General features: G+C 41.2%; 1 protein-coding gene across 1 annotated transcript; it reads right to left on the reverse strand.

Moving 5' to 3' along the window:
* Positions 1 to 15,098: 15,098 nt before the first annotated feature.
* Positions 15,099 to 56,086, reverse strand: LOC143387296 (VPS10 domain-containing receptor SorCS1-like). The gene is made up of 9 exons (XM_077108066.1): positions 56,039 to 56,086; positions 55,490 to 55,676; positions 49,708 to 49,841; positions 47,706 to 47,829; positions 42,303 to 42,415; positions 38,192 to 38,323; positions 29,240 to 29,339; positions 15,395 to 15,500; positions 15,099 to 15,267 (listed from the first exon to the last, which is right to left on the reverse strand). Exons 1-9 carry the CDS (start codon positions 56,084 to 56,086, stop codon positions 15,099 to 15,101), a joined length of 1,113 nt encoding a protein of 370 aa, XP_076964181.1.
* Positions 56,087 to 72,089: the final 16,003 nt, after the last annotated feature.

Raw genomic sequence — 72,089 nt, forward strand, 5'->3', positions numbered from 1 at the left:
AAAGGATGAACTAGTACTCCTAGGGTTGTCTAATCCAAAATTTTCTAATCTTTTCACAGCACATTTTTCCCAGGAGGCTTTCCAATTAATAATTGTTGTGAGAATGGAGCTGAACTTGTACCAACAAAGCTGTTGAGCTAAGTCTGTTACAAACAGATTTTATTCAAATATGAGGGAAACTATAAATTCAGGCTCGCCCACGCCTTGCTCTTTGCTTCTCACTTTTCTACCTAATGCCTTCCATTCTCTGCCTCTGTTTTGCGGATCTCCTATTTACTTAATTTGTACTGAATTTACTCTTTATTGAGTCAAGGCTCCTAAGCAGAGGTGGAATCATCTGAAAAGGATGCTTTCTGGTGCCTGAATGCTACCAAGCTCTCCTGATACCTCCTCCCCATCTGCAATCTTGTGGTACCTTATCTGTGTCCTTCTCCAAATATGGCAGATTCTCAGAGCCTGCATTTTTAAATCTGAAGCTTAATTTTGCTATATATGAAAACCTTGGTTGGAATCAATTTTCTTTTATAGCATGATATATGTTATTCCAGGACCTCCTGGCATTGAGAGTCTGAGTTGAGAAATCAGCTGAAAACTGAATTGGTCCCCATCCATATGTATTTTTTCAGGCTTTAAAATTCTATTCTTATTCTGTTTATTATTCACTCTTATTATAATGTGCCTTGGTGTGGTTTTGCTGTAATTTTGTACAGTGGGGTTCTTGTAAGCCTCTTGTAGCTGATTCTCCATTTCATTCTTAAGATTTGGAAAATTTTTCTGACATCATTTTGTTAAAGTTTCTGCATTAATTTAGTTTGCAACTTCAAGGCTTCCTCTGTTTTAATAAATCTTAAATTTGGTCTTTTCATTTTATTTCATATTTCTTAGAAATCTGTTCATGATTTCTTACCATCTTCTTGGTGTGGTTAACTTCATTTTTCAAAAATATATACTTTGTCTCATTACCTGATTTTTTTCCTTCTAAGCAGTCTAGTCTGTTGGTGATATTTTTCACTGAAATTTTAATTTGGTTTATTGTTTTCTTCATTTGAGGAATTCTACTTGATTTGTTTTCATAATCTCTGCCTCTTTATTGAACTGATATTTTACTTCTTGTATTTCCTATACTATATCATCCTTCATTTAAAAGTTCAGCCTATTAATGTATCTTCTAAATTCCTTGTCTGACATTTCTTCTACTCTGTCACTTATGGATTCCATTGCTGGAACATGTTGGTTTTTTGAGGCATGGTGGTCCCTTGATTTACCTGTTGTTTGTGTTTTTTTCCCACCTAGCTGTATCACTCTGAGGAAGTAGTTTCTACCCTGTCATCTTATAGCATCCCTGAAGTCTCCCAGTACCTCACCTTCAAAGGAGAGACCAATGTTAATAGCACCCAATGCAAACAATACAACTTTAATTCTAGTAGCTCCTATTAAAGTAGCTTCAGGTTTGTCACAATAAACAGAAATAATGTGTTAAATTTTTATCTACAGTACAAATAGTAAGTTTGCTAAAAGGGTTTACACTTTCTAATTATGGGCAATGAGGTAACAGAAGTAATGTAAGATGTGTGGTTTTTCAGGGAGAAGGAGAGTATATAGAGATAAAAATTTACAGTAAGAGTGATAGAAGATTTACTAGAGGTTTGTTTTAGTATGAAAGAAGAGAGAAAGAGAATATATGGAGACGAAGAGGTGAGAAAAAAAAAAATATATATATATATATATATATACATACAGATTTGGGTAAAAGAGAAATATATATATATATATATAATAGATAGATATATAGATAGATAGATAGAGATAGATAGAGATAGATAGATTTAGATCGATCGATATATAGACAGCAAAATTTTAATATATTACTAAAATATCCCATTCCTCATGGAGACAAAGAGGTAAGGAAAAAAAATATATATACACACACACACACACACACACACACACACACACATACCTACAGATTTGGGAAAAAAAGAAATAGATAGATAGATGATAGACAGATATAGATAAATATATATAGACAGCAAATCTTTAATATATTTTTAAAACATCCCATTCCTCAATAAATGGATAAATAAAAAATATGTGCATTCAAAGAACATAGAGATATGAGAGAGAGGGGGAAAGAAAGAAAATCTCAATTGAATATTAAATGTTACCTTTTATTGACTTTCGAAATTTTTCTGAACATTCATTTTCCACCAATAGGTAGAATTATCTGAAGTTTGATAGTAGCTCCATTCTGGTGAGTGCCAGACAAGTTGGGTATGTGAGCAGATAGCAAGATGCTTCTACTCCCTCTTCAAGTCTTCTCACCCATTGTAGACAACCCTTTCTCTCCCCATGTATTTTAAGACTCACTGAGCTGGAGAGAGCCTGAGTTTCTCTAGTTTCTCCAACCTAAGCTCACTTGAGGAACTGCCCCTAGTCTCTGGCTCTCCACAGCTTGACAGATACAGACTGGTCCACACAAACCGAGCTGCAATCAGATGAACCTGTTTTTCAGCTTCCCCAGACTCAGCTTTGCTGCAGTTCTAAGATTTCAATGCCATTTCACCTTTCACAGAGGCCAGAGAGATGCACTTTCACAAAGTAGTGGCCCTGCAAAGAGGCATTCAGATGGTGGCCAATAGCACATCAAGCAGAAAGACCTCAGATGCAACCAGACCCACAGGTACTATGCCAATATAGTTTCAGGCCCTGGCCAGTGTCCCCAGACTGAGGTGGCCATGCCTCAAGATAGTGGCAGTGTTGATGACAAATGTGTAGTCTCCAGTGGGTATCCCAAGATGGTTGTGGTCATGTGTAAACAAAACAGAGGGTACAGTGACAACGAGCTTGCAGGCATCAGGGGGCAGTGATCAATGACCCAACTACTTTCTGTGAGCAGTTTTCAGACTAACATTGGGTGATCCATGAATAGGTGGCATGTGACACGTGATGCGCAGGCAATAGGCAGGTAAATGGGCCTTGAAATAGCTTTTTCATGTGTCCAATCTGCTTCATTACTTCTGTCCTGTTTTGTCCAAGGCTGCCAGTGCCCTTTTCTAGGATCTCTGCAAAATTTTCTCAAAACTTGTTTCCACCTTGATCTTTGCTATGCATTATCCACAGAGCAGCCAGATTTTATTTAAAGAAATCAGATCATAGCATTCTCCTGTTTTAAAACCTTATCCTGCATCAGAAAAAAAATTCAAACCTGTGTTCAATGACAAAGCGCCAGATAATCTGGGCCTGTTTTTCTCAACTGTGCCCACCCTCCTCACAGCACTGCAGCCACTCTGGCTTTGTTTCAGGCCTTGAAATTCACCAGCCACCTGCTCACCTTAGCTCCTCTGCAAATGATGTGCCAAGTGTCTAGCCCCAATGTTGTGTCTCACTGGATCCTTCTTCAAATTTTGTTTTAAATATCTTATCTTTGGAAAAGTCTTCTCTGATCATTTGATTATGTTTATGTGTTTATGCTTTGCTTATTTTTGTCACTTTACCTTTATCAGACTATTAATTTAGTAACAGGGACCAGTGGAATGTGACAAAATAAGGCTTCTTATAAGTACTAGTTGAGGAAAAGTGTGGCTTTACTTTATTCCACAGAACTCAGGCCATAGAAGTACAAAATAATGACTCACTGAAGTATAAGATGATGGTCATCAAAAGATAAGAGAAAAGAAAAAGAGCTGATTAAGTCCACAAATGGTGTAAAAAGGCCATGGAGTGTATTTTCATCTGTATTAAATATTCTGTGTGGAAAAATTAATAAGAAAGTAAAATTCATGGTTCCTTGAGCTAGAGAAGAAGTAAGAATGGGAATGGTTACAATTTAGTAAAGGGTTGTCTTTTGTGGTAGAGAAGAATTTCTGTTAGACAGTGGTGATAGGTACACAACAGCCTGGACGTGCTAATGCCTGGAACAAGAACTGGGCAGTTCACAAGTGAATTTTATTGTGGTAGAGTACATCTCACTAAAGATATTATTTTTTAAAAAGGGTACATGAGATGAACTGTTGTGATGCTGCTATGTCACTCTAATGGAACCACAAGCCCTCAAGAATCAGGCCATATTATTGAATTTTGTCTGCAGAGCCTAGTACATAGCTGGTACTTACTGCTTGAATGAGGACTGGATACTAGAAACTGTCATTTGGAAGCAAATACTCTAGCCATTCAATCTAGCTAAGCTTTGTTCAGCTCTGATTTCAACAAAGAGTGAGACATCATAAGAAATAATTTTACATTAACAAGATGTGAAACTTAGTAATTCACAAAAGACTCCTAAATCTGTGACAGTATTTGATAATTATATACACATATAAAAGTCCTCTAAGGTCAGAAAACCCCCTAACTATCCCTGAACTCCACACAGAGAGAAAAGACCCTAAGCAAAACTTAGCATTTTCCCCTGGCACCTGGCTGAGTATGGTTTCACAATTACAGAGGCTGGGTAAAGTGCTTTCTGCCATATCTTTACTCTTATGGGCAAGTGGAGATGAACTCTGTTACAAGCATTCACAAAAACTCACCAAAAAAGGTACTATTTGAACACTGAGAACCGTCCTCAGTGTTAGAGCTCCACCTCTAATATATTCTTTGGGGTTTAAATAACCTAGTTACTTTGTTTCCCCATCTACTTATCCACAAAATCTTTGTGATAAGACTTTTGCTATTTTCATTCATAGTATATTATGAAGACTGAGAGCAGTCTTTCAGCCAGGTAAGAAAAGTGTTTGCCTCCACGTCATTTGCATGGGCCTCATGTTTCCCACGTCTGCTTCCAGGATATTAAACTCTTATCATCAAAGTTAAACACTACATTGCCAACTCAAAAGGAACAGAGTCTTCCTTAGGTTTCACCCTTCCTTGGCTGTTCAGTCTGTACAGAAAAAGTTCCTGGGCTGCCACACACCACCAGTAGCATCATGGCTTCAGCTAACTGCAGTCAACAAGAGAAGATACTAGAGACCTCCATCACTCCAGTTGCACTTGTCAGTGATGCAGACCTCAAACTTAACCATTCACCTACTGCCAGCCAGTATTCATGACCTGGTCTAACACAGTCTGTGAGGCAGCCCTTCTCACACCTCCTGAAAATGTGAAAGAAAATATGAAGTTCTCAGTATAATCTTGGTAACTGAGGCTTTCACTATTCACAGTGGGATACTGTGTAAATCACAGAACAGGCAACTGAGTCAACAGGTTGAATCTATTCGTTGAACCAACATAATACTTCTCATCTTTTACTTACCCACTCTTAGGGACATGATTTTTTCTCAGAATAACATTAGCTCAGACAAAAGAATCCTGTGACTTAACCTCCTGGATGTGGTCACAACAGAAACATCAAACAGCACTTTCTGCACTTTAGAATCCAACACTTGGAAAACCATCAAGGATATCTTACAGGAGCTGAGGCCACTGAGACAGAGGGGCTGTGCCCTAGGCTGAAGCATATCCTTTACTCAACAGGTCTGCTATGAGTCACAGAACATATGTGCACAGCCATGCAGATAAACCCATCTACAGCATCCTCAAGGCTACATGCATAGACATTAGTTGTTTTTCTTTTCTTTTTTTGTGTGTGGGGGTACATACAGCACAGATTTCACTAATTTGTACTAAAATAAGCAAATTCCTTTCCTGCTTGGCATCTAGCATTAATATCACTACTCTAGCTCCATCAGTCATTCTCCCTGCTCCATATATAAAGATGGGGTGCCCCTGGACACATTACTCTTTGGTGACTTTCCAAGCTGCTAAAGAATGGAACCAAATGCTCACAGAGGCAGTTTCAGGAGGCATTTAGAGCATCTTGTCTACCCAGATCAAGCTCCCACCAAAGTCACGAGCAGGCACTACCCAACAATCCTTCCCTTTCTCAGTACAAGTCCCAGACACCTTAAAGCACAGGAAATCTAAAGTTTCTTCTCAATGCTGTTTTTTCCAAGGCTTCAAATGCTCCTGATCCCACACCATTTTCCTATAGCTCCTGATCTTCACTTCCCACTGTCAATTATACTCACTCTAACACTTACTTAGGTACCTTAAACTTCCCACTGCTCTTAACTTTTTTCTCTTTACCATCTCAGCCCCTTATTATCATGGTCACTCACTAAATTTTGTCAATCTTTCTAAAGTTCCATTCTGAAGTTCAGACTTTCAATACCCCACAAGTTAGTCTATTTTTACTGGAAAGCACAGCCTTTGCAACAGCCTGCACACCAACTCTATACAGAAGTGATCCCAGAACAGCAAGAGGAAAGAGTGAATAACCCACAGACAAACCTCAGGAAGGGGCATGGAGCTGAAATTTATTTTCTGATACACATGCATTCAACTTTTCTGCTTCTATAATAGGTGAAACTCATCCATCAAAATATTCAACTCTACCAGGTTCCTGGATTTCATCACCTGAGCTCTTTGAGTGGAAGGAGAGGACCAATTTCTGGGACTGGCTGAGTGGTCTAGGTGAAAACAAGAAGACTAGACCTGTACACCCAATTTCTGCTCTTTGTTCACTATAATTATTCATCCAATCCACAGGTGCTCACTATTCATCCAATCCACAGGTGCTCACAGGTGTACATCTATAACTGTATCATATTTGTCTAATTGTCTTTCTACCCCTAATAAAACTCAAACAATTGACACATATAACCCCCTTTCCAACTCCCTTAACATTTTGTTCCTGACCCCTTTTATCTGAAACTCTCAACTTCACTGGAAAAAAATTATCTCCATACATGGTAACTGCATTTGCACTCAATGTTACCCACAAAATAGTGAGTTTCCTTGTTTGTTATAGGTGTACATCTATAACTAATATATATATATATATATATATATATATATAGATAGATATAGATATAGATATAGATATATAGATATATAGATATATAGATATATAGATATATAGATAAAGATATAGATATATATTTATAGATATAGATATAGATATATAGACATATAGATATATAGATATAGATATAGATATAGATATACATATAGATATAGATCGATAGATATTCTTGCTTGGAATGCTAGAGAAAGACTGTAATCCCAGCAGCTCAGGAGGCTTAGGCACAAGGATAGAAGTTCAAAGCCAGCCTCAGCAAAAGTGAGGATCTAAGTCACACATTGAGACCCTGTCTCTAAATAATATACAAAATGGATCTTGGGGTGTTACACAGTGGTTGAGTGCCCCTGAGTTCAATACCCAAAAAAGATCTTCATTGTTCTTGAAATTCTATAGTTAAACGGTAGTATGTATGGCTTTAGATATATTTTTACTCGATTTTTTCCCTGCTTTTTGACTCCAAAGTTTCATCATTTTAGGAAATATTGTAGCAATTTTTTCTTTCAACATTATCTAATCCCAATTCTCTCCATTTAATTCTGGAAATTTTCTGACATGTCTACTGATTAACTTCCTATCCTCTTATTTTTTCTTTCATAGTTTTAATATTAATATTTCTATTTTGGTGCTTTATTCTGAGTATTTTCCTCACATCTACCAGAATAACAGTTCTTATTTTAGCTGCATATTGTATGTTTTTTTCCACTCAAATGACTTTTTTTAAGTCATAAATGGACACAATACCTTTATTTTATTTGTTTTTTATGTGGTGCTAATGATTGAACCCAGTTCCTCACATGGGGTAGGCAGGCACTCTCCATCTGAGCTAAAACTCCAGACCTTAAATGATTTATTAAATAAATAAAGACCTTTTTTACTTTTGTGACAAACAAGAGGATTATGCTGAATACAAAATTCAACTTCAAAAAACTACACACTGCGGGATTTTTCTCATAAAAATTCCTGAAATGATAAAATTATACAAAGAAATAACAGATTAGTGATTGCCAGGGTTTAGATAGGGGTTGAGGCAAGAGAAAAAAAATAATTGCAGCCATTAAAAATGTGGCAAATCATTGTGTGAAAAAAAATATTCTGTATCTTATTTGTATCATCGTAAGTATCCTGATTGTGACACTGTGCTCATTTTTTAAGATGTACAAAAACTGGCTAAAGGAGACATAGCATTACCCTGATTTACTTTCTGTCAGTGCATGTGAATTGAAAATTATCTCCAAACACTATTTAATTCAAATTGAAAAATGGGACCAAAATGAAAAATTCTGTAGAATCTATGTAAATGAGGACCATAGAGCAGAAAATTTATAATCAGAAAATAGAATGGTATTTTCCAAGGGTTGATGAGAAAAAGGAACAAAGAATTAATATTTGATGAGTTTAGAGCTTCATTTCTCAATGTTTTGAAAATGGATATTAGTAATGGCTGCCAGACAATTAATGTATTTAATCCTCTTTTAACTACACATGTTGAAATGGTAAATTTCATGTTACACAGATATTTTTCCACAATTATTATTATTAAAAAAAACAAAATAAAAACAACAATCTTTCAAACAATTCTAGAGTTTCAAGAATAAAATCAATATTTCTTTCTAGATTCTGGGGCCTACAGGGGCTCTAATCTCTTTGTTCATCCATCTGTCCTGTATGAACACAATTGTCTGGCCATAGATTCTTCAGTTTTGCAAATACATGCAGCTTTTTCCTGCAACTGCCTGCCTTTATCCTCTACCTAGGACATGCCTTCACTGGGCTCTGCACTGCTAACTTCTTTTCACCCTTGAATATTACCCTAAGAGTCAGCACAGCACAGAGGGTCAAGTGTATTCTCAGGAATTCATGGGAACTCTTTGTGTCAGACTGGTTGCCTTTCTTACCACCAGTAATGTGAGAATCATCACTGAATAACTTGGCTGTGTTAATGATTAAACAAATCATAAATTTCAAATGCTTAACAAGTTATCTGTCTTGTCCCTAAGCCAGTGCATCATTTTTAAAAGTAATTAAGACATGATTGAAAATGTGTATGCCATCTAAATACAAAAATCTTCAAAAATCACCAAAACCAATAATTAAAAGCCACATTTATTGTTACATTATGCAAATATACATTTAAAATGAACTGTATTTTGTGATTGAAATGAAATACATTGAGTAAAAAATAAAAAAGAGGAAGCATTTATTTTAAAGAAAAAAAGCAATTTATTTTCTTTATAAATCTGGACCTTATAGAAGGAAAACATTCCATACGTGCCTATAAATATCTAGGCAGGCTTTCTGTTCTTGTGGCTAACCTCTGACTGACACAGGAGATAATCTGCTTCTGATGGGGCACAGATTGGCCTGAAGAGCAATGCAGGGTGAGAGGCATCAGTCTGTGGAAAAGGAAAAAACTAAAGGCAGCCATAAAATTAAAAAAAAAAAAGGAAATTCCCATGCATACTTAGACTGCACTGGAGACACCACAACCTTCTGACTCCAGTACTATTGGGGGAGTGCTGAGGAAGGTTTTGTGCCTGCACAAATGTTTTGACCTAAGGAACAGATGGTCCCCAAAGAGTGACAGATCCAGTCAACTTCTTTGTTTTCCACTAACTTTGAATCATTTATTTGGAACTCTTGGGAATGACTCACCCACTCAAAACACCACAATAGTAAGGGGTCTTCTTCCTCCAAATTATACACTTGGAGGCAGTGAATCTTCTGTGTTAAAGTGGTTTGCTCAAGGTCACACAGCTGGTAGAGACAGAAGGAAACTATTCCAGGTCCTAGAACTATTCTAGGTTTCTTTCTACCATCTGAGCCTCTAGCACATCTTCCAAGTCTCAATTAATTACATGTAGTTTGGTCCTTCAGTAACTACAAGGTTGCGAATAAATCTGAATGGGTTTGCTCCCTGTTAATTTGTAACTTTGAATTGATAACAACTATAATGTTATTCCTTTCAATGTAACCAGGGTGGAAGGATGCTGAAATGGAATAATGCAATGTAATGAAGTGACAGGTATTGTACACTCAACTAAAATATAGGTACAATTTAGAATGGAAAATATATTCTACTTTGTTAGTTTAAAAAAAAATTAAAAAATATTAAAAACCTTGAGACTGTGGTGTTAACGATATTGTTTTGTAATTAGCCATTATGAAATCTTGTAAATGCATTACTTTTTGACTAAATACAGAGTTTTGGGATAAAAATAAACATCTCCAGGCAAAGACTTTAGAGACATTATCTGTTTAATAAATATGAATGTTAAAGCAATAAACAAGAGCAATTATACATTACACTACATAGTATTTAACAAAAAATACATCAAAAAAAGTCATTTTGAAATTAGAAGTAGTTCCAATACAATAAAAAAACTTTCTTTTTTTTTTTAATTGGCTTCCTATAAAAAAAAGTTGGCAAATGAGGGATTTCAATGCTCAGTTGGAATCCTGGAAAACACAGAACAGCTGCCAAGCACCCCATTGTTCTCAAAGTTGCTGTTTGGAACTTCAGATAAAAAGCAAAGCCAACCTCTGCATTTTGGATAGTGGATCCAATTAGGAATAAGGCAAGAGAGAAAATGTTGGTTGGCTAGTTCAGGGTAGAACATGCACAGTTTGCCTTCTGGGGTTTTAGAAAATGTTGCAGTTTTGTATTTTTAGCTTGCCCTGAATCTTACCTTCCACACACATCCCTCTCCACACTCCTCTGGCCTTATGCCCACCAAACTCCTCATTGTGTTTGCACCTGGTATTAGCGAGTAGGTAGGCACTTGGGTCCCTCCCATTTGTAGGCTGACATCATTGCCTTGTCTTTGGGCTTGAGCTGGAATGAGCTGTTCTGGTGGTTCTCCAACTTGAGCATGCATCATGATCACCTGGATGGCTTGTTGGACTGATTGGTGGGACTATTCCATCCAGAGAGAGAGAGCAACACTATTCATCCCCTAGAGTTCCTGACTCAGTAGCTCCGGGGTATAGACCCAGAATTAGCATTTCTAACAAGTTACAGGTTATGCTGATACTACTAGCCTGAGTACCACACTTTGAGATCCAGGAGCCACAGTCATAGGAACAATGAGGTCCCCTCTGAGCAGTACCTTGCCTCACGAATCACCTACAGGTGGGAGGGAGCTTTGAGGAGAGGCACATGAGGACCCTGGAGATGCTGAATCTATATCTGACCACCTTTGGTCACTCTCCAAAATGCCAAGCATCTCATGTCTGCCTCTATTTTAAATTAGGGCCCCTTCATCCCTATGACTTTTCACTCATTTATTTCACCGACAAATAATTTTCAGAATACTACTCTAGGCAAGGCACTGTGCTAGATTAAGAGTATATACCCCTTTTATCAATTTTCTAATTAAAATGAATTGAACTGCAACTCTGAGAACTCCCTGTGCTGGTGTGAGTGAGCCTCATTTGGTTTCTAAACACTTGGGTTTTCCAGATGAAATTTGGGAGGCTCCAACTGAAGAGAATCATTGAGGATGTTTTCTATGAGATACGAAGCCTGGCAGATTGGGAATCAATCAAGTTTTACTAAAAGGTGGCTGCCCCCAGGCACAGCCCATTGCCCAGATTCACATGCGGCCTCCTCAACCATGACACCTTTTACATGGTTAACTTCTGGCAGCAGCTTGCTACTCTCGCACTACCTAAGCTACATTAGGGCAGGAGTCATTGGGATCTTTAGGATATCCTCACCATCACCAGGACCCTGTTATACCCTGTTGGTGGCTTGGGGACTCAGCCAAGAAGGACAGTAGGTTCTCTGGGTGGTTTATCATAATGATTTCTCCCACCTTTCAAATGGGCTTTGTCCAGTTCAAGTACTGAGGGGGCTCCAGTAGTGGATGGACTTTTGTTCCCTTCTCTGGTCCTTCTTTCATGATCACCCTGGGAAAACTGGGGATATCTAAACGCTTTCAGGATTTAAGGACTGTGAGGATTTCTTTTGCTTTGTTGGAGGCCTAACTCCTCCCGTGTATACTGAGTTATTTTTCCTTTACTAATACCGTGATGCTCAAAAGATTAGAGACCACATGTGAAATCACCAGGATCACCCTAAGTAATCAAAATCTCATCCTAATGTAAGATAAGACCTAATTTTCTCAGACTTTTTGACATTCTTAAACATTAAGTCCATTAACCTGCTTCTCCTTCTGGTTAAATCAGTGTTTATTTCACAAGTGTTTTTATTCTGTTGTGAGAAAGAAAGTATGTGGTAACAGCAACTATCACAGGAAGACATACCCTGTAATACAGTCACATGTTCAAAACATTTCTCACAAGAAGCTTCCAGAATCTGAATGCACGAGATGTTTGTTAATGTGCAAGAACACCACTACTCAGTTGTGCACTTTCTTTTCCAAAGAATATGGCCAGGTTTGACTGCTTTGCATATATCAACTCTTTCACATTACATGTTTCCAGGTGGGAAAAGGCAAGGATATTGGGAAAAGGCAGGTTCTAGAGGAAGAGACAAAGGGTACATGAAACTGAACCCTGCTGGGCAGGATGCAGCCGGAGCAGTGGGCACAGAAGCTGGCATGCTTGGGAGTGTACAAAACAAACAGAGATCTGAGACTTGCAAGTGGTGGGGTCAGGGTTTGCAGAGCCTAGGCCAGTATTTAGGAGTCATCAGGGGTGATGTCCAAAATCTAGCAACGTGTTTGTGAAGAAAAAGTAGGAACAGTTGAAGGATAACTTGGGGATTGAAAGGAAGGGATTCAAAGACATGGACGGATCATGGGTACACAGGGATGGCAAATAAATGGGAAGGCAAGACAGAGGATAACTACTAGAAAAAAATTCCACCTTCTACTTCAGTTGGGATGGGAGTAGGGAAAGCTGCAAGAAGAAAAGCTGAACAAGAAACAAAGGTCCGTTTCTGACGTGCTTTGCTTCCCTGCCTCTCTTTTTGTCCTAGTGTACCTGCACACATGATCTTCAACTTGCATCTTTGTCCCTGTGGCCACAGAGAATAGAGAGAAAGCAGCTTTGTGGCCTCTGCTGACCAACAAAGCTACCACTGCTAACTTAGAAGGGGGAAACGACAGTAAGGACAGTGGGACAGAAAAATGGCTCAGGGTTTCCCTGTGCATGTCTTTGTGTCTTATGAAAAGGCCCGGGATGGCTAATCCACCCCTCGGCCAGGAGTGCTAAAATAGCTGTTAAATCTAGAGCCAAGAATATTTCCAAAAATACATGCAGATTTCCTTGGCCTATATATGTTATGAATTTTCTACAAACATGACCAATCAGAAAAAAAAGAAGAAAGGGGGAGGGGAGTGTTTTCCATTAAAATAGAGCACCTGTACACTGCCCCTCCAAACATGTCCTCAAGGTATTGTCCACATGCACAGGCTTAAAGCTAAAAACCCTTGTTGTCTGTGTCAGAAGAATTAAAAGTCCTGGTGCAATGAGTGTTTGTTTTTGTTTGTTTGCATTTTGACTGTTTTTATTTTTATTTTTTGTTTTGATTTGTTTTTGTTTTTGTTTTTTTGTTTTTGTTTTTTTACTGGCGTCCTCCATTAAAACATTTACATAGGTAGGGATTTCTTTTGTGCTTTAATTCTCAGCAACTATAGAAATACTTCCTGGCAAAAATAGGAAACAGAACAACAGAGGAAAGAAAAGAAACATAAAGTTAGTTGTCATGAAGGATGATGCACTGGACAAGAGCGAAATTCTTTCCTGATCAGCAGGTCGCCTGTAGCCTTTGGGGTTTTTCCTTAAATTGCAAATTGTGCCCCAGCAGATCCCCGCTTTGGCATTGAAGGTGGAGTGGCATGTCTTGCTCTTTGCAATCGGAGAGATGAGTCACCAGGTTGAGTAGAAGGGGAGGGAGGGGAGGGTAAAGCTACTCTCCTACAAGAAAACGTGTAACACTTACTCATTTAATGACACTGGAAATGGAAAAGTGTCAGAGAATTTGCAATGTGGTGTGACATGTTCCTGGAGAAGGAGGAATTGCTACTTTAATAAAGTAAGCAGCCACTGTGCCATATACCCTGTGGAAATGATACTGAGAAGCAAATGACCCCAAAAATGCAGCATCTTAGATGCTTTGTAAGTAAACAGACAGGGTGGGGGGGTATGAATTTATTAGCATATGTCCCCCGTAAAAGAATATGCATGGTGAAAACCAGATACCAGATGTGGCTGCAGGTGTTATTACCACCTACAACAGGAGCCAGTCATTGTATTTGAATTCCCCCTGAATGTCTCCACAGACCTGTCCCATATCCATGTAAAAGAGAGGGTTCTGTTTCTGTTTACATGCTCATTTTTCCCCTAAAATAAAAGATTTAAAATCTTATGTAAAAGCCTTCTAGACAGTTTGGCGTTATGACATTAGAGTGAAGTGCAAACACTTATGTAATAATTTATTCTTCCAGGTCAGTAATGCAGGATCTAGATGTGAACATTTACAGCTTCAACTCCTGAGGCCAACAGACAAGAGGAACCCAGGAAAGAAATGGATCAGCAATGGTGGCTCCATGGATTTGTCTAACTTCCTGGAAACTTTCTTCTGCAATAAATAGTAGGACTCAGCAACTGTGCTTCAGACATGCAATACCTAGCTGCTTATCTCCCATGCTTACTTCACAGGTGGAGAGAGGTTACTGAAATGTGAAGTCCATTTTAAGGTATCTGATATGAGACAGTTGGGGAAAAAAAGGCATTTGTTGATCTTCTCTGTAATAATCTAATCCAGTAACTGGGCTCTCTTAGGATCCTCTCTCCCAAACTTTGTGTCTCTTGTCCTCAAGTTCTCAGGAACCAGTTTCTAGATAATTGCTACATTAAAAAATCTCTGGATGGTCACACTTGTCACTCTTATTATGTCCCTTCTTTGGTGGTGCTCTTTGCCCTCCACAGGGTTGTCTATAGTTGGGCTGCCATGTTTTGCTCTGGTCCACTACACCTCGACCCCAACCCCTTGCCAGCCCTCCAGTCCACCGTCCCCAACCTCTGAGACCTCTCCTTCTTATATATTGCTCATAAACATTTGAAGCCCAGTGTTTTAGGGAGGGTTTTTGCAAAGGGGGAATTAATTAATGAGAGAGGGGAAAAAACTAAATAGAAGCAAGAAAGAGGCATCTTAGCTGTTTCTCTCAGGGAGTGTTAGAACAGAAGGAAGTGGTTATGTGAAGCCAGAAAGCAGTTAGAGGGAGAGTCAGCCATTGGTTACAGAGGCTGAACAACTGATGACTACTGGGAATCATTTACCTACGAGCTGTGATTCCACCTTCTCATCTCTTAGCTGGCCAGGTCTTCTTAGTTCAGTCTGAGGGATATTGGGCCTGTTTTCAGTGTGACTGACTGGACTGATCATCTCTTGTTCTTTTTCATTATGCATCTGGGCATAAACATTAATCCCCAGGATCTTCCTAAAACATTAACAGAAACCATCACTGCTGTGCAAGGGAGAAGCACAACACTGCCATGTGTGCTTCGGAACCTGTCAGAAGAGGGAGGGGGAAGAGGTAGGGGAGACCTGGATGGAGGGACACGCACCTTTTAAACTTGTAGATGACGAACACGGCCAGCCCCACAAACACCACCGAGAGCAGCATCAACATGGCGGATCCACTGTGGGTTGGAGTAAGGTCCACCAGTGGGGCTGTGGGAGGAAACAAGGAATCGTCATAAGCAGAGACTCAGGCAGGTAAGACTCCATGAGAGACTCACACAGTTCACACACAGGCTTGGTGAGTGCCAGAAAACCACATGGGAGGAACATACAAAGTACAAATCATACAGCTGATACATGTATGCACCTGAGCCTGTCCTAGCCCCCAGATGCTCCAATTGGCCTGACCAAGTACTGGAGCAATGAAGAGCAAAGACCCTGGAGCCAGACTGTAAGGATTCCAGCCATGCTCCACGACCTGCTAGCTGTAGAATCTTGGGCAAGTTACTCCATCTTAATGTGTTTCTGTGGTTAGAGGAGATGAATGGTCTATTCCTCTGTGGTCACAAAGATTAAATGAGTTAATGTACCTTATTATTAAGAACTCGATAAGGTTTGCTTTTATTTCTACAGCTGCTACTATTATTATTAATTAATACATGTCCTCCTTGAGTTAATGTTGGGATAATATCCTGATAAACTCATGGATAATACCATTGAAAATACTCACAAGTCAAAATACATTTCATAACTTGAACCTACCAAACATCACAACTTAGCTCAGCCTACCTTAAACTTGCACAAAACACTTACATTAGCTTACGGTAGGGAAAAAAAAAATCATCTAACACAGATTCATCCCTGAGAGAAACAGCTAAGATGCCTCTTTCTTGCTTCTATTTAGTTTATTCCCCTTTTCCATTAATTAATTCCCCCTTTGCAAAAACCCTACCTAAAACACTGGGCTTCAAATATTTATGAGCAATATACAAGAAGGAGAGGTCTCAGAGGCTGGGGATGGTGGACTGGAGGGCTGGCAAGAGTTTGGGGAATAAGGTGTAGTGGACCACATCAAAACATTCAACTATAGACCACCCTGTGGAGGGCAAGTCTGTGTTAGATGATTTTATATAACTTACTAAATACTGTACTGAAAGTTAAAAACTGAACACTTTTATGGGTAAAGCTCTTAAGCCCAACCATTTTAAGTCAGGGACCATCCATATTTATAATAATATAATGCTAATTGTTATTAAATTTTCCCATATTCTATATGCAAGCTTTTCCCACTAAGCAAAGCAGATAACCAGTAAACCACCAATAGGAATATTTTTTTGTGAATTACCCAATCTCTTTTGCTCCTATTCTAGCAGTTGTAAGGACCAGAACTGGAAAGTGATGGTGCATGTTATATTTTTTGTGCACAACAAGGTGTGGATAGCTAAGTGAATATTTTTCAAGGGCAGTCACTCTGATGCTGGGGAAGGTGTGACATGCAGAGGGCTCCATGACTTCATGAAGTCCTGACAACAAGCCCCTGTCCTTCAAATGCAGTGATTTCTCCTCCCAAAAATATAGCTTCTGCGAACACTAGTCTTCTCAAGTTTTCCCTGAAAGGGCACGCACACATGCAGTGTTGGAAAGCATCTCTCCTGACCTCCAAATCTTCTTCCACCTCAGGGTGAAAACTGTTGTACTTGTAATGACTTTGTTTACAATTAATTTCTACCCTCTCAAGAACTGACATTCTGCAAATCTGGCACAGCTCCAGCCTGAGCAACAATCCACATGAACCTCGTGGAAGCCAGCATGTTGACCTTTACCTTCCATCAATTTAAGCAGAATCTGATGCCCAGAAATGCAGGTGACCTTTAAGCACCATTTTCTGTGGCTTGTTTCTGTTGAGAGCCGAGAGGTCAACATTCTGGTCATCAAGGTAAAAACGTTCAAGAATAAGTGACTGCAATATTAATGGTCTCAGTAGAGACCCTCGGCTGCTTCTGTACTGTCTGGTTTTCATAAGATTACATCACTGTCACTCAGTGGCCACCACTAGAAAGTATAATTCATGTCACCACCCAGTTCAGTGTAAAATGAAAGCCAAGCCTTCTTCTTTCTCGTAGTGAGTTTAGTAGAATTGGCTCACTGAATATAAGGAAGCTCCCTGCTCTTTTCTCTTCCTCTAAGTCAAGCAGCACTTAATTAAGCTGTGAAATAGCTGTGTTGGCGTGTGTGAGAAGATGGGTGCAGCCCTATTCATGTGGAACACCCAAGGAAAATTTGCTTTCCATATGAAATAAGAAAATAAAGCCTCAGTGCCATCAGCCAAGTCCAGGAACACTTCAGAATTAGCACTACGGTTGATGGGGTATCATCAGGCAGGAGAATACCTTCCATTTATCATGGACAAAATCTCCATAGATTTTCACAAATGAAATGGGGACAATGATTCTTATTGTGTAGATAAGAACAGAGAAGTTCTCCTTGGTTCCTGTCACTCCAAAGACTTGGAACTAATAAACAGAAGCACACATACTTGAATCCAAGTCATCACAGATACACATACACACACATGCTATATACTCAGGCTGCTGGGAGATAATTAGAAATTTAAAAAGATATTCATGAATATGGGCATTGGGACTAAAACTATATAGTACAGGAAGAAATAACAAGTGACAGGCTAAAATTTTGTTTTAAAAGGAACAGTTAGAATCCTATATCATACACTTTTAAGCGTAGATGGCATGTATACATATGCATTAATGTTTGTGGGTGTGTGCATGTGTGTGTGTGTGTGTGTGGCTGTGTGTATGTAGAGAGAGAGAATAGAGAAATTAATCCTAATCTACTCATTATTTAAGTCTCAGCAGCCATCAACTGACAGCCAATCTTATTTTCTCTTCACCACCATCTAATCTCCACAGTCTCAACCACTGGATTATTTTGAAGCAGCTTCTATCATACAGTTTCATCATGTGCAAATCTAAAAGATAAAATCTCTCTCCTCTCTCTTCATTATCAGGAAACCATCATCATATTGAAAACTAGATATTTGCAAGGTAATCTTCTAAGGCAAACCCTTCATCTGTCAGATAATAAATGGAGGTCTAGAGGTGGTTAGAGTCAAGAGTATTTAAACTTCCTACCCTGGAAGTGAGCTCTGTCAGCATAGCTTCTTGGTGCCACCAAGAAGAAGACACAGTTTACTTGAAGGGGTGGCATCTAAAATAAATGAAAAACTTAGAGGAAATTCCTTGGCTAGGTCCTCACTAACACATATGAAAGCAAACTTACATATGCACTAATGCACATGCACGCGCGGGCACACACACACACTAGAACTTTACCACCCATCTTTGCCTTCCTCCTCCCATCTCTCTTCCCATCACAAGGTTAAATCTTTTAATCCTAAACCATTCACACTCAAATTGTGGTTCTTAAGGAAACAGTGTTAACACTGTTAGCAATTAGCACATTTGTGTGGGAAAAGCAGCTTTTGACCCCCCTCCCAATTTCCAAAACTCATGCTATCCCCTCTCTCTCTCCTCACTTAGTCAATTCTCAGAGGCAGCAAGTGGGACACAGCAGACAGCAGTGGAGAGGGATTGAGTGCCACTGTCCTCTGTGTTCCGTGGGTGGCTTCTGCTTGTTGATGTGTGCCTGGATATAAACGGTTTTTTACTGCTCCACACAACAGCGGCTGCATATCTTAGTTTGTCCAATACTTAGGTGCGTTTCTGTGTGTTTTGCTGAGGAATGGAAAGTGGTGATAAATGGGCTTTGGCTTGTTGTGTGGAATTAGCATAAATTAATCCCTCTTCAATTGCAGCCTAAACAAAGTAGATGTGCAGGAGGAAAAGTGCTGAGCAGTTTATTTTCCCCCATTATAAGTGCACAGAGCAAAACACAGATACAAGCACTGCTCCAAGTGACTCAACATTTCTAAGCCCCAAAGCTGGCACACACCATTTGAAAAATCCTATGAGGATCTTAGCAATGCTTTGAATGATCATATTCTATTTATAAGGATCTGAGCTGATTATCCTAATAGGGATGCTCACATTAATAAACACATCTTCTTGTAAAAAAATGATTGACATATATAGTCACAGTTGCACATCTGAGAATAAATTTGAAACTCCCTGTTTGGGGTTAAGTAACTGATAGAGTCCCATTTGGGAATCAGATCCTGGTTTTGCTACTTCAGGCTAAGGGACTTAAAATTACACTCAGTTTCCTCATTTGCAGAATAGAGATAAAAATCATGTTTGGTGTAGTAAGTTGTAAGAATAAAATGAGATGGGATTTACAAAGCACTGTTACAGCTTCTGGCACACAGTACATGCCTAATATTTTTACCCTGTCATTATTACTGTCATGCGTCTGAAAGCGTATTCTGTAGAAAAATAGTGCTAGAGAGTTCCATGGTGAACTAGTTTTGGAAAATGGCAAACCTCCTTCTGAAGATTTATGATGCACATTAGGACATCAGAGGTCTGCATGCCTGCAGGAAAGGAACTCCTTTACCTTTCCTATAGTTTTCCACCAATTCATCAGACCAGATTCCCACAAAGCGCTTGCCTCACCCTGAGAACCACTGTCCCTTGTACTGCAGCTTTGCCCCTTTTCTTACTTGATTTTCAAGTTCTGAAATCAAGAACATGGTAGCATAACCCAGTGAATCCAGGCAAAAATCCATGGTGGCTACCTTGCGTTCCCTCTTCTTCTATTAAAGGCATCATCTTGGAGAACTTCTACCTGCACTATGATTCTGAAACTCTCAGCTACTACTATATATTTCTAACCCAAGAACTGGTGCTGTCAAGAAGTTACAGAAGCATATTAGTTCACCTTACCTTGGTTTTCTTTTACCCTCTCCCACCTCCCAAAGCACACCCAAGTCCAACTTGTAGAACAGCAATATGAAAATCCATGTGATCTGGAACTTTTGGGGGGAAATTAAGGTGGTGTTGTAATAGCACAGAGTAAGCTTTCCTAGAGTGTAAAATGGGCATAAAAACTCATGCTCACTTGGCCAATGAACTTTTCTCCAGTTCAAATTCAAGCCCAACTGTGATGGTCTTAATGACTGCTGTACCATATTGGGATAAAGCTGTGGGACCACTGGACAGAGTAGATGGGAATTGCCAGGGAAGTTGGCTAAGTAAGTAACTGGGAGTCTGGTAGACTGAGGCAGCTCAGGTTCCTCTGAACTTTGCCAAAACCCAGTTCAGCATAAATGGTCATATTGTAGGAAAACAAAATTTAAGCTAACCAGTCACAAATTACCAACCAATCTTTAATCAAGGGCTTCTGACTGGAATAATCCAATAAGGCTACTCCTCCACTTCATCCAGTCACATTATTTTCTTTGTCTTGCTTCAACATTCTACCCATAAAGGCCATTCCCAAGTGCCCCTTGGGGGATCCCCAAACTGTTGTCTATCTAACTCTACCTCTTCAGTATTTGAAGAGTACTTCAGTGTCTTTTAATAGTTTCAATGATTTGTGAAGTATTGTATGGAAATTAAACTGGGGATTAGTCTTCAGAAGTATCCTGTCAGAGAGAGCTGAGGTCACTTGACTGAGTAAAGACAATCATGAGTCATGAGAACCTCCAAGAACAAACCTCATCATAATGAATAGACAGGTCTTTGGTTTTTTTACGGTTGAAAGACAATGAGTAACCAGAAGGATGAAAGTTATATTCCACTTATGTGTGAAGTGTCAAAATGTATTCTACTGTCATGTATAATGAATTAGAACAAAAAAATAAAACACACACACACACACACAGGCACACGTGCATGTGCATATACACAAAGAGATTCAATGAGAAACCCTTGTTACTCTATAAATTGTTTTTCAAAATGTAGTTTATGAATTTCTTAATCAGAATTACCTGGACTGTGGGAAAGCAGATCCTTATGCTGCAATGGAGAAAAAAAATTTGAATGATAGGACTTGGATATGGTTTGAGTGTGTCCTACAGGGTTATAGTTGTTAAATTTAATCCCCATTGTGAGTTATTAAGGCGGTAGAAATTTAAAATGACTATGGTGGTTAGAGGTGGGGCTTTTCATTAGTGATCAGAAGTAGTTGATCACTATAATAAAGCTCCCATGAGTGAGTACTAATGGCTTTATAAGGAGAGAGGGGGACCAAAGAATACAGACATATACATATGCTCCATGTCCACTTCCATACTCTACCAGCAAGAAGGCTATAATCAGATGTGAGTCTTGAACCTGCAAAACTGTGAGCTTAATAAACTTCTTGACTTTATAAAGTCACCCAGTCTCAAGTATTTCATTACAGTTATGCAAAATTGACTAATATGATCTCTGAGACTAAGTCTCCAAAATCTATACTTACATATGGTGTGTGTATACACATATATGTGTGCGTGTTTGTGCATTTGCATATATATACATAAATGACTATTATGCACAATCAGTTGAGACTTATCACTCATAAAATTATCTAGCCCATATCTTTAGGGCATACCTGAGTTTCATATTTTCTAGGTCATGAAAACCAAACCAAACCAAACCAAAAGTATCTCTTTGTTGCTATTAGTAGCTGAATCTGACTATGGCTCTCAGAGTTTACTAAAAATTACCTATAAACATTTCAAGTCTCCCCTTAGTGAATTGTCAGCCTCATGGGCACTGACTACATTGCTGGCTCAATTTTCTAACACTCTGTGTCCAGGCCTTGTACAATGAGTTTGAAGCTTCTCCCACCAAGAGGTAAAATCTGTTTCTTTCACCCCTTGAGTCTGGGTTACCATGACAACATGCATTTGACAATGGAATGTAACAGCAGTGATGGTGTGCTCATCATGTTTTTGAAGACCTGTGTCCTTTTCTCTGTCCCTCTTGGAACACTGCCATGGTGCACAAACCCAGAACAGTCTCCTAAAGGATGAGAGGCCACGTGGAGGACAGTTTAGTCATCCCAACCAACGCCAATCTAGAGCAGTCACTATGCAGCTACCCTTTCCCACGTGGGACAGCCCAGCCAAGATCAAGGAGGTCATTAAATGGTCGCAGGAAGAACACAGACAAGACCAGAAGAATAGCCCAGCTGATCCACAGACTCAGAAGCAACAATAAAAGCTTATTTTTAAGATGCTGACCTTTTAGGTGGTTTGTTACAAAGCCACGCCTACTTCCTCTCCTTAAAATTCTCTTTCAACTAGTTAAAATCCAACTGGCAAGTCTCACCTCTGGGTTCCACATTATCCAATACTTGGTAAGAAATTGGTAAGGCAGGTTAAAAATAAACCCATCTTAAAGAGAACACTTTAAGAATAAAGGAGTATTAGAGCTTGTACTGACAAATAGGTATAATCCAGGACAGTCCGATCACTTTAGGTATAAGAAAGTTGGTTAGTATCTGAAGACTAGCTGGACCTAGGTTCTGGATTCTTCTCTTTATGTGTTTTCTCATTTTTTTTCCCCCAGACCAGCGCTTCCTAGTTGCCTCCTCAGGGCTGGTCAACTCAGGCCAGTTATCCTGATCAGTTCTTTTATAAGCTCAGGTAATTGAAAAAAAAAAAAAGACGATGATAACAAAAGAATCTATTAGAAGCTGAGGAATAGCTCTATTGCTTATCTTTGATAGATTTATGAAAACATCACATTCATTTCATCACGCTGGGATAAGGGATCTATTTAGATCTCTGAGCACCTTTGATTATTCATCTTAACACCATAATGATTTCATAATTGTCAAAAGCCACGTTTGCATATATCTGTGAAACAACTGAATTATTTGAAGAAGAAAAAAATTAATTTTAAGAAAAACAAAATGAAGAACAAATACTATCACTATTCAGTTACTCACAAGAGACCTTTAAATGATCACTGTGTAGATAATAAGGCAACCAGAGACTAAATAGAGAAATGTATTGGCTGTGGAAGTTTCACTAGTACTAATTCCATTCCTAAGTGGAAGATGTTATGGGAACAATTTATTTCACTTTACATTTCAGAACTCCACAACAACCATTTGACAGTAGCATCTGTAATGCTGTGACTTAGATGATGTTGTAGGGTTCAAAGCTTCTTGACAAATGCCAGTTCTACCCTCACACAGGAAGTGTCTTTCTCAATAGGAAGCCAGAGGGCAGAATTCATGAGTTGGACAACCTAGGTTGAAATTTGGTGCTGCTAATGCTCCACCCTAACTTATCACATGTCCAGTGGCATCAACTGAAGCCTGGAAATATTAATTCCCTAATATCTCTGTGATAATATCTTTTTATTATACCCACAAAAGAAATTAAACCAGTCAGCAAAACCATGGAAGCCAAGATGACACAAGATAACAGTTTTATATCAAAACCCACACATACCCTTGACAAAGGACAATTATCCTAAATGTAACTGCTTAAAAAAGGCAACTGATATGAAGCATGAGTGACATTACTGTGCAATTTTTAATATATATTTTATTTAACCTGAGATTTGAGGCTCTTCCTTTGAGAAATATTAACCTTTGTTTCTTTTTTTTTTAATCACGTGTGTCCAAAATTCCAACAGAACAATGACCTGTCTGAAAAGCTAAGGGTAGGACAGCATCCTTATTTTGAAGTATGTGTAGGGATCCAGTGAGATGTGGATTTATCGTTCATTTTCTTCTCCTATTAGCATATGAATATTATCTAGATAATATCATTTGTTTAACTCTCATAAAACTCATGGCTATTCAATTATATGTGCCACTAAGATTCTCACTCATACTTTAATCATTTTTCAACAGCTTCATGGCCACAGCGCTTGGCTGGCCTTTGCCATTCCTCTAGATTATAGATAGAGCACATCCCAGATTTGGAGGCACAGTTCATTTTGCTCCCCGTCATCTACCTTTCTGCCAATTACATTGTCTCCAACTATGCCAGGAAATTCGATTTTAATGTATATTAATAATTTTCTCTCATAGTTAATATCGCAGGCCCTTCTTATTTCTCTGTTTGAGTGGATTACTAGTTATAAATCAGATTCATTGATGGAGATGGTGCCAACACCTTCCCTTGTTTTGAAGATGGATTTTCATTTGTGGAATGCTTTCCAACAGTGGTTGTTGAGGCTGGTGAAAGTGATGGCTATATAAGCATGATTTGGGAAACTTGCTAAAAAAATGCAGATTCCTGGATATCATCCCTTGGGAACTCCTGGGATGCTTCACTGAATGCAGTGAGGTCTGAAAATTCTCTTTTTTCAAAGTTTCATAAGTTTACTGAAATGTGCTTGGGTTTGAGAATAAATGATTTACAACAGATATCTCCTACCATAGGTTAGAAATAGATTTTCCAACAATAGAACTGGTTTTCACTCATTCTAATTGGGTAGAAGGAATGTGTCAGCCCTTTTCTTACTAGTCATTCTGCACAGGAGTATCACCACTCAGATTTTAGTTCATTTGCCCAATAAACAACTTTTGAGAAATGCCTATAATCCCTGAAAAGTTATTGTTTACAGTTTAGTGTGGATTAATCTAGTTAGACTTTTGCCTACTCAAATAAAATGTCAGTGTGACCCCTTTCTTGCTGTCTCTTTATTCTCATGCAGAATCATTATCTGTTCTATGGTAGAAGAATCAACACATTTTTATGCCACTTCCCAATGTCCCTGACCCTGACTAAATTTATTCATGAACATGACTGCCCACAAGAACAAAGATTGTGGTTTGATGGAGCTTGAAATATTTGTACCAGCAAATTAGGGCTTTAATTTACCACCTGTCAGCAGATTCCCCTCACCTGAGAATCTGGTAGGTGGTGGTAAATTTGAACTCAAAGTTGAATGTATTTTCAGGTCCTGATATTCTCACATGAGTTTTCAAGCTCTGATTTCCAGCTTCCTGATGGGGTGTTTCACTTATGTGCTTTATGACATCAAACCCAACATAAACCACCAAACTTATCTTTTTTGAAAACCAAGAAAGAGGCTTCTCCTGCTAGATCCTCATTGCCATCAAATAAATTATCATCTCTTGACATATGGGGTTGAAAACATCTATGTTATAAAGAGAAAGGATTGTGGACTATTACTCAAACATTATTTTTTTTTAAATTCTTTCTTGTACTTCTTTTTCTTTTCCCCACATTTATCATGTTTTACTATCTCCAACCTACACTAATGAGATTCCTCACTAGTACACATGGATGAGGGTCAATAAAGTTTATGATACACTGGCATATTTGTGTTCCTTGAATTTTTGCACCCTTCCCTTTGTCATAATTTACTTACAATAAACACACCAACTATGAATATTTGACAGCACATGTTTAGATGCCCTGAACCACATCAAACAGTGCATAATTGGATGCATAAACCAGTTGTTGCTGCAACTTTGTTCAAATAGCCTCTCAACCCGGCAGGCTTATTGCCTCTCCTTTGGGTGAACTTCCATTCAACCTAAAGTCTCATCCTTACCCAACCTTCTGCCACTAATATATTTTTTTATTCTTTGTAGTTACAATTAGTGAATATTCATGTACTAGCACCTGTGCTTCAAGTCTAGCCAGTATAGAGTGAATGAGAGTCCTAATTCATTTCACGACCTCTGAGAAACCACAGGTTTAAAGTAATAATTGCAAAACTAGGGCTAGAGTCATGTGAGAAATAAGATGATACATCTCAAGTTACCAGAAGCAATGAAACAACTTTTGGGATTTTATGAATATTTTCTTAATGGATGGGATTTTTTCTTCCACAAGTACTTACAGAAACCAAATGGTTTGAATCAGAGTTTTCCAGAATCACTGGAAAACATTCCCCTTAAAATGACTTCACTGCACTTAAGATATATTATTCAAGTTGAGTTGCATGCCTGTGACCCCAGTGGCTCAGGAGTCTGAGACAGGAAGATTCTGAGTTCAATGTTGGCCTCAGCAATGTAGCAAGGTCCTAAGCAATTAATTGAGACCTTATCTCTAAATAAAATTTAAAAAAAGGGATGGGGATGTGGTTTGGTGGTTGAGTGCCCCTGAGATAAATCACCCGTACCAAAATAAATAAATAAATAAATAAATGCCATACGTTTTATATATGTGTGTATATATACACACACATATATATGTAATATATGTATATATACACATATGTGTAATTCGGAAGGGCAAGGAAAATGCATAAGTGAGAGAAAGAGGAAAGGCAAGGGAAATGTCACAAAAAATGTTGGTTTGGTAAGGTGAGGTTGGTTCCATAACAGGTATGTGACCTGGAGCCCCATCATGATGTAACATTGATTTCTGACATTGGAAACTCTCCTGTATGGGAGCAGAACATAGAATAAGGGTTAATAAGTTGTACTTGATTCACTCTCTTTCAGCAACAGCCTCTTGGTGGTCCTTCTTTGAGTCCTTCTCAGACCTCTTTTTCTAGGACACAAAAATCTAGAGAGCATGAATCTAATTTTCCTTCAACCTGCCCATTCCCAATGCTTGCCACATATAATTAATGCCATATGGAAAAAATGAGGTGGATTTCTCCTGGATGCTTATTGGATAAATATATGCAAGTCTCCACAAACCAGTTGTTTTATGACAGTGAATATGATTCCCAACTGAATAAGTTGGATCTAAAGACTAACTGAGAGAATGAGATTTTGACTACATTGCTAAAGTTATACATTCATCACACATCTAATTGCTACCAAAGTAATATGTACCTGCTATGTACAAGTTCTCTGCTAGGTACAATGATGAAGACAATATAAAGATACAATGAACCACACCCACAGGATTAAATAAGAATGATGAAAATTATGGTAACAATTGTTCATGACCATTATCATCAGAAAGATATAGATTTAAAAGTACATGTGAGTTCAGACCAGGGGAAGATATTATTTAGGTAAAGCTCTCTGGAAAGTTTCTATGTGAATACTGACATTGAGCTGAGCCTTAAAATACAAATAGAATAAGGGAATGAAGAAAGATGAAGAAGTTGGAAAAAATATTCCAATCAGGAATAGCATAAGCAAAGATACACTTTGGTCAAAACACTGGTGCTTCCAGTCCAATTCCCACATGATGGTTTTTACTCCCTTTCCAACTCTCTGGATTATTCTTTAATGCCCCAGACTTTGTCTGCTAAACATGGTCACTGGCAGCCACAAAGTCAGAAATGCCTAAGGGAGCCACTAGGTCATGTTCCTCAAACTTATTTATAACATGTTTCTCATCTCCTTCCTATTCTCATGCAATTTCAAATCTCTCCTGCAAAGAGAATTTCCTAAACATTTTCTGACATGTAGGAGGAAACCAGCAAAACCAATCTTGGATGATTCTCAGGTATCTGCAAATGCTTATCTTGTATTCTCATGAAAGAAAACAGGGAACGGAATTTAAAAACCAAAATAAGACTAGTGAATTCCCGAAAGGAGACAGTTCTTTTTCCCTTGGAGACAACCCAAATTATGAATTGCCGTTCTCACTGGCAACAGACTCTGGCTTGAACATTTTTAAAACACGACTGCTGAACATCTGCTGAGCAATTAATGGAATGCAGCAGCATGTTATAATGGTCCCTGGGAAGGTATTAGCGATCCTGCTTATGAGACATGAAATGTTGCAAACAGTGGTCCTTTTCTTAAAACAAAACAAAAAAACCATTTTCCCTCCCTACAAAGGAGATGAAATGGAAAAGAAGGTGAAGTGAAGTGAGAATTCTTCCTCACTCTTCCTCCTTTTCTTCAGACTTCCTCCTGCTTCTCTTCTAGGCACCCCAAAATGAATATGTTCATTTCAAATTAAAAGAAATTGTGGCAAAACGAGGTGCTGTGGTGCATGCCTGTAATCTCGGTGGCTTGGGAGGCTGAGTGAGACAGGAGGATTGTGAGTTCAAAGCCAGCCTCAGCAATGGTGAAGCACTAAGCAACTCAGTGAGACCCTGTCTCTAAATAAAATACAAAATAGGGCTGAGATGTGGCTCAGTGGCCGAGTGCCCCTGGCTTCAATCCCTGGTACCAAAGAAAAAGAAAACAAAGAAAGAGAGAAATTATGGAAATTATCCCACAAATCCTTCATTCAAAGTGTCAGTCTTTCCATGTGTGAAAGGAGAACTCTCTCTATTGTCTTTGGTAGATAGAGTCTAACACCTGTTAAAATATTTTTTGTATTGTTTTTCTAAATCAGATAACTAGTTCTAACTTAGAATCAATCTCAAACAAAAAGCTGAAACCTCTTAAATTTGGCTTCCTTGTTTCAATTGTTGAAAAGTGCTAATCTTGACACAAGTCTTGGCCAAACCAGTCTCAGTTAATTACCAAATTTTTAAATTCCTATTTTTGAACTTGGTCCCAGCTCTAACCCAATTCTTCTTGCATGAACATTTTTTCTAAAATAGCATTTAATATTTCAAATCCCCCCCAATAATCAGAGCAATATTTGGCACATAATAAAAAAAATATAAGTCAAATGAAAATCAAACAGAAATAATAAACTATGGGAGAGAACTATGAGAGAAAGAAGAATGATGAAATGTTGGCGTACCTCCAGAGTTGAAGAATTGGAAACATGAGGCTAGCTGTCTATCCAGCTTGACTTAGGATGCTCCCCCTTTCAGTAGATGATTCTGGTAAAAGGAGGGTTTTCTGATAAATCACACCAGTGCAGAGCACAACATACAGCCTGAGAATGTTATTCAGAAGCTTAGTATGCTATAAAGCAAATTTTAGACCACAAAGGATGGACTAGATAGTGATCCCCTAAAATGGAGTTCAGTATGGAATATCAGGTTCAGTTGCTCTTCAACCTCCAAATTCATAGGGAGTAAGTAGCTCCAGTGGCCACAGGAGAGGATAATGAGATCTAGTCTGCTTTCTGAACAGAATATAAAATTTAATTAAATAAGTTTCACACCTCTTTTCAAAGGTCTGGGCTTTCCCTTTGACAGGGTCACTAGCCAGAGTCCTGGGACACAGAAACTGACCTGCTGTTAGGTGAGCTGCATGGACCAGAACTTGGACCTCAGGCTTCAATTCAAAGTGCACTGAGTTTTGGTTGAGTTTATGGATCAGTACTTCTGATATCTGAAAGAAGAAGTGTTATAGTTAGTGCTACCAAAACTGTTATAACTGACCATGAATAAAAATGCTGAGAAATATTACTATTCTTATTGAGGTATCCCAACATTATACCTGTAAATTGTATAAGCAAGTTTTATATGATTTTGAGTTATATTCTGGAGTATGTAGATAGAACTATTTTTAAGAATGACCAGACTTTACATCCTGATTGCTAAAAAACAAGATATTAGCAAATAAGATCATTTCTACTTTTAAAACTTACCCTGTGTTACCTTAGAGAAGTCACTCTCAGTTTTCTCAGAAAGCATTTGTTATGCATAAGGACTTAAAGGAAGTAGATAAAAACTTCTTTTTTGTTATTATTATTTTTTAAGTTATGCTGGGGGTCAAACCTAATGTCTCACATGTGCTAGGCAAGCGCTCTACCACTAAGCCACAACCCCAATATACACATTCTGGTAAGATTCATGAGATTTCATTTGCCTTTCCTTTCCTCCCCCAAACCATACCCCATGGCTCTCCCAGACAAGGTACTTTGAGGGTACTACTGAATGGTACATAAAATTCTTATGAAATAATAAATTGTATAGTTGAAACAAAGTGTATTCACAAACACAAAATGTAACCAACAGGGGGAGTGATCTTATTTGTTCCTTGGGCTGGCACATGAACTGGACAGAAACGTAGAATTCTGGACCATGGAACCTGACCATGAACCTGACCATGGGGTGCAGAACTTAGTTTTGGTAAATATTACAATGCAAGGTTTATAGATATGGTAAAATTGTATTCATTTGTTTAGAGTAGACTTTTACCCAGTTTTGCTTATACTTTTGAAGAATTTATGCAAAGCTATGAGAAATAATCACGCTCCTATTATTTTTATCTGGTATCCTTCTCTATTTTTAATAATCTGTTTTTATCATAAAGTTCATATTTTATTTGATACACTATTTAAATGTTAATAGATTTTTTCTGAGAATCATTATGCTGGTAAAATTCTTCATTTCCCCCTTTTTTTTCAATTTATCAAGCTTCATTTTCTCCACTGAGTTGCCAAAATGGCACTTTTGATCTCTTTAATAATTAAACAGGGCCTGATGGCTTAGTTTGGCAGCAGAGACCCTTAAAGAATGCCCTGGTTGGCAATAGAACTAAATTGCCCTAAAGATGAACTTCTTTGCTGAATAACAGGAGCCTGGGATAATTCTCCATGCACTATGGATGGACACCCGGGATCTTGAGTAATACCAGTACATCAAATGCTTTCATTTGGCAAACCACAGAGAAAAATTAGACTTTTAAAACTATGTTGAAAACAACTTTTTCCTCTCTATTAAGATACTCCTTTTCTTGAGTACTGACAATCTTCCAGAATGGTTCCAGTTTATAGGAGGAATGGATTTCTAATCAATAATCTATCAAATGGATTACCTATATGTCCTGTAAGGTCCTTTCCTACCTTATTCTTTTCTCTTTTTAAACATTATTGGGATATTATTATTATATTTTTATGTGGTGCTAGGGATCGAACTCAGTGCCTCATTTGAGCTATGCAAGCACTCTACCACTAAGCCGCAACCCCAGCCCTCCTATCTTATTCTTATCATTCAATTGATAGGGTCTTGATAGGAATCTGACAATGGTTCTTTAATAAAGGTTTTGTCTGTGAGATACAAACATGCACATATAATAATGTTTAATATACATACATATATGAACATATGTAATTACATAAAAATTATTTTAACTCAATATGAAAGACTTGTCATAAACAAGTTAAAAGTTTACCTTTTATGTAGAAATTATCACAAACAAAAGAGAACAATGTACTTGTAAGAGAAAGACTTTCCTCTTTTAACCAGGTGAAGCTATACTCATTTCTTATCCCTGTAAATGTTTTTCCTCAAGAGAGAAAAATAAATAAGCAAAGGATAAAATAGATTTTATCAGAACTGCATGCTTCTCATTTATAATCTTCAGGAAACTCCGTTCTGAAAATGATTAACTTCCTAGATGTGTTTGGTTCCTAGCATTGCTTCATTGGTTTTTTCTGTATCATTTACAAAACTAAGCAGGCTGTGCAAAAATCATCAGGTAGCAGAAAGTATATTTCATGTATTTAACTTGCATCAAAGGACATTCAATAAAGAACATATACTCTGTGGGAAAGAAATTGTGCATAAGAAACAAAACTAAGTGAAATTTACATTCCATACAAGAATAACCTCAATTAGAACCATGTACTTTTCAACTCAAATAAATTACTGTGAGACTGTTGACAGATTTTGACAACATTTTAAATATTTACTATGTTACTTGGAGAAATGCATATCTTGGATTGTTTGCATCAGATCATAAGCTGGTTGCATATATTTTTAAGAATATTATACATGCATTGAGCACTTTATTTTGATAAAATTGCTTCTTTCTGGCTGTTATTCCTAATACTACTTGTCTGGTGTCTATGTGGAGTGGAACACAGAGATTACTGGACAGACCTAAGTTTACCCAGTTCATATTTGAAGAATTGAGACTAGACTTCAGCTTTGTTTGACCCGTAATCTAGAGAATTTTCATTTAAAAAAAAAGTCTGTGAACAAGTTGACAAAGACAGCCAGAGATATGTAGAGAAAGTTCTGGCTAAGTGGGCTTAGGAGATAGAAAAAAAGAAAGGTTCCTTTTATTAATTTTACTGTCATCTCTGATTCATCCATGAAGCACACAAGTTAAAATACCATTCCCAAAGTCAGCTGACTAATATGGACCACAGGAATAGGCAATTTCTAATCTCAGGACTGTCACATTATTTTCACAAGTCTGCACCTTTTGTAATATTTGGGAGCATCTGGGCTTTGAGAAGAGTACAATAAATGCAATACACAGAGAGGCACAGCAAGACCTAAATGAGCAGATCAAAAACACTGGCCTGATAAAGATCCAAGTGAAACAATATGTGATATCTGGGAGACTGAACCTGCCAAAACAGGTAGAATTTACTTCTATTTCTTTTTCTGTCCTGTAAAGTTGTGTTCCTATAATGCACCGATAAAAATACATGGAAAACAAAACACAAATTCTTAGCAAGTACATCCCAATAATTAAAACCAAAACATGAGCTTGATTAAAGGTTTTGGTGTTCATAGCCTTAAAAATGCATTTTTTTAGCCAATTTCATTTATCCTCTGTACTGACATCTTCCTGATGCTGCTCTCCTACACAGTTCACCTCCTACTGTACTGTAGCTAAACAATCATGGTCAAAGAAACACAAATCATTCCCAGTGTCTACTTATTAGGTAGACTACGCACATTATTCAAAGGTAGCCCACACTTCAGTTAAATTACCACATTAGAGGACAGTGGAGATTCAATACAAATAGGATAAAAGCTAGGGGGACATGCTAGAGGAAAAATACCAACTTTCTTCTTGCCTTCTTCATAAAAGATGAAGATCAAGTACAGCAGTGGGAATCAACTAGGGTGGGCTGAAGGAAGCATGGTAACTTCTCGGAGGCTTGAAACAATAAAGGCATACTTCTTGCTGACACGTGGTAACCACTGCGGATAGATATTTCTTAATGATCACACAGGGAACCAGGCTAGTGGAGCAGCCATTTTAAACATTTCTATTTGCTATACCTCGGGAGGAGAAAACAGTTCTCAAGGCTTTTGGGCACTTGAACTTGTCAGACTGGAAGTGACACGTATCACGTATCACTTATTCATTAGCCTGAATAAGTACTGTGGCTCTGCCCAATCAGAAGAGATACACAGGTATGATCCTACACTGCAACACAGGCAGTGGGCTGGAAACATTTAGTCAACACCTGTGATGATTACTACACAAATCTAAACCACTTTTAATTAAATTCATTAGGGATAATCAGTCTCAGATTATCAGAACAAAAATGTCAATCATTGAAATATGAAAAAATAGAAGTTTAAGTACAATAGAGCAATTGGCACATTTATAGAACGTGTAGCACAAAAAAGTGGCATCAGGGGAAGATATAGGTTTAAAAATGGGTTTGGAAAATTTATCAATGATAAGGCTAACCTTGGCCAAAATATAACGATTAGCCATGATGTTGGTATGAGAAGCACAAATCCTAATGAACATAAAAAAGCACTGTGGCAAGATCATTGAGATGGAGGCTGGCCTGAGATGACCCCAGAGCTGACCCACTTGGTCAATCCTAATGCTGTCACATTTTAAGATACCTTCAAATAGCATTTGAGGAATCTTTCTCTTATATTCAATGGAGGAAGATTTTCCCCAACTTACATAACACAGTGTCAGGATTAAATCACAGGCAGGCAATGCAGCCAAAAGCTACCTAAGAGTTAACACAGTTCACACAATCCAATTCTTTCTTATCAGAAAAGATTCAGCTTGATGAAAATGCTGAAGGAGTTTTCTGGATGATGTACAAGAAGAAACAAATCAAACCCCTAATAATTCTTTCTGCATCACCAGTTTTAAACTTCTTCCCCCCAAAAGGTCCATTTCTTACCTACTCTACTTTTAGTTATAGTTTCCTATTTCAGTGACCTTCCTTGTGAACTCCAGAGTACCTTTGTAATCCAAATCTTTGCATTAAAATTCAGAACAAAGAAAGTAGACCAGGTGGATATAGAATACAACCTGGAAGTATTAACTACATTTCATTGTGAATCTTTAGTTTTCTAAAATGCTGCCAATAGTCTATTCTATGTTTATATCTGCCTCTGCTTTCTCCCTTTGATTTTGTATTCTGCCATCTGTCAAATGTGAAAATTAATACAAACAGACAAGGAAATGTATTGTGATTGACATTTTACATGGACTTTTTTTTGTTCCTTTTAAACATTCTCATAGCCTTTAAGGATTCTGAAAGACAACACTGAACAACATCATCGCCCCAGAACAGCATCACAAAAATTCTCCCTGAGCATTGTGACCTTCCCTCCTCCCATCAGGAGAGAAGGGTGCAGACTCATCACCCCTGAAAACTTGAGGAAAGCAGGGAAATGTGGTGCCTGGAAGGCTGAGCCTGGTCCATGCTTGAGCATTTGGCCTCAGCACAGCAGGATGCACTACCCCTAGAGAGGCCACAGAGGGCAAGAGAGCCTTTTCTCAGTTGCTAGAGAGCTGAAAGAAAGACTGGTTGGAACCCTCCTGCAAGAAGGTCGCTTTATTAACCCAGCCCACATGATCCTGATAACAGTATCAAGTACTATCACAGGGAAGAGTTTTCAATTTATTTCACAGAAAAGGTAGCTCGATCCAAGCCAGCATCTCTGCTCCCCTGGGAAAGCTCCCACAGGAAGCTCAGGGAGGAGAGTCCAGGGCCTTTGCTGGGTCTTTACCTCCCACTCTTCAGGGCCCACTGGCCAGGGTCCTTGTTCTTCCCTGCTGGGCTTCTGCACACTTAGGTTAACAAGAAGGAGGCCAAAGCATGAGGAGAGGGAATAAGGTCAGCCCTTCCCAAGTTTCCTTTAAGATTTTGAGTAATCTTCAAGGGAGAGGTTCATTTCTGTTGTTTGGATTTTCTGTGCATTTTTTTAAAAATTTGTGTGTATTTCATGGAATTGAAAGTCAGTTGTGTTTGCCTGCCCAGTGGACCTCCTCCCTCCCCCTTCATCTTTCTGTGAGGGACCAAGTGCCCTGCTCTCAGCCCATTTGGTTCAGGAAGGGCTGCCCTAACCCCATGAGGCGGAGAGCACATAAAACACTGGGGTAGTCACAGAAAGCACTCTGTTCAAGCCTTCAGGGATTGGTTAAGAGATCCCACTTCACCCAGGCTGGAGTGGTGAGAACTGCAAACCTGGGGCTGTGGCTGGTGTTGTCTGTGGGATGGAGTTGACAAAATGGCCACATGGCAGCTGGTGCTGTGGCCATCCTTGCTTTCTCTGTTCAGGCTTCATTCCAAAACACCCATGTGATGGCAAGAAAAACAGAGAGAGAGAGAGAGAGAGAGAGAGAGAGAGAGAGAGAGAGAGAGAGAGAGAAACAGACAGAGGGAAGCAATTTGTAGACACTTCTGCACTTCTGAATGGCTCTGAATTCATCCATGCCGGGACTGAATCTCTGGACTTCTAAATTAAGTGAGTTCATAAGCTCACTTGCTTTCCCTGGGAAGTTATTTAAGAGACTAAGTCAGAACAGAGGCTCGAAAGATCCACCTAGATTGAAAATTACAGGTTTCCAGTGGGCAGCCCATTTCACAGGCCCTCCAAAAGTGTCTTGGTTCAAAAGTTGATTTACTGTACTTTTCTCTCAGGGTAACAATGTTATGCACAACAAAGACACCATTTTCTCAGGGGCTCTGTGTGGTCACCATGTTTACTTTGGTTTGAGTCCTGGAAGAGACTGCAGCCAACCTTATTAATCAGAGTTACAATCTCTAGCTTGGTATCCTATTTTCTTTTAAAATGATATAAGACTCTGTTCTAAATCTGCATATTTACATGGACTCACATCAATAATATACATTCTTGCCTTTTCATATTGTCCTTGTTTTTGTCTCCATTTTGTGAAATCCCATTCACTAATTTTTTTCTTGCTTACTCTCCACACCCTCTCTTCCAACATACGTCCCTGAGTATATGGTCCATTTAATGAGATTTGGCTTTTTTTTTTTTAGCCCAGAGAGGGCACTCAATCACTGAGCCATGTCCTCTGTCCTATTTTGTATTTTATTTAGAGACAGCGTCTCACTGTGTTGCTTAGCATCTCATTGTTGCTGAGGCTGGCTTTGAACTCATGATCCTCTTGCCTCAGCCTCCCAAATCCCTGGGATTACAGGCATGTGCCACCGTGCCTGGTTAATAAGCCTTAACTTTGAATTTGCATTTCCATATCTCTTCCTATTATGAAATAAGCATAAATATAGCTATTATCAACTTGCCACTTATGGAATATCTTCTATCAAAACAAGTTCCCCAACTGTATTATTTATTTTATCTTCTCAAACACCCTATGGAATCACTGTGACTTTGGCTATATTATTTAACTTTTCTGTTCCTTATTTTCCTCCACTATGAAATAGACACATGGATATCAAAGCTGAAACTGGAAGCCTGGTTTGCATTTCTCTAAACTAGTGATCTTCTACCAAAATGGCTGATGCCCCCCCATGGGTGCTGGGTGCTATGTTGCACAGTCTTTCTTCAAATGAATCAGCTGCCTTAAGATCTCTGATAAAATGGTTTTTCAATGACTCATTCAGGCTGCTTGAGTACCTTCCCTCAGCAACCTGTGTGCCTCTGTGAAGGAAGCACCCAGAAGAGACAGAGAAGAGAGGGAAATAAGTTAAAAAAAAATCTGCAGTCAAAGCAAGATACATCCTGTATAAACATGTTTAACAAATAGACCCATCTTTCCATGTTTCCCCTCAAGGAATCATTGAGAAAATATTACAGTAAAAAAAGGGGGGGGGCAGTATAAAACATAGAAATGCATGGATGACTTTATGCCTGGGAAAATATCTGGCTCTATCTCTGGACACTCTTCCATACTTAAAATAATTATAATCTGGATTTCATAGAAAATTCCTAAAATTTCCAGAAAAGGAACAGCTACAAATGTCCATATCTTGGATAAGGATTAACTTCCCCCTCAGGTTCTCAGCATTCTGTGGTAAGAAATAATTCATTTTTTCTCCTATTACATTACAGTGCAGATAATAATTTGTAGAATATAATGGGAAGCTGAGCATGGCAGAGGGCAAGGTCAGATGCAAATCCAACAGGTTACCTGCCGCCTGCTCTCCAATTGCATCTGGCTAGGAAATGGGTTCATCCGGGACTTCTAGGACAGCTATTTTCTTCATGATTACATACAGAGAAAATTAGAGAGGCAATTTTTCTGATGGGTGAGAAAGTAGCAGGTGAAAGGAGAATATATGCTGAGAGGTGGACTGAGCTTTAATTTGGGGTTGTTGTTAGTAAGGGTATTGTAGTTCGTAGGCCAACCTGGAAGACTAGAGATCATGGGACTGGATTATGGGTTTATTCAAAGTAAATTAAAAAGCTCCAAGTTCTTGAGGAGCCAAATCCAATACTTATTTAGTGGTTGAGAAGAATCCCTTTTTAAATCTATGTTCCTGAAAGAATTGAGAAACCCAAATCCTTAGGTTTTTATGAGAACAACAGACCAAGACTAATCATTTTAGTTGAATGGATAAAGGAGAAAAATATCTTCCTCAATACAGAAAGAGAAGAGCCTTTTGAAGTTAAAAGGATGAGAAAGAAAAAAAAATGACCAAAGAGGGCAGGACACACACACACACACACACACACACACACACTCCAGAAGTGATTGAAATAAAGAGAAGGTGAACCTTCACATAGCCAGGAGAGGAGCTCTAGAGCAGATATCACATAATTGTTGTGAATACAAATCAGATCATCTTAGCACAGTGATAATAAAAGGATCAATGTTTGAATCAAAGTTGTAGCTTTTATAACAGGTGTCATTGGACTCCCACGACACTCAAAATGAAAGAAGTCAAGTAAGTTCTAAGTGGGCTTCTTGTCCATGTGTCAATCAGCTACTTGATTTTTTTCTCATAATGTCTTGGGCATGTTTTCATGCCTATGCACATAGACTTCTCTAACTAATCATAAATGCTGCCAAGTATTTTGCATTATGAGCAATTCGGTCCTGTATGTGTTGATTTGGTGAAACTACAGTTAGGGCCACCAGTGTGTGACTGAGAAATGGAACCAGAAAGTGGAAGATTTCCCAAAAGAGGTGGTGCCCCCAGACCCTGCTCCCCAGAACCCCTCAGAGCTGCTGTGATGGTTGAACTAGCAGTGGGGTGACCCAGACTGCAAGCAGAAGCTGAAAATGGTTGCTAGGGGACTTACCTGCTCCAGATCATCCAGTGACCTTTTGTTTTCTCCTGTTAGATCCTGGTAAGGCAAGATGAAGAGCTCAGCAGTGGTGGGTAAACCAGGGTGTACTGCCACCAGGATGTGCTGGCTTGGAATTCCTGTGGCCTGAGAAAGAGAGGCTCAGGTGAGGTCCTGCAGAAAATAGTGAAAAGGAACCAGGTATTCAGCTGGGGTGTGGGTTCAGGCAGAAGATACAGGGAAGTGTGTGGGGAACATGAAGGCAGAGGCCTGGGTGCTCCTGGCAGGAAGGCACAGGAGAGGCACCCCTGGATCACAAGTGCAGACTCCAGAGAGATCCACAGAGGTTTCTTCCCAGCTCCGCCACTGTGAGACTCACCCATCGCTTATCTTCTCACTGCCTATATTTCCTCAAATAGAAAACAGGGACCCTCACTAACTTCTTTATCTGCCACCCCCCCAGCCATCATCCATGCTAACCCAGCTTCTTCCTTTGTCACCCAAGTGGAGATACTCTTCAAATCCACCAGTCATATTCTAATTATCAACCCAACTAGGACAGCCCTCAGGGGCTCCTGTTCACTTCTGTCCAGTACCAGAAGCTGATGGCCAGTCCTGCTCCATGAAGCACTCTGAGCTCTTCACTTGCTGTGCTCACGCTTCTCTTAAAAATTAGAAATATTACTCAATTTCCTCTTTGCCTTTTTCTAGCTTTCCCTTTAGCTTATATCCCAGGGTGTTCCCCAATCCCTCTCTCTAGACAGTTCTAGAATCAATATTTATAATCCCATCTTTTCTCTTCATGGTCAGTCAGAACACACTGCTTGGCTCTTCACTAGGACTTCCAACAAATGTGTCAAAAAAAGAACTTGCCATTCCACCCCCCGCCATTTTCATTCTATCTTTGAGGTGACAGGAAGTAGGCCCTTCCTAGATTCCCTAGCCTGAAGCCTTACACTCACCTCCTGTATTATGCCCTCCTCACTCTGTTACATGCAATCATCCTATGAGACCCTGACAAGTCCTCTTCCACACTAATGTTCCTACTGGTTCCTTCTCACTTAAACATCCACCACTGAAATCCCAATTCAATCTTTATGTGTACCCCATCAAGTTTCACCTGTGTTTCTCTCAGGATGTCTTTTCTCTCTCTTTGCAGATAGAACTCTGCTTACCTTTCATGAGTCATTTACAAATCCACACATTTCAGTACATTGTTCCCTAGTTTCTCAAGTAGGTGACTGTCTTGGAGCTACATTTTTGAAGCAGTCACAATTTTTTTATACATTTGATTCCTTATCATGTGCCTGGAATTTTGCTAAGTAACTTATAGATATTGTTTTATGCAAAATAAATAAATAAATAATAAAGCAAGCAAGTATAGTTCCACCTCATTTGGATGGTAAAAAATCACATCACAGGTTGGTGCCTCAGGATGCTCATTCTGAGTTTAGTGTTCAGGGAACTTAGTAAGAAGAGCTTGAGAATAACACCTATGGGGTAGAGAAGGTTAGCAGGCATGGATAGGGGAGGAACTGAACAGCCATGTAGGTCCAGTCTCAAAGGATCTGTGGAGAGAAAGGCTGGCCTTCAGAGTTTTTGTAGGTTGGGATGAGATGGCCAGGTCTTTGTGTGTATAACCATACATGTCTAACACTCAACTGGAGCTACCCTGTGAGATGACATGATCCAGGACAAGGCAGGTAAAGCCTCTGCCCACAGCTCCCTAGCAGCCAAGACAAATCTCTCCTGAGCCAGGATCTAGGTATGTGTCCTTATCTCCACCCCAGGAAAGATGGGTGCTGAGGGCAGGTGAAATAGTGGCTCAAGGCCATTTAGGAAGAGGCTGTGAGGCTTATGAAGCTGCATTTCATAGTGAAGCCTGTGATGGTAACCTGAACTCTAGGCCTCCTTTCTCCTGACAAACACACATACCAGCTCCCATTACAGCTGAGCACATGCTGTTTAATGCCCCTATTAGATTGTAAACTCAGAGATTAAATTAAATCATCCTCATTATAACAAAAATGCTTCCTGAATGATATTTAATTAAAGATTTCATCATGATATGTCAATAGCAAAAGCCAATTTGATGAGGAATGGACCACTAATTTTATACCAAATTCTCTCACATAAATGAATAGGAAGAAAACTGCCAATAAACCGATTCTAAGTTGTACATTTTCTAGGGATTGTTAGGGCACTTAGGAAAGTAGCCAAGTGTAATTGCTGATCTCAAAGACAGGGTTCCAGGGGACCACAGGCTGGATCAGCTGCCTACTGGGATGGAGTAACTGGAAAATTTTGGGTACTAAAAGATATTACCACCCCCCCCCACCACCACCCTGTCCTGAAGGATGCTTAGCAACACATTTATTCTTGTTTAGCTGATTATAATATGCAGCAGCCTTAGGAATACTGATGAGCAGTGGTTTCTGGCCTACTGGGCAGCTGGTGGGAAGGAGGCGGCCCAGGACATCTGACCTCTAGATAATGTGAAGAGAAATCATCCCAGAAGGCTAATCACTGCTGAGCTGGTGCCCAAAATCACCTGGTGGGTTTGGATTGTTGGCTGGGATACTTAGGTCCCTAGGGGATCCCATGTCTCTAGAAGGTTGCAGAGTGAACCAAGTGGGCTGTGGGTGGGTTCATGAAAAGTTGTAAGTCATCTTGCTTGAATAGCAGGAGAAAGAAACCAATTGTCACTCCAGGGAAAGATGGCTCCAAAGGCAGGAAGTCCTTAGTCTAGTAGCTGCCCTTCCTGGTGGCCATAGTGTTGAAGCTTCAATAAGAGCATGCCTGGTGAAGCCATGGAGACAGAACTGGACTGCAATTACCAGGAGACACATGAAGATCCCCCTTCTCTACCCCAATATGGCTTCCATCCCTGTTTCTCCTTGAAGAAAGACAACAGACAGCAGTACTGTGGAACAGTAGGAAACCACAAAATGGAGATTCTAGCCTTGAAGGTCTGAGCCTGAATTTGTAGCAGCATGACCTTGGGCAAGTTCCTTGACGTCTCTAATACCTGTAAAAGGAGTACAAGCTTCATAGGATTATCCTTGGTAGTTAACATTAAACAGTATGAAGCATGGAAGGGAGGGTCTAGAATATTTTAAGTGGTAAACAAATGTCAATAAAGGTGATGGTGTGAGGACTGGAATGCTGAGAGGCTGATATAGGATCTCTTTTCTGACCAGGGTTCTCTGAACGTCTTATTACAACACCATTTTCCATCAGTGATAACATGTGTTGGGAGTAGGATATACAGAAACTTAAACTGGTTTTCTGTGTGGGTTTAGAACCTCAGGAAAAGACAGCTCGTGCCTAATGTCCTGGGTTTGTGCACCTAGTCTAAGCAGCCAAGGAGCTGCTATCCCACTGTGCTTACTCCTGCAAGTGGAGTATGTCGGGGAAGATGGTACCCCCACAAAGGGTGTCTTACCCACTCTTCAGGAACATCTGCTCAGGGAGGGATAAAGTGTACCCTCTTGGATGCCCCTAGAAACCTCAGGAGATCATGTTGCATTACAAACCATAAACACTGGACTCAGGCCCTTCATTTCAATTCTGAAGCTTTGTCACCTATTGTCTGTGAGAGTTTATGAAAGTCTTATAACTTCTCTGAACCTCAGTTGCCTCATCTATGAAAATAAAATAGTAATAGCTTGCTCTTGATACTGGTACAGGAGGGAAATGTCTTATTTAAGAGAAGCAGCACATATGACCCACCATCAGGTATGAGTCCTCACTGCACACAGTTTTGGGGCTGGCACCCAGGCTGCTATTAGTAATTACACCTGCCCACGAGGACACTCTGGCACATGCCCCTCCATCATTATTCACAGGGGCTCATCTTACACTAAAGGCCTCATCCATCGTGAACTCTCTCTAAGCAGAATCAACTTTGTGAGGGACAAGCACCTCGTGACCCTCACGGTTGCTCTTTACCCTGGTGTGTGCCACAGGCCTGCATGTGGGGGCTCAGCACCAGTGACACCACACCTCAGAACTAGCTTCCTGTGGCTCCATCTCTTTCCTGTCCCTTTTTAGGTGTTCTTCCATAAAGTTCTCCAAGGAAAGAGAGAAAATGGGTCCAAATGAAAGAAGAACTCTTGGCACTCACTTCTACCAGGGACTTTTTGATGACTCTGCTGATGTCCCTCCTCCACTCAGGAATGTCCGGGTTGTAGTCATCCAGGTTTGGAGAAAAGGACAAGTGAAGAGAACAGAATTCCTCTGGGGATACAACAGCAGGTGGATTACTGGAAGTCAGGTAGTTTAGTCAAGCAGCATAAACTTTGTATTTGATGCAAAGCCCTCATGAAGGGTCCTCTCTCCTTTCACACTCACCAGAGAAAGAAAATTTTCTATCCCTGTCCCTGGTATCTCATTAGTTCCTTACTTTATAAACCAAATTCTAGGACTCTGGCTCACTCCTAGCTCTATAGACTCTGACTATTATCCCCAGTTCCAAACTTGGCCTTCCTGGATCCTAACTGACCTTTGAGCTTGGAATACATAATATACTTATGACCCCAGGGCCTTTGCCTGTCCTCTTTCTCCACCTGGAATGCCCATTCACCCCACTGTCTTTCCACAAAGCTTTCAAGCTCTAGTTTAAGTTTTCCCGACTGACCATTCTACCAAACTCCAAACATTTTAATTTTTTAATGAAACTACTATGTTTTTCACATACTTTTATCATTTGATTGTATAATAATAGTTATATAATTATATACTTTTATTTATTATAGTTACTTTATCTTTTGTCTGCAAAGAAGTTTCATTGAAAATAATGTTAAGATCCTTATGTTGAGGACTGTGTTCGTTTTTTGTGTAACCCCTGAATTAGGCCTGGGTTCATCTGCATCCTCCAGGAAATGGGTTGGGGATTAAACAAGCAAAGATTTTATGAACAGAATCATCTTTGGGAGAAAATGAGGAGGGACCCAGGGGAGGCATGGAGAGCCATCAGCTCACAGGCCTGCAGGGCTGTGAGATAGAGGAAGAGGGCTGGTGACTGCCCTGCAGCATACAGAAGGCTCAGCAAGATGACTGGGAGATGTTGAACCAAAGCTGACCTGCAAAGGAGTCCCCTGTGTCCCAGGAATGGGCCAGCCTCGGTACCCCTGGAACCCCCATCACTGGCTGGGATCCATCCCTAGAAGAAGCAACCAGGCCCAGGACAGTGAGGAATTCCAGAGCACAGCATCCAGGGTTTGTCAGTCTTGCTTCCCAGAGTTGGAAGTTTCTAGGGTGCATCTTTATGGCTTCTATACCTTAACACAGGGCAGTGTTTGCCAAAGGACACATCCAGGTAAGCCCTCCCCTACAACCTGTGAGTGACTCCACAGTGAAGCTTAGATTCTTACCAAGCCTTCCTGTTCCCCCACACGCTGGTGTAGACTTACTCTCCTACCCCAGCTCACCTCTGCCTCTCCACATTGCAGCATGTAGCTCTTCTCATTATTCAGTCTGCTAGCAGACTTTCTGACCAACTGACCTCAGGCAGCCTCCTGTTCACCAGCCCTGTATACCCTCCATCTCTGGATCCTGTTTGTCTTCTTTATACCTAATATTATCTAATTTGTCTTCACTACATGTCTCCCTAACTGGAATGTAAAATGATTAAGAACAGGGACTATGTTCCTGGCTGTGAGAGAGTGCTAGAACATAGTAGGTTTTCAATTATTATCTCTGGGACATTTAATTAGTAAATGTTTACTGAATAAATAAATGGTTAAATTATAGTGAAGGCTCTCTGTTATTTCTATGTTTACTTCTTCAGTACACAGTCCTTATTTTAAGCATGTCCTTGGGTTTCAGATGGGGTTAAGCGATGTCACTGGTATCAATTATAAATTCAGGAAACATAAAATCCCCCTTGTGCACTTCCTAATGATGCTGATGGGTTATCCAACACATGCTTTGAAGATGCTTACATTATAAGATGTGAATTTATGGCAGTAACCTGATTCCAAAGACATATTTTTCAAAGCTTGACTATTTTATGAGTCACTGGTCACCTAGGCGAATATCACTGATTCACTTCTGATGGAGAAAATGAAATGCATGTTAATTAGCAGCTTGGTAAACCGTGGCACTGAAGATGCACCAACTGAGTCGTAACTTTGCAGCTGTGATGGTATAGATTTATGTTACTCTCACTTTCTCTGCACCTCTCACCAAGCTCTAGAGAGTTATCTACAGGGGACAGTGTTCACCTTAGTGAAAGGACATGGATGACACAGCTGCCTCCATGATGATGGCTGGAAAAGTGGTGATGGTGTGGCGGAATTAATTCAATAAACAGGGGCTGCCTGTGGGAGGACTTCAGGCAAACACCAGAAATATAGCTCTTTTGCAGGTGCTGAAAGAGCATTTGCATTTTTTATTTAAAGGCAAACCCATCCCCTGGAGCAAATTAATGGAAATAATGCAAACTAGATTTTCTTTCTTCCATTCAATTAGGAATTCCATTTTATTCCTTCCTCAGTCAAATTTTGTTTTATTGTGTATGTGAAGTGCTGGGGATTGAACCCAGGGCCTCCTGTATGCTATGCATATTGGCCAAGCATCTGCTACTGGGCTTCACCTCCAGCCCCTCCATCCACTTCTCTGTGGAATGCCTTCTTCCTCTGACCATAACGGTATCCTCTTCCCTTTGACTAAGCTTTAGACAGGTGTCTAACAGGAGGCCCCTGACCTCCCTTTCCTTGAGCATTTACTCTAAATAACTTGCAACTGTAATTTCTTTCTCTGCCCCACTGAGATGCTCAAGATTCTAATCTGCTACAACTCAGAAAAGGGTTCATTATCATCAAGAAATAAAGGTTTCCCTGTCTCCTTGGCTATGAGGAAGGATGGGAAACTAACTTCCCCCAAAGGGTCATTCATTCAAGCAGAGGACTAATCACCCTGATAACTCCATGTACTCCTCAATATCCTCCAGTACTTTCCTATTAGCTAATACCAGCATGTTGGGATCTTCTGCCTTTTGTTTCAGTGGAGTTCAATCCTGCCTGTTAAATTCTGTCTGGTGTGATTCTCCCTTAATAAGTCACACTTGCCACTAAAAATTCCAAATCCTGTGTAGACATCTTGGATAACTCGTTTGATTGAGGATGAGTTAAGGATGGTTGGTGGCTCAGGAATTTGGTTAAAGGAGGAGGAGACCACTTCCTCTGCTGAAATCTTTAATGAAAAGAGAGAGAATGCATTTAATGTAAAGTGAGTCACCCTCAGATGATTCCTTTGAGGAGACTGCAGAAAGAGGAAGAAGGAACAGCAGCGGGGTGGAAGGTGCATAGAAACTTGCCCTCTGGGTTCAGAATCCTTAGGCTGTTTATTCATTACACATATCTCATTTTTGCTTATCTGTAAAACAGAGATAATTACAGATATTTTCTTGTCAGTTCAAAGGATTCAATAAAACAGACCATATACATCAAGTGCTTAGAACAGATACAGGTGGTAAGTGCTTTATCAGTGTTAGCTATTATCACCTTCACCATAACCATTGCTGGTGAAATGACTTTAAACCAGTACTCATCCAAATTTGGGTCTCAAGTTCCTATCTGTAAAATGACACCTGTTAAGAAAAGGCCAAAATTCTTCCAGATTTAAGGTTTTCTTTGTGATTCTAATGAGGAAGCTGTCCAAACACTTAACCAAGAGGACATCTGTCAGGCTAATGGCTGAGTGCCATTAGTGCAGCCTGTGACATCCAGAAGGGGCAGAGAGAGAAAATAGAGCATCCGATGGAAAAGAAACCGAAGTCAGTCAATCAGGGTGATTTCAGACCATGGTCCCTGGGACTAGGTTGTCTGGGTCGGAGGTCCAACTCTACCTCTTACTAACTGGGGCAAGTTATTTACCTCCAGGAGAAAATGACTAATAATATCACCTGCCTGGTAGTAGGCTTGATGCGAAGAAGATTAAATGCATTAAATGCATTACCCGGACCAAGAAAAGAGGTGGGGGAGGAAAGAGAAGCACACAGCCACTCAATGGCCACCTGGAGGAGAAGCTGTACTCACTAATGGGGCCTAGTTAGGAAATTCTCAGCCCTTGTTTACTTCCTGCTACTATCTGGACTGATCAAGTCTCTTCAGGAGGAAGGGAGAGAAGAAAAATTATGAAATCTAATTCCTGGCCGGCCATGCATGGAATAGTGTCCTTGGTCCTTGGTTCCTCGACATGCTTGAAGTGGCCTACAAATGATTTTCAGGTTTTGAACATCAAACTGGCAAGAGGAGAAATGAAAAACAAAATCTGACTCTCCACAGAAAGAAGAAGTCCCAAATTATCTCATCAGCATCAATTAATTTACAGAACCGGGGTCCTTGCTGCCCTTTCTCGGCCTGTCTTTCTCCTTCTCACCTTCTTGTTCTCTCTTTCGGCACAGCATATATTTTCCTCACCTAAATTTAAATCCTCTTTTCCAACTATTCTGTGATACATATGTACCCCTTCCATATTAATATTAAATGTTTGCCTTTTTACCCTCTCCTGATAACACCTTGTTCATATCCACCTGAACAGCTTTCTATGCAGAAAAAAAAAACTTACCAAAATGGTATCAATCTGGATATATTGTTTTATATCCCATTTCCAAGCAATGATCACACTTTTCCATTTCAGCACATTTTCATTCCATCTGATGCTTTGACCACATTCAATTTCCCAGCTTGATCACAAAATTGTTCCGTACATCAGATTGTTCAATAGCCAGTCTACTGCTACAAGTGATATCCACTTATGACCCTTTCTTTGCTTTGCTTTTAGTCGAGTAGAGGGTTTTTTGTTTGTTCGGTTTTTTTGTATTTTTTTTTAAATGCTGACTTTTGAAAGAGATTTTTAAAAGTAATTTGATAATGGAAGATTTCTCTTAAAGTTGAACTTTCAAAAAATGCCGCAGCATTAGCTCTTTTCTTTTAGAACTGGTTTTAGCTATTCAAATGCTACCAGCATCTCAAGTGAAATGAACCAGCTTTACTCATAATGAAACCCAGCCTGTTCCACTTAAGGTGAGTGAGCCAACAGTCTAAGTGCTTCAGACCAACTTCAAGAACATAGAACAGGGATGGAGATGTGGTTCAAGCAGTAATGTGCTCACCTGGCATGTACAGGGCACTGGTTTCTGTCCTCAGCACCATATAAAAATAAAATAAAGATGTTGTGTCCACTGAAAACTGGAAAATAAACTCTCTCTCTCTCTCTCTCTCTCTCTCTCTCTCTCTCTCTCTCCTCTCTCTCTCTTGAAAGAAAGAAAGAAAGAAAGAAAGAAAGAAAGAAAGAAAGAAAGAAAGAAAAGAAACAAACACAGAACAAACTCCTTCTTGGTCCTGTTGCCACAGTTTTGTTGGTGAATCAAATTTCCCTAAAGGAGGAGACCAGAATCATCTCAGCTCTTTCTCAATTGTCCAGGTGAAAGTCTAAGCCAGAAGGACTCCCAGTGCTATGGTACCAGACATCCTCATCTGAGCATGGGGGCAGGGACAGATCAGCAAAGACAGGCACTCACCGTATACTGCAATGGTCTTTGTGTCCTGCAGAATGGCATTTCTGGCGGAGACCTGCACTGTGATGCTGTTCATTTCTTCTGAAGTAAATTTGAATGATATGCTTCTCTCCAAGGTGATCAAGGGCTATAATAAATAGGAAACAGAGCAAGCAGAAAGCTGCATAGTTAAAGTTAAAATAGCCGTGAACCAGCTGATCAGTAACTCTGCCGAGGCTCTTCTTGGTACACTAGCATGGAACTTTCTATGCATCCCCATCACCTGAAATGCAGGCCAGAGGGGAGGCTGTCTATTGCAACAATGGCCCCATGTGATTCTATCCATTTTGGGGGGATTGGACACCTCTCTCCTGGTATCATCCTGACTCTGGACTGGAAAATCAACAGGTCTTTCTTGTTGATGGGTTACATGTCTCTCTTTTTTCACAATCTATTTTGATCAAGAACATGTTTTAATCCAAGCACACTTTCAAATCAAACAAGTAAGGGGATCTCTTATTAATCTAAACTTAATAGCAGCCACAGAAAATCTATACATTGCCAAACATTCATCTCTAGGCTCTACCAATATATGAAATTCCAATGGAACACAGCAACCGTGGACACTTAAATTGGACAATAGATAGAAATGGGAGGTGTGGCGGCTCCCTGTGAGAAGCACCATCAACAGTTTCCTGGAAGCAGCTTCCCTGAAAATAAGTAGTTATTGGATTGTGGTTTCAGGACTCAAGAAAGAAAAAAAAAAGTATTGGAGGAGTGCTGTAAAATAAGCAGATGCCAAGTTTCTAGAAGAAAAAATTATTTATCTGCTGACCTCCCATGACTCACTCCTCACAAATATTTCTTTCCCATCTTAATTAGTTCTAAAATCAAAATTCATTTAATTTCCTGTATGGTGAAGGGCAGACTAAAGTCCAGCATACGAATTATTTTTAATAGGGTCGGCTGAGAATTTTGTTTTATATTAAAATTAAGAAAAATAATAATAAGAGGCAGAGAAGAAAGTTGTTTAGTGCTTTCACAGTCTATACCAGCTTTCGGGCAAATAGCATTGATTTCTCCTTTCCCACTGTGGACAGTGGGCCCAATGGGCTACATTTGCATGCATGGCTTCAGAAGAAATCAAGGAGCTTCTTTTGTACTCTATTGTGTCAGCAGTGGGGGCAAGAGCTTCCTTCTCTATCAGGCTTGCAGCAGGTCTAGGTGCAAGAGAGTTCTCCTCCCTGCATGTGCACAGCTATGTTAAAGCCAAAATTCAGTTATCAAAATCATGTTTTTACTAAAATGAGGTGTATAGCATTGGAAGAGCAAAGCCACAGAGTGAATGTAACTCTTGGAAGATGATAGAGCGTCCCTGTCCAGGGAGGTTAATCTGAGTGCCCTTTTGGGAAGGGATGCTTTGGGCCTTAATACCACTATTTTACTGACATTTGGAAGTATTTAATCTTCCGAGAATGGAATGAGTTCAAAACTGACAAAGACCATGCAGCCTGGAGGGCAGGAAAGAAAATGAATAAAGGGAGCAGAAGGCCTGGGATTTTGCGTCTCTATGAAGCACCTAGAAGAGATTGGAGGAAGCTACTTCTGCTGTAGCAGCCTCATTCTTCTCATCTGAAAAAAGAAGGACTAAGAGTAAATGAAGGTTAAGGTCTCTACTGGTTTTAAAATTATTGCTGACTTTTGAGTACCAGGATATTTACAGAAAACATAAAAAATGAAGCTGACCTAAAGAAAGGACCATGTTTGATTTAGGATGTGAGGTCATTTTGTGTGTGTGTGTGTGTGTGTGTGTGTGTGTACATGCATTTATGCGGCAGTGGAGAGGGGTTTGTAATTGATATGGGTTGCCTCTTTGTAATGAGATACTTAACATAGACCGCCTGCTGGCCCTGAAGCTAGGTCTCCCCCTGAACTCTTGCATTCATAAGCCATATTCCCTTCCATTTGGCTTCAGCCAGCATAAGCTGAGCCTCAGTCACTAGCCCTGTACAGAAGGCAGACTCACCTCTGTGTCGTTTCCATACCACCACACATAAGTGAGGGTGAACACTTGGCTGGGCCACAGCACTGCAGTTGCATTGACCTCCTTGTTCTTTGTGGTGACAAAGGGAAGAGATAGGTGCACATGCTCCAAGGGACCTAAAACACAAGAAAAAGAGGGGCCATGGAGAGGGAAGAGCTTCAGCTATTCTGCCTTCCCTGCTCTGAGAGAACACATATTTACTCAGAAGCCTCGCAAACATCACAGCCACCTTCTCTAAGGGAAGTGCCCGGTGCTCTCACCACTTTGGAGAACAGAAATATATTGCCAACAAAGTCATTTTGTCATTTTGTATTTACAGATCTTACTTGCAGGTCTATAACCTGAGTTATAGATGTGTGAAAGTTAAAAAAATTTACAAGTAGTTTATGAAGTCCTTATATGAACAGACAATATTTCCCAGGAAGATGCAAGGTCTTTCCAAGAGATTATAGCCTTGGTTTTATACCAGAATCATGGGGACCTGCCGAGAATCATATTGGGGTGAGAAGTATGCAAATCCCCAAATCATTTCACAAGTAATTTTTTTTTATTATTTTTGCATTTCAAAGGTGTGTATAGGTGTGCCTATGTGTATGAGCATGTGAATGGGAATCTGCCTGGTAAGCATGGAACACACTATATTTGGGGCTGAGTTAGGCTTGCCCAGGAAAGAGGCACACAGGAAAGGCTCTGTGCCAGTGTGCTCCGGGCTTTGGAACATGCCCCTTGGTCTTGCCATTATTGATTGTGCAGATCTTGCCAATGCCACTCACACTTTTCCCCCAGCAGGCACACCTTTGCCTTCTGCAGGTCCTGTGCTTATACACCTTTCTCACGGCCCTGTCAGCCTTCAGGTTTCGGTTCCAGCATCACCTCCTCTGTGATGCTCTCCCTGTCATTGTGTCAATGACAAATAGGACACCTTGTTAGTGAGTCATGGTCATTCATTCAATCAATAATTCTTAAGCACTTGTCATGGTTTAGATATGGGGCATCCCCCAAAAGCTGATGTCTGAGACAATGCAAGAATTGTTCAGATGCAGAATGGTAGAATTGGGAGATACAATCTGATCAGTGAATTAATCCACTGATATGGATTAACTGGACGGTAACTCTGAGCAGGTAGGGTATGCTTGAAGGAGGTCGGTCACTGGGGTGAGCCATTAGGATTTATATTTTGTCCCTGGGGAGTCAAGATTTCTCTGCATCCTTGTTGCCAGATCCTGAACTACTTTCCTCTGTCATGATGTTCTGCCTCATCTTGGGCCAGAGCTATAGAGTCAGCCATCTATGGACTGAGACCTCTGAAACTATGAGCCCCAAATAAACTTCCTCTCTTCAACATTGTTTTTGCCAGGTCCTTTGGTCACAGTGATGGAAAAGCTAACTAAACAGTACTGTTAGGTATTGAGTATAATCTTAGGTCCCAGAGATATTTAGCACTTAATAAGCTTAGGTAATTTTAAGGGAAAAAGTTATTGAAAACATAAAGCAGGGCTAATTTTGATGGAGTGGTTAAAGAAGCCTTCTCAGAAGAAATGAGGTTTGGACAGTGGCCTAGATAGAGTGAAAGATCATACCAAGTGTCTGTTTGTGATGCTCCAGTATAAGACCTTGAGGAGAAGATGCCCTTTCCATGTCAGTCGACCAGCAAGGATGCAAGAACAGCTAAGTGGAAAAATGGAGGGAAACGTGTAGCCGAGCAAGTCCATCAGGGTTCAAGGACACACAGCACATTGGCCTTGTAGGCTCTGAAGTACATATATTTGGGCTTGAATAAGTTTATCCTTGCATGTATATACATTATACCTCCATAAAAGTGTGACATTTTTCAGATTTGCCTGACCTCTTGTCTTTACCTACTTTTCATGGGTATAAAATACGTGGGGTTTTGCTGTCCAGAACCCAAACCATTAAGCATCTCTGTTCTGCACAGAGGGTGAAATCTTCCCTAAAGGAGCCACAGAGTAAAATTCCACCCTATGGAAGTCCCCAGTTGATGGTTCTGCTCAAAGAGCTAAACAAGTTGGTAGATGCTGCTCTACATATAGGTGCCTGCGATGCACAAAAGGGACAGCAGGTGGCGCTGCATCACTCCATATGAATATTCCTGGCAAGATGGTTGAGAAAATTAGGAATTACTTGTGTGAACTGGGTTTCCCTATCCTTTTTTTGTATTGCCTTCCCATGCTGCAGGAAACAGCTGATGTCTGTGAGACTGAACATTGTGTGTGTGTGTGTGTGTGTGTGTGTGTGTGTGTGTGTGTGTATACACGCACGCTGACTGCTGTAATCTCCCTCTAGCATTTATGTCCTGAAGACTTCTGAATATTTAATTAAATATTGCAAATATGTAATATTCTTATTTATCTGAAGTGATTTTCAAAAACATTAGAAGAAGTAAAGAGGATTTGAACTATAAGGTAGATATTCCAAAATCAGACTTTCTCAAACTTCAGCATATATAAGAAGCATACTACTGTGTTCAAAGCACACTATGATACTACATTTCCTATTATCTTAATTTAGTAGGTTAGGGAGAGAACCCAGAAAAAGAAAATTACTATTTAATTTTGAGCAGGTGGCTCATTCAACCACACTGAAAAAAAAAAAAAAACCTGTTATGATTTGCCAGTCAATATAATGATGGCATGATAGTTGCAAAGCCACATGTTTTTTTTCAAGCCATATGGATGACTTTACCCTAAGGTGGGGCCAGAGAGATATCTTCAAATTGCTCCTATGTAAGGGAGCAGTTAAGGAAAAAGTTTGAGGAAGAACTAGAACATCTACCTCATCTTCTTTCACCTCCCATCCTGCAAGTTTGCAGAGTCTTCAATGTTTTTTTTTTCTGCAAGATGGTTGTGATAGGGCAGCTTTCTGAGCAAAAATCTGCATGCTCTCTAAAATCTCTGCCCCATCCAGCTGAAGGCAATGCTGGCCGCAGCATGTGTCTCATTAGTTTGCAAAACAGCAGAGCACAGTGAATACTATCCCCAAGGCATTTCCAACTGTCAACCTTCAACAAATTACCCAGGCGCTCTGTGAGAGCAGAGCTGCTGGCCCATTCCTGCATGCATTAAAGCAGGAACATGGGCTCCATTTGTTTCTGATGACCTTTGCAAACCCATATTGAAAAACCTCTGATTTGGAATAAAATCACCTTTCTGCACTGGAGAGTGGAGAGAATGCGTATGTAATACAAGAAATGGGTTTTCTGGAGTTTACCAATGGGGGAGTCAGTGGGACAAAGGCAGAGAGGAGGTTAGCAAGCTTTGTGGCTAGTTCTGTAGCTCAGAATCCACGAAGTCCAAATGCACATGCTACTTAAAAATAATGGAAAACCAAATGTTGTTAATTGACAGGGTACTGCTTGATAGATCTTTTGAGAATAAGATGTGCTTCCATTTGATAGAGAAGAAAATCTAGGTTCAGTGAGACAGAGTATTATGACTAGCATTTGGACTTAAACAGCACATCAGAAACTCTGACCAGTACTTTTAAAAACTTTTCTCTCACAAAGCCAACTCTGTCCCCCACCTGCACTTAGGCACTAAAAATCACTTACTACACCTCCCAGGCATTAGAAGTTTGGGAGTGTTACTCAGTGCTACTCTTATTGTGACTTCCTTTTATTGTAAAACAGGGCCAAAATCAGAGAGCTTCTCCAATCTTTGTTTTTTTCTACCTGAAAGGAAGGGCCTAAGTCATTTATTATGGTACAGATGTGAAAACAGACAAAATGAGTTTAAGGGCATAGTAAAGCACCCCAGAGACTTTAGAAGAGGTGCTGAGCTAATGTGTCAGAACCTGTGGACCCTGCTGAGGTGTGGGTATTAGGTTAATGTGAGCTACAAACAGCTTTAAAAGTGATCCTGCTTTAACACAATCTGTATATAAGAGTGAATTCTCATGCCCAAGGCCAAGCTCAGAAAGGGGTTCCATTAATATGAGGAGGTGGGCTTACCCAACAACTTCACCAAAGAAGAGTCTGAGAGATTAAAGTCAGAACACAAACATTCAATCACAAATCATCTCCTGCTATTTTACCTGATCAACCAGGTTGATGGAATGAAAAAAATGCAGAGAAACAAAGAAACTCATTTCTTTTAGAAGCCTTGGGCTTTGGCAGGCCTTAATCTTGACAGAGGTCAACTATCTATTATTTTCCTTCCCTGGATTTAGAAAATCTGGGACAATCCTTAGGGGAAGCAGTAGATCCCTCAAGGGATCTGATCATGTACAGAAATGAGAAAAAGTGCCAGGGGCACAGGGAGATTGAGCCAGGGAGGACTCAATGGGAGGCCCTGAGAAGCGGAGAATACCTGCTGATGGAGATAGTTCCTGCAGCCCCAAGCCACCCTTCACACTGACCCTAACTTTAGTGATCAAGAACTGAAATTCCTGAGACTGGCAGGCCTGAGTCTGGGGCCTGGCTCTGTTAGGTAGTACATCAGCTACCTCAAACAATTCCTTTTTAGCTCTGTGGTCCTTTGCAAAGCAGGGTTTCTCAATGCTTCTACTTCATAGGATTGTTTTGAGAAGTGTGGTAATACATAATAAAGAGCTTATAGTGCAAAGCCTACCTGGCATACAGAGGAAGAGCTTAATAAAGTGTAGCCAAAGTGGGAGAGACAGTTAGCAAAGTGGGAACCCTGTCTAACTCTGTTTAGACCCAAATTAGGGAGTGTGTGCTTCCTCAGAGAACCCCAACCATGAGTGTACAATAGGCAAAGATGGAGAAGAAGTAATACATTTGGAGTCTTCAGCAACCACACTGTCTCTTGGGCATCCCTAAATAGTCCTGTCCTTTCACACAGTTTTTATATTATTCTTATTATTTAAAGACAGAGACCTAGATGTCACTTTCGTTATTCTTATTTTGTTCCCTAGACAAGGTGCAGGGGAGAGGTATAGAGTATTGCCAGGCCCTAATACTCTTTCTCTGAGGACTTGAAATTTGTGCTAAGCCTTAATGTAAAAAAATTACTTTAATGTAAACTATTTTTCTAAGAACCAAAATGAGTCTGAGGACTGTGGGGGACAACTTCATGCATACGATATTTATGACACACAATATACCCAACATAATTTAGTTGTTATCTCATTACATCCAGCCGTGCCTTCTGATTCCTCAATGGGGAAAAGCTACAGTGTGTCTTGGAACTCTTTCCTAGGGTAGCTTTCTTAACACTCATAGCACCCTTTCCCTCCATATCACCTTCTCTGGAATACCAAACCATCATTAGACAGTAGCCCAGAAATCACATTAAAAAGAAAAAAAAAAGAGTGAAAATGTTAAAAGGATGATTTTTAGCAAGACATAACTTGGAAAACAGAAATAAGTGGCTAGGGGAGCAATTCCTTTGCCTGAGCTAGTTTGATTGAACTGTGCATTTCTTTGTTTCTGACCATTTGTAACCAAAGAGCTGGTGGTGGGGGGCAACTCATGCCATGTTTCAACTGAGAAGTTCTGAAAATTGCCCAGATTCAGACCCACATGCAGGTGCTATATCTCTGGGGTATCTGGAGGAAATGATCTGACTGCATTTACAATTTCAAGCAATTCAGATTCCAAGATGGATCAGATTCCCCTCATGGATTTTCTTTTTACTTTATCTCTACTTTGCCCTCTGACTCATTTCCTTTCCCCCATCTGCTAAAATGTAACTCCTGTGTTTCTTCTGGATAAGAAATGTGGGATCACATTTTAAAAAGACACAAATTTAAGCTATGTCATAAGCCAACAACAGTAATAACATACAAGTTACATGTAAGTACAGGACGACGCTGTCAGACCCCAGACTGTTGTCCACCTGCATGGTCACTCGGAAAATGCGCATGTTCTGATAGACGTGTTTGATCCCATCTTCCATGGAGCTGAGATTGACGTAAGACACTGCAATGCCATCACCAAAGTCCACTTGGATGAGTGTCCGCTGGACATCACCCTGCAAAAGAGCCCAGAGTCAGCAGAAATGGAGTCAGAGCTTGGCTGCATTTTCTAGGGGTCTGGGGCTTTGTTTTGGTCCTGACTCCTCCAACAGCTGGGAACATCTGTCTGTTTTGATAGAATCCCTCCTGACACTCCCTGGCAGACAGGAATTTGCTAAGATGGATACTCTCCAAACATGTAGGGCACCAACTACCAGAAATTTCAAGACTTTGGAGATTAACAGTGTTTGATTATCAGGTTCAATTTGATATTCAATTACTCAAGAAGGCTTTGTTAACAGTCTTATCATCCACATCAATAAAAGTTGCACCCAGGTGGCTTCAAAAATTCAGCCTACCTGTTGTGGTCACCAGGTACCTCCTGCTTCTCCAGAATCATTCTCTTTGTTTCTGGTTCCCTAACCATGTTGGAGGAAGGGTAGAGGACACCTAGCCTGACATCAGATAGGAGACTGAATTCTCTTAAAATTCAGTATTTTGTATTAAGAAAATGGTCTCATTTAAGTCTTCACAGAATCTGAGTCTGGATAAAAGAACAGGGACAGTTCAAATGCCTTGACAGATGAAGACTATGAAGTCTACAAAGGTTTCATCATTCACTCAGATTAACACAGCTAGTAACTGGTGGACCAGGATTCTGACCTGGTGCTCTCGATTTTGGTTCATCCATTTCAACATACCACTGTGAGTAAAGTTGAAGCCCCTGAAGCTTGAATCCTAGTGTGTTATTAACAAGCTAGATGACTTCATACATGGGGTCTATCATTCAGCCTGCTTTGGTCTCAGTTACCAAATCTATGAAATGGACACAATACTACCACACCATCTTAACTCAAAAGATTCTTAAAAAATATGTAGATAATTAGTAATCCATAAAGTGTTACACAAAAATCAATGACTATAAAAACAACACAGCTGTAAAAGACCTACAATACTTCTGCAAAGATGGACTGGGATTATATGACTCTAAATCTCCCATGAGCAGACAAAAGGTAAAGTCTCTAATCCAAAACCTCAGACCTCTCTAGTTTCTCAAGAAGCAAGGTTGCTTAGACCAAATTGGCAAAACAACAAGAACTAAAAACTTCTTTCACACAGTCCATCTTTATCAAACCATGTTTCATTCTTTTTGATAGTCTTTCCCATTTTCAGATATAAAGAAAAAGAAAAAAATACCTTTAAACTAGAAATGCCTTTTTGATTAAGTAAGGTTTATATGGTATCACATTTTTTGAAAAGGCCAAATTTAAAAGCTGATGGTTAAAGGATTATTTCATACCAAAGGAAAAGCAGTTCAAATCCTATAAATCTGTGTGACCTACTCCTCTGATCTATGCCTAGCCAAGCACTGTTGAGGGGCACACAGCAGCTAAAGCTCATTGAGAACCTAGTACAGCTCTCAGGAAACACCCAGGCCAAAGTCCTCCCCTGGGGTGGAAAAAGAAACTTGACTCAAAAGTATGAAGCAAACATCCACAAGCTCAGGCATTGTGTGATTACTTGAATTCCCTTCACTAATAAATATAAATGTCAACTATTCTTGCTAACTTGTCCTTCGCTTGGGCAACCAGAGTGGACTGATGAATCCATCTTTCTGTTTCTGGTGAGTTTCCATTTCCAGGTCTTCTGGGTTTTTGACAGAGTAGTTGGGAAGCCAACCCTATGTGTGTGCCGGGGGGGAAAGACGACTTTTTGAAGTGAGGGTCTGGGGTAAATATCAGGGGTAGACGGGGTTCTCCAGGGCATTCAACAAGCAGTGGTGTGGGAGAGGGAGAGAGACAGGCTTTGTGGGGACAAAGAAGGCATCAGACAGGGGCCATCGCTTGCAAGAGGACGGAGGGGAGATTTCCACCTACAGCTAACTCTGCTTCATTCTCCCTTGAGAGAGAGACAAACAGAGAGTGAAGGAGAGAGAAGCCACCCACAGAACTGGCAAGACTAAAATGTCAGTCAATATCATTTCAGTCTACATTGGTGTGAATTTCCTGTTAGGTATTCACTGTTTTTCTTTAGTTGGCCTTGACTTAGACCTCTTGTCAGTTACATAAACCCCTCCAAGTTCTATCAGTCTGGATTTCATGTGGTCCTCTGGATTGATAATATTCTGACATCTTGATTTATGATAAAGTTCTCTATGCATACAGTTGGTGAAAGAAGGGAGTTACTCAATGTTTACATGAATGCAGCGATAAGCATCTATAATGGAAAATGTTTTAAATATTTTAAAATGTTGAGGCCCAAACACTATCTAAGACCACAGCAGAATCAGGTTCTTAAAAGATCCATTTACCTATCTAGATGTATGTACATATATCTAGATAGACATATATCTAACCTTAATATACATATATATCTCCTAAACACACACACACATTCTGCAGGGAGGTAAATATTAACCAAATCGACAATAGAAACATGGCCTGAGATTTCATGAGCTTCCACATCATTAGTGAGATAAATGCATTTTAAATAATCACACCAGAAAGAAAAAGACATGGAGGAGTGTCCTGGGGCATGGTGAGTTCATACAGTAAGGAGAGCTGCAAAGCTCATGGACTGGGAACTTCAGGGAAGTCTTCCCAGAGAAAATGATAACTGAGCTGAGAAAACCTGAAGGAAGAAAATAAATTAACCAAATGAAAAAACTGAGTGAGAGAGTGGGAGGTGAGGGAGGCGATGAGAAAGAGAGAAGGAAGAAGAGTGGAAGGCTCTATGGCAAGGGGAGATGGTACAGTGGAAACAGGTAAAGGAGACTGAAGAAGAAAGAGTTGACAAGAACATCTTGTAAAATGAGGCTGGCGAGGAGACACAGGCCTTTGGGGACTTGAGGGTCCAGTTTCTGAATTTGACCTTTCTTCTAAGAGCAATGAACAGCCATTAAAGTCTCAGTGGCCCTTTCTGAAAATCCAACCCATGTCTGTCTGTTCCTTGATCTATTTGAATTGGTGCTGCTATACCTTGTCCTTGTTTTCCTAATCTTTTTTCTTTCCTAAAACCTTGTCTAGCCCTAGTAGTGGGCGCATTAGGATTGATGTTATTTGTTAATGTCAAACCTAATTGATCTAGGACATCTCGTCCCCATAAATTTATAGGAAGATGATCCAATACATAGGGCTGTATAGTTCCCTCACAACCTTCAGGATCCTTCCAATCTAATATCATTGCACTTCTATGGGGATTAGTAGCCACTCCTAGGCCTCGAAGCGTTTGAGTGGCTTGTTGTAATGGCCAATGTTTTGGCCATTCCTTACTAGATATGATGCTAAGGTCTGCACCTGTGTCCAGTAGCCCATTAAAGTCGTGTCCTTGAATATTTAGTTTTAACATTGGGCGAGAATCTAAATTTAAAGACAACATAGCCCAATCTACACCTGTGGAGCCTAATCCCCTGGAACCTCTTTCTACACTATGACTAGGAAATTTATTATGTAGGCTGGGTATTATTAACAACTGTGCTATTCTGTCTCCAGGTGAAATTACTGATATACCTCTTGGAGAACTAGCTATAATTTTTATTTCACCTACATAATCGGGATCAATTACCCCGGGACTTATCATAAGTCCTTTTAATGTAGATGAACTACGTCCCAATAATAAGCCTACTGTCCCTTGGGGGAGAGGTCCTTTTATTCCTGTGGGAATGATTTGAATTCCCATCTCTGGAGTTAGTACTGCTCTGGCAGAGGCGCAGATGTCCAACCCTGCGCTTCCTCGGGTTTGTCTGATGAGGGATTTAATGGACAATGTGTCCTGGGCACTACTCTGATGGTGTTGCTGGGTTCCTCCACTGCCCCGTATATTTGTGGTTGTGGGCCCCGGAGCATTGGGCCCGGCTGTCCGTTTTTTGGCAACGGAGCCTGATGCCTTTCTCCATGGTATCGTGGGTAAATACCTGGTCCTTTTCCGTTTTTTGGTAAGGGAGTACCCTCTATGGTAGTTTGAGAATGGCATTCATTAGCCCAATGTCTCCCTCTACGGCATCATGGGCAAATACCCGGTATTCTATTTCTTTGATACCTAGTTTTGTTAAATCCTCCTCCTATGGGGCAACTCCTTTTAAAATGTCCTGTTTGTTCACAATCATAGCATGTTTTTGGCCTGGTATCTAAAGCCTGTTGTACTGCAGCTGCCAAGACTTGCCCTTGTTCATTAATATCTCTACATAATTTAATATATGTGTTTAAATCTTCATGTCTCCATGGTCTAATAACCTCTCTGCAGCAACGATTTGCTTGGTCATAAGCCAGTTGTTTTATTAATGGCATTGCTTGTTCCGTATCCCCAAAAATTTTGGCAGCCGTTTGAATTAGCCTATCTACAAAGTCAGCGTAAGGTTCATTAGCTCTCTGTATTACCTTAGATAGCTGACCTTGTAAATCTCCATGTCCTTGTAAAGTCTTCCATGCCCTAACTGCGTCTGCAGCAATTTGTGCATATATAGCAGGATCATATTCAATTTGTTGCCGCTGACCCTCATAAGGTCCTTTTCCTAGCAACATTTCTAAATTTCTTTGAGGGTAACCGGCTGCTGCATTTCTCCTAGCTGTCTCTGCACAAAATTCCTCATTGGCAACCTTCCATAACAAATATTGTCCTCCACTTAGCACAGATTTACACATGCTAGCCCAATCTGCTGGCGTCATGTCCAAGTTAGTAATGGACTCGACCATGCTCACCGTGAAGGGAGCTTGGGGACCATAGGTTGTTACAGCCTCCTTTAACTGCTTCACTGTTTTAAAATCTAAAGCACGGTGAATTCGCTGCCCTCCTGCCTGCTCAAGTACAGGGCATGCTAATCTTCGAGGTCCTGTCTCAGGATCCCAATTATCAACTACGGGGTTTGAGGGCCACTCAGCTGTCTCTATCAGTGGGGCTGTTGGTTGAATTAAAGCCTCTTGTGATAAAACGGAGTTAGTAACAGCCTCCTGTTGTGGCCTTTTTTCTAACAACCCCTTTTCCTTTAAATTTTCTTCCTCTGTCTGACTAGCTGGAGAGACCTTCTCTTTTGCTTGATCTAAAATGTCTTTCACCATATTCTGAACCTCTAACAATTTACTTAACATCTTTTCAGTTTGTTTTAATCTACTATAAAGATAACGCAACCCAATAAGATAACACAAAACAAAACCGAAACTGAATGAAGCAAAAACAGAATAAAAAATCGTTGTATCAATTTTCTCTTCCTCAGGGCCGACAAACTTCAAACCTTTAGTCAACCATTTTTTCCAGTTTGCCTGAGAAATTTCTAGGGATAGGCAGCTTGAAAGAAAAACAAAATAAATCAAAAGAAGAACACATTGTTTTCTGAAATGGTCACCCATTCTCTCGCCTTCCCTCAGGGGCGAGCAATTTCACTTACCTTCAAGTTTCAGACGTTCCCCGTATGGGCCACCAGATGCCGCAGTCTCTGGCTGGGCACAAATCACGAGTCTCCACACAGCTTGTAGATTCAAACAGCAATTCTTTATTCCCGAACTCACACCGGTCGTCTACAAACACGTTCTGGGGGAATCCACGTTCTCTGCCCAAATCCACTCCGTTCTCTGCCCAAATCCTCTCCTGCCTAAATCCACACCGCATGGGCTTCTGTCTCCCAAAATATACTATCTGACCCTAAGCACTCAAGAGGAACTCAGCAGCAGGATACGCCCTATTCCAAAAGAGGAACACCCTAATCTCCTATTACTAAACCGCCCTATTCTAAAGGGGAAACACCCTACTCTCCTATTATGCTAAACTGCCCTATTCTAAAGGGGGAACACCCTAAACACGGATCCTGCCCTGGTCCTTGAGCAAGGTCACTTTTCAGAAGTCCTTCCACTAGACAGCATGGGAGTAAGCTGGCAAGGAATTTGTCATACCTACTTGGCTGATGGCTCCCAGCAACAGTGGAAACAGGTAAAGGAGACTGAAGAAGAAAGAGTTGACAAGAACATCTTGTAAAATGAGGCTGGCGAGGAGACACAGGCCTTTGGGGACTTGAGGGTCCAGTTTCTGAATTTGACCTTTCTTCTAAGAGCAATGAACAGCCATTAAAGTGTGCCAAGCAGGAGTTTGGGGTAAGATGCATGGTGATATATGATCTCTCCAGCTACCATGTGGAGGATGAAATGAAGGGGGTCATGTATGCTGGGAAGCTAATGAGCAGGCAATTTGGGGTAGATAATGGCAGACTGAAAACAAAAGCTGCCTCATGAAGTTACATGCATCTCTCTGAAAACTAACTCACAAATAGTTTATTGGTGTCATAATCAATTATTCCGAGCATTTAACAGCAGTATCTCTTATAGATATTTTTTTGAATGTTGATGGAGCATTTAACAGCAGTATCTCTTATAGATATTTTTTTGAATGTTGATGCCCAACTACTCCCAAGAACCATGATTCATAGTTTCTGGGGAGGATGCTCAGTCTAGTTGCAGATCTAGAAGGTCCCCCACTACATGGGGCTGTACTCAGGGTTGAGGCCCTCTGGTTCAGACTGTTGAATGGCAGGCCTTCTTGTAATTGGATTCATCCAAAGATGAATATTGTACAGCACAAAATGATGCTATTCTTATTAGATTTTAATGTGATGATAAAGTTTCTTCAGGATGCTCTAGGATTTGAAGTGCTAAAGGTGCATTAATAAAGCCGGAAACAAAAGGACTAAACTCCCTGTTGGTGGAATACAGCACAATCACTCACAGAAGTTCTGGGATATGTGCAGTCAAGATTAGCTGCCTTCTCTAGGAAAATGAGTCACTGGCTGATACCACACTCATTTGCAAACTCCTAAACGCTGGAATGTATTCTGTTAATGTCTGGATTCAGATAATTATTTTTAATGCAGTTTGATTGTTGTGCATTTAGAATGTGTTTATCAAAATGGTATTTTTTAACATATTATCTCATTTAGTCATTAAGATACCTGGGAGATTGAAAGGACAGATGCAATTTCTCTTTGATATAGTAGGAAACTGGGGCAGAGACATGTTAAATAAGATTCCTAGAGTCACACAGCTATTAAGAGTTTTATAGAGGGGTTTTAGACTGTCCATTTAGCACAGTTTTCACTGAGTTTCTTCAGGTGAGAGTTCCTAATAATACCTTTCAGGGTGAGAGCAAGATGATAAGAAAGATGAGGGTTCACTTTCTTCTCTTGTTTGACTCTATTCGCAACTTTGACCGTTTTCTCCTTGGTCAACATTTTGACTTAGACACTTCTAACTCAAGAAGGGTTGGCATGAATTCCATACTCTTACCTTCTCCTGGCCCCAGTGAAGCAGTATCATGCTCAATCCATAGAGAAGATAGAGAATATGAGAAAGACTCAGTTTCCATAATCCATGGTTGGGGAAACTTTATGTATAATTGAGAGTTACTTGAATTTAATGAATGAAAGCCATTGTTTCTGCACCTGAACCCAGGCCAGCAAACCCCTGGACAATCACAGAAAATTCTTTACATCCACAGCCCTTTAGTCACCTGCCCTAATATAGACACAGAACTGAGAAGACTGGCTCAAATAAGTGCCTGGCAAAAGCAGAAAAGCCACAAGAAATCCAGATGGGGATTCTCCAAGGGCATCACTAACTTCTGTAATAGAAAAACAAATATATCGATCAGCCACAATGAAGCCAGATTAACCTAAGCAGTGAAAGATGTGTGAGTCTATCAGATTCTGTGACATAGACTCAGAGAATAAAATAAATGCCATAGTAACTCCGCACCGAGACCTCAGTCCAGAAGCAAGACACAGAGATACAAGGAAGTGTCAGAGACACGCTGCATAAAACCAAGCTCATTGTCAGAGTATAACAGTAGGCCTAACACAGGCTTCGGTAACATTTTGTCTCCAAAGGAGCTTGAAGATCATCCGACAAAAACTGCATTGTAGAGACTGAGTTAGTACATCCCATTTCATTAAAAATAAACAAAAAATGTCACAGTGTATATACCATAAGTCTAAGTGGGTGGGCATGAGAACAACGAAGGGTGTTAACCAATGTAACCATACTGATTACTCTGGCCTGGGTGGTGTAAAGGAAGGGGCCCTGAAGACAACAGGAGCTCTGAAAGACAGGGGAGAAAAGTGGGGAAATGGTGATCCCATTAGATTTAAAAGGGGGACAGAAGCATTGCAAATTACAATATTTTATCTCCACTATTACCATAAGTATTGAAATATTGATTAAATATATGGGACCTAAGCAGAATGTGACACCGATATTATATTTGATGATAAAACATAGTCAACTTTAGTTTGGGTGTCTGTTGTTATTTAAGTACTCTTGTGACCACAAATTAGGACCAAAATAAGATGGTCAAATGAGACAGCCATCATTACCCTAGGTATGTGTATGACTGCATGAATGATGTGACTCTACTTAGTGTACCACCAGACAAGTCAACAATTGGGTTCCATTGTGTACAATGAATTGAAGAGCATTCTGCTGTCATGGATAACTAATTAGAACAAATAAAAAAAATTATTAAAAGAAAAAAAAAAAGAGACCAAAATAAAAAATCCTTATGCTGCACTGAGCATCCTAAACAGAAATCATAGACCTCAGCCCTTTATCCTATGGCAATCTTTAGGCAGGGGGCAAGTCACTCAGCATTACCTAGCATACTACTCCAGGTAGGCAGACCCAGGTTGGCAAGATTTTGACAAGTGGGAAAGGAGAAAACTATGGAGCAAAGTGTCCTGTGTAAGGTCCTTGCTTAGCATCTGGCTGGCCATCTTAAGTGACAGCCACCATTTTAAGAAAAATTTCATTTTCCAACCCAAGGGTGTTTCTGAGAAAGCCTCATCACTCCCTTGTAACAATCCTGAAACTTCACACACTTACACACACACACACACACACACACACACACACGCACACACACACACAGCATCAGGACCCACCTGGCTCTCTAATCCCTGAGACCACCCCATAAAAGTCCAAATCCCCAAGCCTGTTTTGCCTCTCTCCATCTATGGAGAGATGTGCCTTTATTTGTTGGCTCTGACAAATAAAATCCCATGTGTATCTCTGCGTGGTCTCCATCTTTCATTTCTCGTTTTCCTGTCTCCCCATTCCTCGCTTTCCTTTTACCCTGGACTTCAAATAAGATGTTTAATCAGCCAGTGGAAGGAGCACTGGATAGAAGTTTTATCTACACTGCACTTATTCAATAGGATTGAACTCATGTGACTCACACACAAAGTGGGGGTGCAAACTAGATTACTCTAGAACATACCTTAGTGGTCACTAAGAAGCAGAGAAAGGTTTCTTGAAAGTTTATTGTGCAAGAAATAATAGAAATTGCTTTCTGTGTATTATCTTATTTAATCTTCAACCCTGAAAGACTCAGGCCTGTTTGAATTTTCCTAGAATCATTAGACTGGTCCTTTTTAACTCTAAGTCTCACACTCCTACTAATTCACAGGACACTCATCCTGCTCTGCTGTGATCATGTCTAGTTGGGTGCTAGAGTGAGCATTCATTCATACATGAAATCAGAGGGCTGACTGCTCTGGTTTGAAATCGCCCTCTAAAGGTCAAGAGCCGGAAACTTCATGTCCAGTGTAAGAGTGCTGAGAGGTGGGGCCTTCCTGATAAAAATATGAATGTGGGCCCCTTATCTCTCATCAGTACACATGTTCTCTTGCCAACCTACCTACCACCATGGGATGATGCATGAGACGACACTTGCCAGATGTAAGTACCTTGACTATGAACTTCCCGGCTTCCAGACCTGTAACAAGTAAATCTCTGTTCTTTATAAATTACTCATCTCAGTCTGTTAGACCAGTACAAAACAGAGTAAGACACTAATTAAATCCCTTTAGGGGCATGCAAGCATGTAAAAAATTCTTCTGAAAATACTGATGTAAGGGGTTCCCAGTGAAATGTGCCAGGTGCTGCAGCCCAAGCCACTACTGTTACCAGAACTGGGGTACATTTGCCTCCACCAGTGCTAGCATGGTGGGCTTCCCAGCAGGCTGGTTCCTGTGCGTTGGCCTCTCCCAGACTTTCTCTGTGGTTATATCTGGTGGGTGGAGCCCGAGTCCAGCTGCAAGGGGAGTTGGGAATGTGAACTGCTGCCTGAGAAGTCAAGATTGATATGGTGGGGATTTTCCTTAAAAAGAGGGGAGCCACCAATAATAGGAAAAATGTATGCTGTGGGAACAAAAGGACCAACATAAACAAACGTAGAAAAGGAGCCCCCAGAAAGCACTCTTCACCTCCGCTAAGGGCTTCACTTCTCTGCACAAGGCCCATTTGAAATCAGTCTTTGCACAGGGGCTCATGTGGTGCCAGATGGGGACAGCTTTCCAAGATTGAGTGACAGGTCACTGGGCAGTAAAATCTAGATACCAGATATTGGTGGCTTCTAATGACCCCTATATTGAGCTGTGATCAAAGGACAAATGGTGGAATTTCTCTGACAGGTTATCAAGCCAATGACTGCTGCCCAAGGAAAATGATAGGAAGTAAAGATCATTATCATAATTTGCATCAGGCCCAGGGCTGAACAATGCACACTGAATCTTTTACCTCTAAATGCTAAGAGTTACCCTGTAAGGTAGGTTTATCCCAGCTTGACACAAGAACTTTGATTTCAGAGAGGCTGAATCACCACAGTCAGTGGAAAAGGTTCCCACCCAACAGCCTGGCCCAGATTCCCTCTCTCGCAATACACTGTTCTGCGGCAATGTGTGATTGTGAATTGTGTGTCTCAGTCTTACAAGTGCTACAGAGCAATGGCCACAGAAGGTCCCAGGCACCACTCACAAGGCCCACCGGAGACGACCAGGTTTGTAGTTATCCTCCAAAGGGCAGAGCTTCTCCTGGGCAGCTCACCTGAGGTGCTGCCCCAGAGGGCCCTCCCTGTGCTCCTAGGAGTGGGGTGGGCAGGAGGTACTCCTTGTACTCAGACTGTGTGAGCAGTAAGATGAAGTCCCTGGTGTCTCTGCAAACTACAGAAATTTTGAGGACAAGAACTCCTTCAAGACCTAAATAGGGCCAGACAACAGGTCTTCCTACCCTACCTGACCACAGGAGGCTCACAGCACCAAGAGAAGGGTCCAAGCCCCTTGATCATAGATGGGCTGGTCACTAGAGAGAGGGCCCAGCTGCCTCACAGGCTCTGAGGAAAGCGAGGCAGCACCCAAAGACATTCTAGCTCAGCTCAAACCCCAGCCAGCCTGGTGGACTTGGGCAGCTCAGCCGCAGCCAGTGTGAGGCACTGTGCCTTCTTTCTTGGCCTGCTCATGCACATTCTGACTTGTTAGCAGAGCAAGCAAAACACCAGAACCTCAAAAGAAACCTAAAAGACTCAGGAGGGGGGCCAAACAGAGCCCAGAGGAGGGTACAATTAGAATGTAGACATGCAAACTGGGGTGCTGCCTGAGGACCCGGACCATGGCCACACTGGGTTTTGAGATGCCTTGTGTGGGATTTGGAGAGAATTCCAGGTGGCTCTGGGGCCCAAGTTTCCCGGTGTCCTGGACTGTCCTTCATCCGGCCTGTCCCCCACCCAGGACAGAAGCCATTTCCCACCCGCTGTCATGGAACCCTCCCCTCCCCGCTCGCCTCTCTTCCGTGCTTCTCTTCGCCCTTCTCTGGGTTTCTTTCAGCTGCCTTTTCTTTATGAACCTGCAGGGACTACGGAGAAGAGTGTGGTGCTCCTGTGCACTGCCAGTAGCACTCCACCAGTCTTGGCAATCAAAAATGTTTCTAGGCACTTTCACATGTCTCCTGCGGGAGGGGGAGACCTGACCTCCACCCTTCCACATAGAGAATCACTGATTAGATACTCCTTCGTTCCAGGTTGTAGACAATAGGCATGGTGCTCCTTTAGGTATCAATACATAGATGTGGTTCATATTTTTCAGATTTAAATCCATGCCAAAAGAGCCCCCTATGAAGGAGGAAGTTGTTTCAACTGCAGATGGAACTGTCAGGGGCAAGAGAGAAAGAGCAGGAATGGTATTTTCTTACTCAAAGAGTCCTTTAAAAGGCCGCACCGAACCCCAGGGACCATGGGGTGGCAGGTGCTCGGGAGGCTCACAGGCTTAGCCCTCCTGGGCCGTGGGGTTTGCCCCCCACGCCCTGCCCTTCCTCCCAGGGCTGCCAACTCTTCGTGTGGCCTCTGAGTGTGTGCTCAATGACGCTTCAGCAGCAGAAAAGGCACATCTCAGAGGTAGGTGGGAGGGTGTGACCCCAGCTTTGGAAAAATAACATCACTGTACACACACCCATGCACGGACACACCTAAATGTCACTCCCATTACTGGCAGAGGAAGCTGGGATTTCAGGTGACTCTTCATTCATTTATCTTATATGTTTTATACATTTTCTCATTTTTCTATCTTGAGCAAGAAACAAAAGTCATTCAAAAAGTAGGAAAGTAGACACTTAGAAAGTACGCTGATGTCCAAATTGCCAGAAACCACACTGGATCTCTCGGGCAACCCCGGCAATCTGGGGAAGGCTCTCCTGGGGCTGAGCTTCAGGAGAGGGCACCGGGCGCGACAAGGAGTTCCAGGAATGCGCAGGCTGTCGCCCTCCTCTGCCGGCTCTCGGGAGCGTGGAGATGGGGTGGTGGGGCGGCTGGGAGTGAACCCCGAGTGTCTCTCCGCCCTTGCACCTCCGTCTGGACCGGAACCATGCGGCCTCCCGCATCTGGGGCGGTGCGCAGCGGGAGCCAGGGGGCCTGAGGGGGCCTTTCCGGACTGGTGCCCAATGGCTAAAGGCGACCGGGTCGGAGTGACCACGAGCCCTTGACCACACCTTTAGGACACGTGGGCAGGCCAGGGTTGCGTGTGGCTTCTCAGGGGGAAGATCAGCGAGATGTCGCTTGGGCGTTTCCGGGAGCCTTTACTGGCCCTGGTTCTCGGGAACTGGACGTAAAACAAAAGAGCCAAAGGCAACGCGACCCGCGCGGCGGGGCCCGGTAGCTGGCAGTGTCCTCGTAGTCCTTTTTGCAGATGGCAAGTGAGGCTGGGCCCCGGCTTGCCAGCGGCCAGCTTGTGGCACGCGGGGGAGGCCGCGTCCTGAGCGGGTTGGGACAGCGCCCCTTGTCGGGCCGCTGCGCTCCCCACCCTCTCCGCGGTTCTGTCACCCGCCAGCAGCGCCATAGCAGTGGCCGCGGGCCGCGTCGCGCCCGCCATCTGCTGGTCAAAGCGTGAATGACACTTCTTCGCGCTTTCTGCTCCCACGGGGGAGTCGACACGGTGTCCTTGAGAACACCAACGCAGGGGACCCTGGAAGGGGACGCGGTGGAAGGGCGGGCTTAGCTTAGCGGGACAGGCCGAGGCGCGCGAGAGGCTGACTGTGGCCCAGCGACCCATCGGTCCGCAAGCGGGGCGGACACTTGTCTCATGTTGCCTGTGAGCCCATGCTGAGAGCGTGGGGACCCACACAGAGCAACAAGACGTGGACCCAGTTTCTCCTGGAACTGGAGGTGAAGGCAGGGACAGCTTGACAAACAAGCAACGCCATCAGAAGCCCAGGGGGGCGGCAGATGGGGGTGGCAGATGGGTGGCTTCCTCTAGGAGGTGAGGCTGGGAAAGTCAGCAGTGGGCGTTTCCACTGGGCACCCGGCAGGGGCCGCCCACTGCAGGTCCTTGTGGGGCGACCAAGGCCGTGTATTCTTCCCTGGAGCTGCCTCACCAAAGTGCCACAGATTAGGTGGCTTAAAACGACAGAAATTTATTCTCCCATGGTTCTAAGTGTGCACAGGGCCCTGCTTTCCAAGGCTCCAGGGGAGGATCTGCTCCATTCCTTTCTCCTAGGGGGCCACCTGTCACTCCAGCGTGTCTTCCTCACAGTGCCATTCTGCAGCATGTCCTTGTCTCTTCTCTGTTTATAAGGACAGCATTCATGTTGGAGTAGACCCGACTCTAATGAAATATGACTTTAACTTGATCATATCTGCAAAGATGGTTTCTGAAGAAGGTCACAGGTGCTGGGGGCAGGACTGCACACAGCTTCTGTAGAATCTCAACTCCACCCACAGCAGGCCTGCTCTGGGTGGGCAAGCAAAGTCCAGAGTGGAAACTGAGGGCTCTGCTCTCAAGGCAGAGGGAACACTGAAGGGTCTCCATGATCTCACGTAACCCGAGTGGCCCCAGGCAAGCGCCAGTCTGGTGCAGAGACTTACAGCAAGGAGGACTGGGGGCATTTCTACTTCCCCAGGGTAGGACTGGGGAGTGGAGACTGCTCAAGGTTTCAGATCAACCAATATACTGTAGGAAATGTTGTTTTTATTATTCTCAATATTTATTTAAAAAAACACCCTTTATTACTTTTTCTAGTTTGAAGAGTAAGGCATGTCCACTGGGGCTGGGGGAGCCCAAGGAGTGCAAAGAAGGGTTAAAATTCCCTGGGGTCCCGGCTTCCAGAGATGTGTACATGGGAAAGATGCATCTACATGCACAATGATGGCAGTGTTCACACTGAAAACAGTGCCACGTGCCCAGCCTTTCTGCAGCTATGGTTTCCGTGTCACTTTATAAATTCACTTTCTGAAAGGTGATTCATCCTTCAAAGCGAGTCTGGCAGTAGGACCTCCATAGGCCACAGGTGCTTTGCTTGTGTAGTTCGAAGAGGAGCAAAGTCCAGATTGCCTGGAGGAGCCCAGGTGAGCTCGGGGAAGGATGTCCTGTAGTGTGACTGCAGGAGACATACCCACAGTGAGTAGCTGGGCCCATGGCCGAGGAATAGAGCTTACAGTGTCCTGAAGACAGGAATGGAGAAGAGACCCCATTGTCCTGCAGACCAAAAGCAGGGCTAAATTGGATGTGGAGGAGTTGGGGTGGGAGGAGCAGAACCAGGTTCATGATTGACCCATAATAAGCAAACTCCCTTCGGGGTAGTGGTCAGGGAAGGGGACAGGGGCCCCCAGGAGCTTAAAGCAGCCAGATACCATGGGTGTGTGTATACAGCTTCTTTTGAACAAAACAGAATTCTTTAGCACAACTGCTAAATATCAATAGCATTAAATGGCAAAGTATCTAGTCTCATAGGATAAGATTTCAAAAAATAAAGGCATGAGACAAAGGTGTTCATTGGACAGGCTGAATCTCTTGGGTGTCTTTTCTCCCGGGTTAAGTAAGAAGATTCCTTTTCCCTGATCCTGGAGAGCTGAAGGATGTCTGCTCGGTCAGTGCTGGAACTCCCTTTAGAGAGTTAGACCAGTGGCAGCAGAATCCTGATTTCCCCCTACTGCACCCCCACCAGAGGGAATGCCCTTCTTTCCTTTGGCCCCTCTGATGACAGAGAAAAAGAAAAGACAATGAAATCCCTGTGCTAACTGGTAAATTCAAGACTCTTTATCTTCAATCATAAGTGACTCCACCTTTCCCAACCTCCCACTCCAGCTATGCCCAGCTAGCTAGGAATAACCCACAAATTTGAACCCCCAAATTTAAACCATGCTTTCTTAAGACAAATGTGAGGCATTTCATACAGCCCTGTTTGAGGTCAGATGCTTACCCCAGGAGAGTTTTCAGTTTTGAGTCCGGGCCAATTGCAAGCCAGCATCTAAGCAAAACCTTAGAAATATGTTGGTGCACAAGATGTTTTGCGTTGAATTGATCTCAAATGCCAAGTCAGGATTTCAGGAACCTTCTGAAATAAGAAGGCTTCAATGGGGGAGATTTCAGCAGTATTTATTTTTATTTATAATTTACACTGTGTCACCTTCTAAAAAGATCAGAGGCAGCTTCCATTGAAAGATATGTGCACAATAAGGTTGCTAAAACAGGAAGAGAAAATGGAAAACTTATGCAGGAGGAGAAGACAGAGAAGGTGGGAAAACAAGTGTGATTCAAGAAGAAGTTAGGTTCTGAGCTTTTGGGTGGCCAAAGCAAAGATTGCAGACCTTTCAAAGTCTCAGTAAGGAAAATAAAGTTGCAAAGCAGTGGATTAGTTTTGCAAGGAAATTAGGGGGTTCCTGGCCCTGTTTTCATTCACCTGGTGACTCCTAGAATGGTCTATGAGGAAGGTAAAAGGGAAGGTCCATCTCTCCCCACCTGTGGCTAGGGCAGCAGGGAGCAGTGGGACTGGAGAGATGTGGGCTGCCTTAGACAAGGGCCCAGCCCAGCCCTCACTACAAAGGGCCCTGCTTCTCTGGCTCCCTCATCCCATAGAAAATCCCCAAGGCCAGGGCCCCCAGCCCCACAGGTGTCCCTACCCCTAGGCCTGAGAAGAGGCCAGTGTGATCCAGGGGAGCAGGGGACACTAGGACTGTAGGCTGGGTGTGCATATTCGCATGCAGCAAAGGACAAGGCCTGACTGAGGGAGGAGAATGGGCTGAGCCCTTGGTCAGGCCAGCTCTGCCCCTGCCATTTTGTCCCACGGGCCTCTACAGAGTCTAAGGATTCTATATGTGCACCTGTTGTCAAGGAAGGTGGCTAAGCATATTTTATG

Source organism: Callospermophilus lateralis, unplaced genomic scaffold (genome assembly GCF_048772815.1).
Source record: "Callospermophilus lateralis isolate mCalLat2 unplaced genomic scaffold, mCalLat2.hap1 Scaffold_127, whole genome shotgun sequence".
Lineage (NCBI taxonomy): Eukaryota > Metazoa > Chordata > Mammalia > Rodentia > Sciuridae > Callospermophilus > Callospermophilus lateralis.

Coding starts and splice junctions, on each gene's coding strand:
- LOC143387296 (XM_077108066.1), bottom strand. CDS start 56,086: ATGGTTAGGGAACCAGAAACAAAGAGAATGATTCTGGAGAAGCAGGAG. Junction 42,416..47,705: donor AAAGACCATTGCAGTATACG/GTGAGTGCCTGT, acceptor TTGTATCCCCAG/AGGAATTCTGTTCTCTTCAC. Junction 29,340..38,191: donor CACTGGATGATCTGGAGCAG/GTAAGTCCCCTA, acceptor TTCTTCTTTCAG/ATATCAGAAGTACTGATCCA.